The sequence below is a fragment of the Myotis yumanensis genome, unplaced genomic scaffold (assembly GCF_028538775.1).
Source record: "Myotis yumanensis isolate MYYU_CA2020_CCGP unplaced genomic scaffold, mMyoYum1.0.hap1 SCAF_9, whole genome shotgun sequence".
Lineage (NCBI taxonomy): Eukaryota > Metazoa > Chordata > Mammalia > Chiroptera > Vespertilionidae > Myotis > Myotis yumanensis.
The window spans coordinates 7,424,178-7,496,266 of NW_027223760.1; the positions used below are offsets into that span (position 1 = coordinate 7,424,178).

Below are 72,089 nucleotides of genomic sequence, written 5' to 3' on the forward strand. Positions count from 1 at the left end.
GGAATCGAACCTGGGACCCTTTAGTCTGCAGGCTGACGCTCTATCCACTGAGCCAAACCAGTCAGGGCCCTCCTCAAACTATTTCAAAAAATATAAGAAGAGGGATGATTTCCAAACTATTTAACAAGGCCAGCATTATCATGATTCCATAACCAGCTAGAGATATTACAAAGAAAGAAAATTAGAAGCCTATATACATGATGAAGATAGATGCTAAAATCCTCAATCAAATAATACTACATCAATTTCAGCAATACATTAAAAAGATCATACACCATGAACAAATTAGAATTATTCTGGGAGTGGATTAAGGGCTGGCACAATATTTGCAAATCAATAAAGGTGATACATGACATAAACAAAATGAAACATAAAAATCACATGATCATATGAGTAGATACAGAGAAAGCATCCCACAAATCCAGCATAAAAACTCTCAGCAAAGCAGAAAAAGAGAGGACACATCTCAAAATAATAAAGGCCATATATGACAAACCTACAGCCAATATCATACTCAGTGGGCAAAAGCTAAAGCCATTTTGCCTAAGAACAGGAACAATACAGAGATATCTGCTTTCACCACTCTTATTCAACAGAGTACTGGAAGTCCTAGCCACAGCATTCAGATAGGAAGAAAACATAAAAGGCATCCAACTTGGAAAGGAGGAAGCAAAACTGTCCTTATTCACAGATGACATGATATATACATAGAAAACCTCAAAGACTCCACCAAAAAAACCCGCTAGATTTAATAAATGAATTTGGCAAAGTAGCAGGATACAAAATTAACATCCAGAAAACAATGGCATTTTTACACACCAATACTAAACTCTTTTAGAAAGAGAAACTAAAAAAACAACAACACCTCACTTACTACTGCAACGAAAAAAATAAGATACCTAGGAATAACCTTAACCAAGGAGATAAAATACTTATCCTCAGAAAACTATAGGACATCAAAGAAAGCAATAGATGAATATGCAAATAAGTGGAAGCATATACCATGGAAGAATTAACATCATTAACATGTCTATTCTACCCAAAGCAATCTATAGATTCAATGTATCCTTATTGAAATATTGCAGTTTTAGAGCAAATATTCCAAAAACTTATCCTAGGGCAAGAGAAACAAAGGGAAAAATAAACAAATGGGACTACATCAAACTAAAAAGTTTCTGCACAGCAAAAGAAACTTTCCTCAAAAGAAATATTTCTAAAATTCCTCAAAAAAATAAAAATGGATCTGCCATTTGACCCAATGATCCCACCTCTCAGACTATATCTTAAGAATCCTGAAACACCAATCAGAAAGAATATATGCACCCTATGTTCATAGTAGTGTTCTTTACAATAGCTCATATCTGGAAACAGCCCAAGTGCCCATCAGGAGATGCGTGGATAAAAAAGCTGTGGTCCATTTACACAATGGAATACTATACAGCTGTGAAAAAGGATCTCTTATCCTTTGGAACAGCCTGGGTGGACCTGGAGATTATTATGCTAAGCGAAATAAGCCAGAAAGAGAAAGACAAATATCACATGATCTCATTTATATGTAAAATCTAATGAACAAAATAAACACAAACAAGTAGGTCCAGAGGCATGGAAGCATGCAACAGCCTGACAGAACTTGGGAAAAGAGCAATCAAAACTTATATGCATAGTCCATGGACACAGACAATATTCCTGGTGAAGGCCAAAGGTGGAGCTGGAGCTTGTTGGAGAGGGGCAAGTAGGGGGGGTGGTAGATGACATCTGTAATACCCTCAACAATTAAAATAAAAAAGAAAAAGAGCTGGCGAAAGGCTGCGGCGTTCCTTCATTTTGATTCTTTCTCAGTGCCTGAGACTCAACTGTGTGAAATATGAGTCGGCATGTAACACCTAGACTCGATTGGAGTTCAATACTAGTAGAAGATGAAGAATCAGACCAGCCAGTTGGAGCCGTGGTTGACCAGCAGCCCAGGGATGAACAACCTCAACAAGAGGAGCCACCCACTGAGAGTCAGGATATTACACCTGATGAAGAGAAAGCAGATGCAGGAGCACCTGAGGTTCAAGGGACTGACCTTGAAGCTGATCTTCAAGAACTGGCGAAACCAATGACTGGGGCTGAGGGTGGAGATGATCCTGAAGCCATCGGGCATGCTTGCGCAAATCCAGAGCCCATTGAAATGCCAGAAACAGGGGAAGGAAAACCAGCCATTTAAAGGAAGATGATCTGAAGACACAGATTATTCTTATGTTGGATACTTCACTGTTAAAGTTCTCTCAATAAAGTTTTACAGCATTCAAAAACATAATAAAATAAAATAAAAAAATAAAAACATGTGGGAGGAAAATAAATAAATAAATGCATTCATGCAATGATTGTACAGAATTCTCAATGCACTGGGGGTGAATCAGGACCATGTAAAAGTGGGTGCATTTGTTTTTTTTGAATGATGAACTCTAGGTTTCACAACTTACTTTTATTCATAGCTAAAACGTAACTACCATGATAAGAATATCTTTTATAACTCATTCTCTTAAAAGTAACTAGACTCAAAATATTTTTAAAGTTGTTTTATAATAACTAAATAGTTTTGTTTCTGTAAACCAAAAATTATAAATAAAAATCACCATTAAGTATAGCCACTAATTCTAAGGGTGTGATTAAAAATAATAGGAAAACACTTTTTTACTGGATTTAATTTAAAAACCCATGTTATCATGGATGTAATGCACAGAAAAAACAATTAAAAAAAAAGAAAACTAGATTTGTGTTCATTTTACAAGTCTTTAAGACTAAAAATACCAGATTCAATTAAAAGATTTATTAAGAACCCAATACAAATCCTTGTACATAGTAGGTGCTTATTAAGTATCTGTTCAAAGATGGGTCATTCTATAATCACAAGTAATAAATATCTTCCTAAATTTTATGTTTTATATTTGAAACAGGAACTTGGTGCCCTCTAAAAATTATTTACAAAATGAGAATAGAACATAAACATTAATAATAGGCCATAAATATCCATAATTTGGTCATTTCAAATGGGAAGCAGGGCATAAAGTCTGTCTAATTAAAATGAAAAGTGCTATTATGAAGTTAGCACATGAATAAAACAGAAGCCCAGTGAAAGAGTATTTTAATATACTGTAGATATTCTATAGTGTTTGATACCAACAAGCTAAGATCAGCTTGGGTCTATAGCTGCTTAGGAAGGAACCTAGTTAATTGAAATATTGAACAATAGAAAATAGAACTCAGTGTATTAGTGTCAGCAATTGGAAGCTATGTTTGTTAGAAATAGCCATGTCATTAATGTCCTGGGAACATCAGTGACCCAGAGGTATAAAGCATCATTTTTTTTTCAAGCTGGAAAAAGTTTAGAGATCAACCCCTTTATTATCCAGTTTAGGGAACTAAGAAATCAAGTGAATTGACCATGGCCTGTAGCTGGTCAGCAACTCACAGGTCCTGACACCCAGACTGGCATGCTTTTCCACATTAACAGGATAATTAAATAGAAAATATGTTTACTGGGACCACAAATATCACCAAACTGGAATGGAAGAATGGCACAGGCTATCACTTTAAATTAGAAAATGGAATCTCCTTGGTACAAATTACTGATAAATTAAGAGGTCAAATAGTAAGAATGAAGCTCAATTGGGAAGAATATATGGGGGTTCAAATGGGTAAAATAACAGCTTTAAAAAAGAAATGCAGTGAAGAATGGCCAGGTAGGAAAACAACTATGAGTCAATAAATAGAAAAGTGTGAAGACCAGGTTTATGCATGAATACTAAGCAAACAGGACTCATGAGGTAATTTTTCTATTATATTCTCCATTAATCATCCCTTTACTACATAGTGTTATGAATGCTAGAGTTACAGTAGGCTCTGGAGAGAGTATAGGGTAGGGAAAGTAGTATAGATAATTGGGATGTGCCTGGAAATGGTGATCCTAAAAGGTGGACCCTTAAAGGGAGACTTGACAGCAGACTCCATGAAAAGACTGTACACAGTTTGGTAACCATCATTTAAAATCTCCATTTTATATAGCATATAACAAAACTGATTTAGAACCGAAGATTATGAGCCAGATCTAAGTAAAACTCTCCACATGGCCTGAGGTGTGTAGCCCACCTTAAAAATGTGTAGCCCACTTTTAAAATGTGAGTGATATATTGCGCGATGAGCTTCTAAGAAGTCATTTGAAAAAGTGGATGGATTCTCCTGATTCGGTGGTAATATGATCCTATGTGAAAGCAGAGAGGGGCATTAGGCAACCAACTATTTTTTGCTTCCCTTAGATTCCCAGTGGGAAAAGAGGGAGAACAAGTTGGAGCTGAAGTCTGAAGGGTGGAGCTCTGTTTCTGCTCACTCACTTCAGCTCCCGTTCTTCTCTCACCTTCTTCGGTTATTTTGTTAAAATCAACACCACCAGCAAACACATTTATTGAGTTTTCACTCTGGGTTTGGCACTGTGCTAAGTGTTTTATATTCATGACTTGCTTATTACTAACTTGTGCAAGCTACTTAACTTCTCTGTGCTTCGCTTTCTTTATTTGTAAAGTATAGAAAATAATAGCATCTACTTATGATGATAATCATAATAAATGAAAAATACTTAGAAAGGGTCTTTGAAGTAAGTACTTAATTAATAATAGTTATTATTAGCTCAACAAAAAAAATCTTTACTAGTAGTGGTTGCTACTACTTACTCCTCCATTTTACAGATAAGCAGATTGAGACTCAAAGAGTTGAAATAGCTTATTTAAGATGATAAAGCTGGTAGCAAACAGAATAACCACTCAAACTTCCAAAGTTTTTGTTTTTTAACCTTTATGCCATGTTGACCCGTCCCTTCTAGGCATCAAAGCTGCAGCCACACCACATTAAATGTGCCTGATTAGTGGATCTCTATGTTGAACATACCCTCAGCTTTCAAATCTCTTTATTTGCCTTTTGCTCATTTTATTTCCTCTGTCTGAAATCACCTTCCTCCTCCCACCTTCACAGAGTTAATTGCTCGTCTGTGTTTCTTTAACACTTATCTCACATACAGCACTTATCACATTGTCTCATAATTTGTGTGCCAATAAAAGGTAGCATTTAAGATGCCAGAGTCTCTTTTAAGGGCTTCACAAGGATGCAATCACTGAGTCCTCTCAATAACCCGAGGATGTTTGTAACCTCCTTTTTATTGATGAGACAGATAAGGTTAAGTAACTTGCCCAAGAACAGACATGCAGGAAATGATTATTGATTGAATGATGGGTAAGTACAAATGCTTACTAAAATGATCAAAAAGTCTTTTTATCCCCGGGACAAAATTAACATCCTCAACTTTTTTTTTTCATGGTGGAGAAAACAAAATGACTTACTTCTTCACCTCATGATCTTGGCTATTTATATAAGTTAAATGCTATTTTATTGTCTATTTAAAATCCCATAAACCAGGGCATGTATTACAGTATCAATTTTAATATTTGTATCAAGAATCTATTATTTTCCAAACACAGAGGAAAAAAGGAAACTTTTTGTCTCCAAGCCAAACTTAAAAACCTGCCTTTCTGCCCAGCCAGCATGGCTCAGAGGTTAAACACCGACTGATAAACCAGGAGGTCATTGTCCCATCCCTGGTCAGGGCATATGCCCAGGCTGTGCGCTCGATTCCCAGTGGGGGGCGTGCAGGAGGCAGCTGATCAATGATTCTCTCTCATCATTGATGTTTCTAATCTCTCTCCTTCTCCCTTGCTCTCTAAAATCAATTAAAAAATGTTTTTTAAAAAGGAAAAAACTTGCCTTTCTAAAGATGATTTTGTTGTCTAGGAGGTGGCGGGGGAGGGGTGTAGGGGCAGTGCTGTGAATAATTCCAAGCCTCAGCCACCTGTGGGTTTTTTTGAGGCCTTTTTCTATAATCACTCAGAGAAAAACACGTTCTCTTTTCTTTCCTCCCCAGCCTTTCAATGTTTCAGTTCTTGAATTAACTGCCTGATCTGGTGGGAGGAAATCTGGCTTTAAAATCCTTTTAATCAAAAGGGCTTGAGCAAGCTAATGGATATCATCCCTTTGGCAAAAGGAGATGATATAAAAGCTCCTTCTCAAAAAAACAACAACAAAAAAATCCTTATTTTCATAATTCTTTTATAAAATTGAAACCTGTTCTACTGTAGTATAAGGCAAAAAAAAAAAATAATAATTAGACTTCCCTCCCTCCCCCCAAATATTTTCTCCATTGCTCCAGTTCTCAACATCCCTTTAACATATTTGATGGTGTTAACTGATGGCAAAAAAAAGGAATCCTATCATTTACAAATAACATCTTCGTTTTAACCATTATATAGACTAATTAGGAACTTGTGCCTCAAAATCAAACAATTCTATCATTTCAATGCGGTTTTAAAAAAGTTTCTGAGGGTATTGGGAAAGTCACAGAACACTAGCGTGCTCTGAGTTGAGAACAATAAAAATGTCGGCAATAAACTGTTATCTTAGTAGGCCCTGCAATTTCCATTCAAAACATTCGAAGAGAATATTCACAGACATGCAAGTGATGTATTTTGCATAGAAAAACAAACTCATAAGATTTTGGAATCATAAATAACTCTAATTCTGATAACCATCTACCTAAATTAATGTGTTTAGCCAGCATTTGAAACATTACCATTTATCACCTTACCTTCTTTCTATTTTTTTATATATGAAACTAATATAAGCTGGATCTTTTTTGTTTGTTTTACTAACAATACAGTCTACGATGCTGGTGGGATAAAGTAAAAAATGGCACAAGGTAAATTTATCTGATGGTGAATACATATAAGTGAAGATTTTTGGTTCCACTTGCAAGGGTCCTACAGTAACACCTGTTGCAACACAACTCTACTTCATGGCTGAGAAGGAATATGTCTCTACAATTATAAATATGTTTAATTGTATTTGAATTTTGCAGGCCAGACAACTTTTCAGCTAGTAGATTAGGTAATTTGGTTGTATATCTCCAATAGGGGGCAATAGAAAAGGTGAAGGAGTGGCATACTTGAATAATAAAGATATGTACCATTTCATAGGTAATTCTCATCTTTGCTTGGGCACCAGGGGAGGCCCCCTGGGAGTGGGCATCTTAGTGCCTTCCTTTACCCAGGCATTCACAAGCCAACTTGCAGGAAGCTATAAAAATGGATAAAAAGACACCTCCAGGTTTCTTGAAGGAACTGAAATCTCTCTCATTTGGAAGTGGACAGTCAAGATATGGAGGAACTTGAACTCCCATTTTGTTGTTGTTGTTATTTTGTGTATAGCATTAATAGCACAGGTAGGATTCCAAAATACAACATGGCAACTGGTCTCTCTCTGTCCTCAAGATCTTTGCTGAATTTTCTACCAGTTGCTCTCTATAAATATAATCATTGTAATAATGTCTCTACTGTAATTTTTTTTAGTTGGACACATAATGTTTCCAGAATATCTTTTGATAACATTTCCTTTATTGTAGTATATTGGATAATGATTTTAGTAGCAACCAGGGGACTTTATTGCTAGATTCAACCCAGTGTTGTACATTAAACTGTTTCAGATCCAATCAACTTTGGTATAAAGTAAAAATGAGGTCTATAGAGTCCTCACTAAATCATCGCTTCAGCTGTCCTTATATGAGCAAACTGAATAGTTATATACATCACTGAGACATTTTATTTATTTTTACTTATTTATATTTATATATTCTCTTTACAGATATACTATAGCAATAAAAATTCTGTTCCAGTATTCCTAAACTTATTTTTTAAGTACAAAAACCCCCAAACAAATAAAAACAATGAAAAACAAACAAAAAAACAATAATAGCTTGTCTGTCATAACATTATTGTAAACTATTCTTCTTACAAGCTAAATATTTAGAATCCCGAATTTCTACTCTGCCACAAATTAAAATGTTATATTTATATGAAAATTCTGAATTAACCAACTACACAGGTATGTCTTTAAATGTTACTGGCTTATAAAAATAAAGAGAAAGATAATTATAGTAAGCTATCAAATAATGCTTTTACAGATAATATAATTTGTTGGTGTATCAGCTTTATACTCCCTATCATTCATGCATTTCCATTTCTAAGTTAATAGTGAGCAATAAAAATAAAAAAACTATATTAAAGCTAGTCTTCCTAGTTTGTGCTTGCTTTCCAGGTCCAAAAATGTTTTAATTGTCAAAAACTGTAAAACTTATTCCAAGCAAATAACAGGCTACACAGTTAAGTTTTGGCAAATGCAACTTTATATTGAAATTCACACATCTGTATTTAAAGAATGAGACTCACAGACTCTAATATATTTCTAAAATACCAGAAATCATATTAAAGCTTTCACAAGTTAAATCTGAAATAATTTAAATGACAAATACACTGAATGTGCAGAAAATATAAACAAGACTGTGCCCTCTGTAGAATACACACTTCACAAACTGTGCAGGATGTCATACTAAGGCTGTGGTCTCCCCTTGACAGCTGACTTAAAATATAAACATACATCAACTGCCTGCTTCTTAGAACATACTAGAATGAGTAGCACAATTTCATTATTCCAATAATGTGCACCTTAATTTTTAAACCACGTGAGGAAAAAGAAAAGAGAGTATTAATGATCTTCCATGTACTTCCAGATGCATTATGACCAGTTACTGATTTGCTATCCCTTGACTATTTGCTCCAATACTAAGTAAGATGAAAGATATTAGATAACTCTTCAAAGCAACACATGTTTAATCTGAATTATTAGAACAGCTCAATTGTACCATTAATGTAGCCTTCCAGGCCAAATAAAAGCGAATTGGGAAAATTTTGTACCAAATCAACAAAAATCAAATAATACAGTTCAATGCTAGCAATTTAACTAGTAGGTAAGGAAAGTGGTATTTAGTAATGGTAATGTATTAATTTTTAAAAGGTAGATTCTAGCTCCGACTGGTGTGGCTCAGCAGTTGTGTGTCTACCCAGGAACCAAGTGGTCAGCAGTTTGATTCCTGTTCAGAGCACATGCCTGGATTGTGGCTCAATCCTCAGTAGGGGGCGTGCAGGACACAGCCCATTAATGATGTTTCTCTCTCATCAATATTTCTATCTCTCTATCCCTTCCTTTTCCTTTCTCTCTAAAATTCAATAAACACACATTTTTTTTTAAAAAAAAGTAAACTCTAATTGGAACCAATATACTGCTTTGGAATGCACCTCCAAACTTACAAGATGATTTTTTTAAATGTCACAATTCAATAATTCATGGCATATCTTTAGTGGATTATGGTACTTTAAGTCCCCAAGTATTTTAGTATTTGCAAAACAATAATAGTATGAAATGTTTTAAACTCTTCAAACTTCTAAAATTAGTTTTATCAACATATTTACCTCAAGTCAACTTAACTTATTAAGATGTCCAATGCTAGGTTTTTTTGAAATGTTTTTTCATAAGTAGTGATATACACAGCATTTAGCACTGATACTTAGCACCTGCTAATTTCATTATCTAGTTTTCAACCACATAAAGAAACTGAGGGCGGTGGTTCAGTCCTTTCTCAATATCAAACCTCCACGGGCAGTCAGCAGGATCACTCTGAGATTTAAAATAGGATTACCGGTGAACAATTGCAAAGACTGCAGAAAGTCCCCCAAATCCCTGTAACCACTAATCCCATTCTTGATTTTCTTCTCAAGATATGGCTACAGGCCACAGTTGCTTAAGAGAGAAGGTCAGTGTTTCAGAAGGCTAAAGATTTACAGATGCTCCTTCATATAACACAGTAAGGTTCCCTTGGTAACCTGGATTTTCTGCAGTAAAGAAGGGTTGTGCTGAAACAGCGTCTCAGCTCCCTGTTGGAGAAAATGCAGACAAAAGGATTGATTCCTGCTTGGGCAAAACTCATCCAGACAGCAGCTGTTAGAAATCCTCCCGGTACTACCGGCCCTCTTGCAAAAACTCTCCAATAGCAGGCTACCAGGTAGGGGCCCCACAAGGTTAGGAAGAGAAAAGTCATTATGTAGAACATTCTGCTGATCCTTTTTTCCATTTTGAACTCATCTAAGACCAATAGCCTTCTTCTGCTCGTGGGGTTTGCATTTTGCCTGATGCCCAGCAAGGTAGGTGGTGTGGGGCCCCTTCCAAATCCCGATAGCCAATTGGCAGCTGCCTGGCCGCTGGCTCCGGGGCCATGAAAAGTCCAGTTCTGGCTGACCGCTGCTACAAACTGAACTGGCTTCATTTTCCTTCGATCGTGGACAAAAAATATCAGCTTGAGGTAGACAAGCTGTGTGGCTAGGAGGATGAGAGCAAGGAGCAGCATAAATCCCAAGGAATCGTTGGCCCTGAAGGAGCGGTGTTGGAAGGTGCATTGATCTTCCTCCCTAATGAAGGAGTAAGTGCCCACATCTAACACTGGGGGAAACGCCATGGCCACCGACAGAGTCCACACCATGCAGATCACAGCCAGGCACGTCCAAAAAGTCAGCCTCTTTGTATAAAAGCGATGATGGGCGATAGCTAAGTATCTGGTGACGCTGATGCAGAAGAGCATGAAAGCAGTGTGGAAACAGGACAGAACCCCCAGAAAGGCAATCACTTTGCAAGTCAGAGTCCCATACGTCCAGGTAGAGCCATTTTTGACAGAGTTGAATACAAATGGAAAACAAATTGCAGATCTGAGGACATCAGAACAGCCAAGGTCCAACAGGAAGTAGTAAGGTGCTCTATGCAAGGTCTTATCTTTCACCAGCAAAATGGAAATCAGAAGGTTGCCCACCACACTGACTCCTATTATGAAACCCAAGGAAGTCAGTTTCAGAAAGGCTGTTAGAGGGGAGAGATTTTGCAAAATGTTGTCAGCTGCATGGCTATAGTTCGCCATAGATGGATGGAGGATAAAGATACAGCCTTAGTCAAGTCTCATGATCTAGATAGAACAAGGAAAAGACAGACCCATACATTTTACTGCAAATGTAATCCACAAAGAGAATCGATCCAGTCTGCTGTCATGCTTCCTCTTTTCTTCCATTTGATTTGCCATCAGAATATCTGGGGGAAAAAAGAGCTATCAGGTATGAAGTTAACAAGAAATGATGTCAGGCAGTGCTAACATAAAGCTGTTGATTTATGGGAAATAAGTAAAGTTTTAATTTTGAATGTTATTATTTGCTTTAGTATGTTTGCCTGAGAGTTCAGACAATTGGCTTGCTTAGTTTTCCAAGCTAGATAAACTTAAAAATGTTCCTCTTTTGGAGAACATACGTTTTTTAAGGTACCTTTAGGACAAAAGGGATAATGTTCCACAATCATAAAATATGCCCGTCTAGGAATTAGTCACTAGTGTTGCAATGGAATCTACAAGATTGACAACAGAAGACAGAGAGGAGACTACATTTATTTGAGGTGTATTAGTATCTGTCAGTATTTTATAGGTAGCTCCCCTGTAGATATGGATCCAAAGAACCATTGCAAAATATTTGTCTTTTAACTCATGTGTCACCATTCATGCTGCATATTATGAGTGTATTTGCTGATTCTTTAGGGTATAATTTCAACATTTCTGATTTCTAAATTAATAGGAAAGTATCCCAGGATTTGATGTGATTTAATCTTTTGTTTCCCCACTCCCACCCCACCCCATTTTTGGCAAATCTTTCCTCTTTTAAGCACACACGATTATTAAAAATGGTTAATGCAAATACTGGCCAGGAAAACACACCCAGAGGAATAATGGACTTCCATTTGTAAATCTTGGATGCCTGGATTCAAATAAATTTAACACGAACCTGATTTTCTTGGTCAATTAAGCCTTTCCACTTACACTGATCATCTTAGTTGCAAATCGAAAGTGGCTTCATTAAAAAAATGCACATTTTCTTCTAGATGCCTGGGAATCACACCGGGAAAATCGGCTTCCTCTGCTATTTCCACTAAGCATATTTCCTCTGCCACTTTTCACTTGCTCGGAATATGCTGACGGTAACCCAGGCAAAACTGCTTCGATGATTTTAATTCCCCCACTGGTACGTCCCCGGGTAAATACCGATCTCATCATGCAACATTACGAAACCTGAAATCCGCCACCCCTGGATTTATAATGGGGGGAGGAGGAGGAGGGGAGAGACATGCATTACATACGCGAAGATGGTGCGAGAAGATTGTTTCTGTGCTGCAAGGGTACTGTTTCCGGCGGCTCGCAGGCTGATGGTCCTCAGTCTTGCATCGCTTTCCAAAAATGGAGCTTTGAATAAGCCCGACTGAAGATGCATTGTCTGAATGTACTTCCATTATGTAGTTTATTGTAAAAAAAAAAAAAAAAAAACCAACAAAACAAAACAACAAAAAAAAACCCCACCTGGGGGGGAGGGGGAGCGCTTTCCTGGCGAACCTGCAGTTTCATCGACACTGTGAGCCCTCCTCCCCGCAAACTTAACCGAGAGGATGGCCTCCTACCTGTTGGTGTTGGGCATCCCGACAGACTATAGCTTCTTCTTTCTATAGATTGCTGATTATTTTTTATTTTTTATTTTTTTTGGCCTTAGTGCTTTGACTGAGCATCCAGGCAGGGCTCGGCGGCGCCTGCGCGCTGAGCCTCCACGAGTTCCAGCCGCGTCCGCCTGGCGCAGGGCGGCCTCGCTCAGCGGCGCAGGGCAGGGGCTGCGGGGGCCTCGGCGCGGCTCGGCGCGGACCCGCGCCCGGGACTGGCCAAGTTGGCTGCGTGTCCGGTCCTGCTGAACCGGCAGAAGGAGGCTTTTGTATCCCCGCGGCTGCTTCTGAACTCGACCCGATCCCGCATTGGAAGTGGGAAGCGGAGAGGCTGGCTGGGGACCGCAGGCCCAGCCCCCCGAGGGCAGCGCCGAGAAGCCACCCGGCCCGGGGCGCCCGCCCCTCCTCTTCCCGGACCCTCGGCTTCCGCGAACCTGTCCTCCTTCCTCTTTCAGAGTGGTCCCCAGCTGCGCCGCTGACCTTGGGATTTGCAAGTTACGGGGTGGGGAGGGGTCTGGGGGAGAGCAATAAATCTCCAAAAAAATGTAAATGACTATTCCTCGCCTTTCACCCTAAGGAGCAACAGACTTTCGTTTCCTTCTTGTAAGTGCGATTTACCAATAGGTTGGTCATGTCAAAGCACTTGTGTGTGTTTCCCTTTGTTATTACTGAAGAAAAATACCAGGAATACATAAAACTTCCACCCGCCCAAAAGGCCCAGTGATACCACAGCACACCACAGGGCCTGACACCTGGGCGCTTTAGGGATGCCTCTAATCATGCATTTCCTTATGTTACATTTCGGAAGAATTTTGTTGGTGGGGTAATAAGAGATTTTAAACAACTCCCCACTTCCATAAAAACTAGCAGACTTGCTTTCATTCATTCCCAATGTAAGACGTCTGCTTCTCACCCATGCTTATTGCTTTGTAATAATCTGTTAATGAAACAGAAGGAAAAAAAAAGACCTTTACAGTAATAAATTGATGTCCGAACAGCAATAAAATACCTCATTGTTGGGTGGTGAGAATGTGACGTCAGGGAAACGTAAGCCAATCAGCATACAGATAACATGGGTTAATTTACATATTGTATTTCTATTGGCTATGCCAAGATAAAGCTTTCCCTGTTTAAAGCTTAAAAATATATACTTCACTGTCATGATGTCACACTCATTACACAAAGCCCTATGTTGGTAATACTGAAATGATTACATTTTCCTAATTTGTTTTCGAATGTCCTAAATCCATTTAAAAAAAGATAATGATCTTTTAAAAAATAAAAATACAAAACATAAAGCACCTAACTCTGGCATTCCTTTAATCTACAAGAATCAATCCTGCAGTAGTACTGGAGTAACTTGAGAACATTTCCATTCAAGTGAAACACTCCACTTTTTTTGCAAAACAAATTCAGAAGAAATCAAAACCATATGATGGTTTACAATTTCTATGTGAAATGTCAAATTACTTTGTTTTAATCCTCACATGAAGATATGTTTTTATTGATTTTAGGGAGAGGAAGAGAGAGAGAGAAAAACATCAATGTGAGAGAGAAACATTGATTGGTTACGCCTGTTCACAGCCTGACTGGGCATGAGACATCTTTGGTGTAGGGACAGGGCTTCAACCAGGGGAGCCACCTAGCCAGGGCTCAAATTCATTTTTATGGAACTAAAAATAAATTCAATTTGTGTTGTTCTTGTTTTTTTTACTTCCCAATTAGTGCCTCAATGTACTTTGCAAAGAGTTATTTCCTGAGGTTTTTATTTTAATTCTCATCCTAAGGCCTATATATTGATTTTAGAGAGAGAGGACGGGAGAGAGAAAGAGAGTGAGAGAGAGTTGTGAAACATCAATTGGATGCACCCCGCCCAGGGATTGAACCCAAAACCTAAGCATATGTCCTGACCAGGAATTGAACCAGCAACCCTTCAGTGCATGGGAAGATGTTCCAACCAGCTGAGCCACAAGGCCAGGGCCTGAGTTTTTACAGTTCAAAAATCCATAGAATAAAAACAAACACAAAGAAATTCTGCATGGATTAGGGAAAGATTATTTAAAAGTAAATTTAAAAGGTGACTGCCCTGTCAGGCCATGAAGCAATAATTTATTCTGCCAAAAGGTATAGGACCAAGGGTTTATATATACTTGAAGAAACAGGTATTGCTTCCTTTAAAATAAAGGAGAGGATATGTGTGTATGCAATATCTTTCATATCTACAGCTCAGGGTATATTAAGGCTATAATTTTCCTTTGCAAATGAGTATAGTTAGATCTACTAGTTACTCAGTTTCTCCAGCTATTAGATGAGAATGGCCTTTTTTTTTTTTCCTCACTAGGGGGTTCAGGAAAATAATGAGATAGTTTCCAGTTAGTTCATTAACTCTATTAGAGAAGAAATTAAAGTCTACACCTTCCACCAACAGGGGTTTTAAAAAATGGACTTAATAACTAACAAAAATTTCATATCTACTAGTACTCAAATGTAAAGTTATTGGTTCAAAGTGCTCAAATCATAACCTTGTTTGATCTTAGCTCATTTCTTTTTTATTCCTTATATCATCAAGCCTAGAAAATTTATGTTGAGAGTAGGATTAAGCAAACAACAGCAAAATATTACATCCACCCTGGATTTGAAGGATTCTAAAGGTTTTCAAGTTCTGGGCATATTACATTTACTACATTGATCATTGGATTAGGAAATCTGATATAATTTGCTTAATTTGGTTCTTACAATAATATATATAATTTTATTTAAAACAGCAATTATCTTCTTTTCAAAATTAGTAGTACATTTCAGATTTTTGCCAAGTGATGCACAATTTCTTGAAGGTCAAATGCAATATTTCGGTTCTATGCATTGTTTATGTGAAAATGTGTGTCAGGTTGTAAATAATTTTGGCAAATACACAGATTGATAGTCTAGAATAAAACGTTCTAAGAAAATATTTTTTAATCATTTAAAGTGCCATCTCTCCCACTTAAAACTTGTCATTAAATCTTTAAAAACATGTGTCTTTGGTATTTTTAATTCTTACTAAAATCTAAAACTGTATCTGAAAAAGAAACTTAAACGTTTTCTGAAAGCTATCTTATTAAGGAAGGCTCCCATTGGGGACTTTTTCAGAAAAACATTTTACTTTTTATCAAATTTATTGGGTAACATTGGCCGATTAGTGTAAATGTACCACAGCTTCTTCATCCACTCATTTACTAATGGGCACTTGGGCAACTTTCAAATTTTGGCTATTGTAAATAATGCTGCAGTGAACATAGGGGTGCACGTATTCTTTTGTATTACTGTTTTCCACATTGCCTGCACCAATCTGCATACCTAACAACAATGCACAAAGGTTCCCATTTTAACCTGATCTTTGCCAACACTTGTTATTTGTAAATTTGTTGATGATAGCCATTCAGACAGGTGTGAGGGATATCTCACTGTGGTTTTACTTTGCATTTCTTTGATAGTTAGGGACTTTGAGAATTTTTTCATGTCTATTGGCCAGCTGTATGTTCTCTTTGGAGAAATGTCTATTCTGATGCAAATTTAAAATTTGCCCTGGCCGGTTTGGCTCAGTGGATGGAGTGTCGGCCTGTGGACTGAAGGGTCCCAGGTTCTATTCCGGTCAAGGGCATGTACCTTGGTTGCAGGCACATACCCAGTAGGGAGTGTGCAGGAGGCAGCTGATCGATGTTTCTCTCTCATCGATGTTTCTAACTCTCTATCCCTCTCCCTTCCTCTCTGTAAAAAATCAATAAAATATATAAAAAAAATAATAAAATAAAATAAAATTGGATTGTTGTTGTTTTGTGTGTGTGTGTGTGTGTGTGTGTGTGTGTGTATTGAGTTATATGTTTTTATAAATTTTGGATATTAACCCCTAATCAGATGTCTCATTGGCGAATATGTTCTCCCATTTGGTGGGTTGCCTTTTCATTTTGTTGATGGTTTCTTTTGCTGTACAAAAGCCTTTTGGTTTGCTGTAGTGCCATTTGTTTATTTTTTCTTTTGTTTCCTTTGCTCTAAGAGACATATCAGAATAAAATGTTGCTATGAGAACTGTCCGAGATGTTACTGCCTATGTGTTCTAGAACTTTTATGATTTCGAGACTTACATTTAAGTCTTTAATCCAGTTTGAATTTATTTTCCTGTATGGTGTAAGAGGGTGATTTTTCTTTCCTTTCCTTCCTTTCTTTCTTTCTCTCTCTCCTCTTCTCTCTCTCTCTTTCTCTCTCTCTCTCTCTTCTTTCTTTCTTTTTGCATGCATCTGTTCAATTTTCTCAATAACATTCCCTGAATAGACTGTTTTTACCCCATTGTATGTTCTTGTCTCCTTTGTCAAATATTAATTGACCATAAAGTTGTGGGTTTATTTTTGGGCTTCCTATTCTGTCCCATTGATCTATATGTCTGTTTTTATGCCAGCACCATGCTATTTGATTATTATGGCCTATTTGATTATTATGACTAGTTTGACATCAGGCAGCACGATCTCTCCAACTTTTTTCTTTCTCAAGATCACTGTGGCTGTTTAGGGCCTTTTGTGGTTCCAAATAAATTTTTGAAATATTTTTTCTAGTTTTGTGAAATATGCCATTGTAGCTTGATAGGAATTGCATTGAATCTATAGATTGCTTTGAGTAGTATGGACATTTTAATGATGTGAATTCTTCCTATCCACAAACACAGTCTATGCTTACACTTATTTGTATCTTCCTCCATTTCTTTCTTCAGGGTCTTATAATTTTCCAAGTACAGGTCTTTTACACCCTTGGTTAAATTTACTCCAAGGTATTTTTTGATGCAATTGCAAATGGGGTTGTTTTCTTAGTTTCTCTCTCTGATAGTTCATTCTTAGTGTATAAGAATGCCACAAATTGCTGGATATTTATTTTGCATCCTGCTACTTCACTGAATTCATTTATCATTTTTAGTGGATTTTTGGTGGAACCTTTAGGGTTCTTTATGCACAGTATCATGTCATCTGCAAATAGTGACAGTTTTACCTCTTCTTTTCAAATTTGGATGCCTTTTATTTCTTCTTGTCTGATCTCTGTTGCTAGGATTTCCATTACTATGTTTTTGTTTTTTTTTTAAAATATATTTTATTGATTTTTCACAGAGAGGAAGGGAGAGGGATAGAGAGCTAGAAACATGGATGAGAGAGAAACATCGATCAGCTGCCTCCTGCACATCTCCCACTGGGGATGTGCCCGCAACCCAGGTACATGCCCTTGACCGGAATCGAACCTGGGACCCCTGAGCCCGCAGGCCGACGCTCTATCCAATGAGCCAAACCGGTTTCGGCTTCCATTACTATGTTGAATAAGAGTGGTGAGAGTGGACATTCCTTTCTTGTTCCTGATCTTAAAGGAAACACTTTTAGTTTTTACCCACTGACTATGATGTTGGCTGTGGGTTTTTGCTATATGGCCTTTATTATATTGAGCTATGTTCCTCCTACAGTTATCCCACGTTGCTGATATTCTTATTATAAATGGGTGCAGGCTCTTAGTAAGTGCTTTTTATACATCTATTGATATGATCATGTGATTTTTTTTAACCTTTTATATTGTTTATGTGGTGTATCATGTTTATTGATTTGTGGATATTGTACCAACCTGTGTCCCTGGAATAAAACTCATTTGATCATGTTGTATGATGCTTTGAATGTACTGCTGGATCCAGTTTGCTAATATTTGTTGAGTATTTTAGCATCTATGTTCATCAATGACATTGGCCTATAATATTTTTTCTTTAGTTTTTTATTGGGGAGGGTTGAGAAGGGAATATAGAAATTTTCTAATTTTATTTATTTATTATGATTTTCATCATTATTGTTCAAAGTATTACATAGGTTCTCCTTCCCCCCTTATTAACCTCTTCCAACCCTCTCCTGGCCCTCACCCTCCACCATCCCATTGTCTGTGTCCATGGGTTATGCATAAATGCATACAAGTTCATTGACTGATCTCCTCTCAACCACCCTCCCCTGCCTTCCCTCTGAGGTTCAACAGACTGTTCATGCTTCTATGTCTCTGGGTCTATTTTTGTTCATCATTTTATTTGGTTCATTAGATTCCATATTTGAGTAAGATCATGTGATATTTATCTTTCTCTGACTGGCTTATTTCACTTAGCATAATAATCTCCAGGTCCATCCATGCTGTTGCAAATGGTAAGAGTTCTTTCTTTTATATTGCTGTATAGTATTCCATTGTGTAAATGTACAATCGTTTTTTTCTCCACTCATCTACTGATGGGCACTTAGGCTGTTTTCAAATCTTAGCTATTATACATTGTGCTGCTATGAACATAGCGGTGCATATATTCTTTCTGGTGAGTGTTTCTGGTTGTGTGTTGCTTTCAGGGAATATGATGGCTGTTTTTCCTGCCCCAGAGCTACTCCTCTGCAAGTGGCCTAAAATATTACTCTGCTCTTGGCTGGACAGAGATCCTTGTATGGAGACCAATGTGGTCAGCTGGGACCCAGGAGTTTTTATCAGTCTGGTTCCTAGAATGGTGGGGTGGACAGCCCCTTCCTTCTCCAATTCAGACACTAAGGGCTCTTTGAGGCTGTTCAGACATAAGCTTGTCCTCTGCCTTTTTTCCTCAGTAAAGCTCCAAATGCAGGGTGTGGCAGGTTGTATCACCTAGGGCAGTTTTTCCCCCTTTCCTGCCCTCTGTGTGTTGGCAGCAGGTAGCTCCTTCCAGGGAAAATGGCACTTTTGGTTTGGAAGCCTGTGAATGACCCAATGCAGGATTCCTGGCTACTGCTTTTCCAAGTCTCCCTGCCCTGCTGCTCACCCTGCCTGTCCTCAGGCACCTCAAGCCAGCTCCTCCCTCCCTGCACCAATGTGTCAGGTGTGTAGTTGCAAATGAAAACTCCTGTGCTCTGGGGCAGCGGTTCTCAACCTGTGGGTCGCAACCCTTTGGGGGTTGAATGACCCTTTCACAGGGGTCGCCTAAGACCATCCTGCATATCAGTTATTTACATTACGATTCATAACAGTAGCAAAATTACAGTTATGAAGTAGCAACGAAAATAATTTTATGGTTGGGGGTCACTACAACATGAAGAACTGTTTTAAAGGGCCAGAAAGTTGAGAACCACTGGTTTAGAGATTTTTTTTTAATGCAATAGAAAGCGTGGCTCTCTCCCCCATGGGCTCTGGTCTGCCCCCAGCAATCCTGCTACTAGTTCACTGCTGCTTCGATGATACGATGATACGGGTACTGTGGCCCTGGGTTGCGCTGCCACAGGTCGGAAAGCGCAGCCTGTTGGGTGTGTGGAGCCCTGAGGGTGCTCCCAAAACAGTTCTCCCTGCAGCTCAGATCCCTCCTCTCCTGGCTTCCCACCGCTCTGATCTCTCCCTTCCTATGGGCCTCCAGGTGCCTTTTGTTCTTCCCTGTTATAAGTCACCTCCCAGCTGGACCACAGTTAGAAATTCAGGTGAATGTTCTCCAATGTAGCTGTATTTCCAGCTTGGCCCTGGGATGAGGTGCCCGGCAGGTCTACCTATTTGACCACCATTTTCTCCTCCTAATATTTTTTCTTTGTAGTGTCTTTATTTGGTTATGGAATTAGAATAATGCTGGCTTTATAAAATGAGCTTGAGTCTTCCTATTTCTTGATTTTTTTTTTTTTAATAGTTTGAGAAGGATAGGTGTTAGCTCTTTTTTTTTTTTCTTTTTAAAAATTTGTTTCTGAAAGTATTACATATGTCCCCCTTTTTCTGCCATTGACCCCTTCTAGCCCACCCCCACCAACTGCCCCAGGCCTTCAGCACCCTATTGTCTGTGTCCGTGGGTTATGCATATATGCATACAAGTTCTTTGGTTGATCATTTCCCACCTACCTACTCTCAACTGCCTTCCCTCTGAAATTCTGCAGTCTGTTCTATGCTTCTGTGCCTCTGGATATATTTTGTTCAATAGTTTATTTTGTTTATTAGATTCCACATATGAATGAGATCATGTGATACTTCTCTTTCTCTGACTGGCTTATTTCACTTAGCATGATACTCTCCAGGGCCCTCCATGCTGTCTCAAAGGGTAAGAGATCCTTCCTTTTTACTGCTGCATAGTATTCCATGATATAAATGTACCACTGCTTTTTTGTCCACTCATCTACTGAAGGCACTAGGGCTGTTTTCAGATATTAGCTATTGTAAATTATGCTGCTATAAACTTAGGGATGCATACATTCTTTCTGATTGGTGTTTCAGGTTTCTTAGGATATATTCCTAGAAGTGGGATCACTGAGTCAAATGGCAGTTCCATATTAAATTTTTTTAGGAAACTCCATACTGTGTTTCATAATGGCTGTACCAGTTTGCATTCCCACCAGCAATGTACTAGGGTTCCTTTTTCTCCACATTCTCACCAACACTTGTCATTTGTTGATGGCAGCCATTGTGACAGGTGTGAGGTGACACCTCATTATTGTTTTAATTTGCATCTCTCTGCAAATTAAAGTGACTTTGAACATTTTTTAATGTTTCTTGGCCATCAGAATGTCTGCTTTGGAGAAGTGTCTATTTAGTCCTTTGCCCATTTTTTAATTCGATTGTTTGTTTTTATTTTGTTAAGTTGTATGAGTTCCTTATATATTTTGGATATTAACCCTTTATCAGGTGGATCATTGCCAAATATGTTCTCTCATACAGTGGGCTCCCTTTTTGTTTTATTGATGGTTTCTTTTGCTGTAGAGAAGGTTTTTATTTTGATGCAGTCCCATTTGTATATTTTTTCCTTAGTTTCCTTTGACCTAGGACTGTGGTAGGCAAACTGCGGCTCGCGAGCCACATGCGTCTCTTTGGCCCCTTGAGTGTGGCTCTTCCTAAGCCTTAGGAGTACCCTAATTAAGTTAATAACAATGTACCTACCTATATAGTTTAAGTTTAAAAAATTTGGCTCTCAAAAGAAATTTCAATTGTTGTACTCTTGATATTTGGCTCTGTTGACTAATGAGTTTGCCGACCACTGACTTAGGAGATTTATGTGTGAACAGATTGCTATGAGAAATGTCTAAGATTTTGCTGCCTATGATTTCTTCTAGGATATTTATGTTTTCAGAACTTGCATTTAAGTCTTTTATCCATTTTGAGTTTATTCTTGTGTATGGTGTAAGTTGGTGGTCTAGTTTCATTTTTTTGCACCTATCTTTCCAATTTTTCCAACACCAATGTGAAGAGACAGTCTTGACTCCATTGTATGCTCTTGCCTCCTTTGTCAAATGTTAATTGAACATAATGTCTTGGGTCAATTTCTGGGGTCTCTGTTCTGTCCCATTGATCTATATATCTGTTCTTGTGCCAGTACCTGGCTGTTTTGAGCAGAGTGGCTTTGTAATATAACTTGACATTTGGTATTGTGATTCTTCCAATTTTGTTCTTCTTTCTCAAGATTGCTGTGGCTTTTTGGGACTTTTTTGATTCCATATAAATTTTTGGAGAGTTTTTTCTAGGTCTGGATATTTTAATAGGGATTGAATTTATAGATTGCTTTGGGTGGTATGGACATTTTAATGATGTTGATTCTACCAATCCATGAACACGGTACATTCTTCTACTTGTTTATATCTTCCTCTATCTCTTAGTTTTCCAAGTACAGGTGTTTACCTCCTTTGTTAAGTTTATTCATAGATATCTTAATTTTTTTTGTTGTTGCAATGGTAAATGGGATTTTTTTGTTTTTTTAGATTCTCTTTCTGAGAGTTCATTATTGGTGTGTAAAAATGCCTTGGATTTTTGTGGGTTAATTTTATATTCTGCTACATTGCTGAATTTATTTATTAAATTGATTAGTTTTGTGATGAAGTCTTTGGGGTTTTCAATGTACAATATCATGTCATCTGCGAATAATGAGAGTTTCACTACCTGCATTCCAATTTGGATGTCTTTTTTTTCTTCTTCCTGTTTGATCACTATGGCTAACAGTTCCAGTACTATGTTGAACAGAAGTGGTGAAAGTTGGCATCCCTGTGTTGTTCCTGTTTTTAGGGGAAATGGTTTAGTTTTTGCCCATTCAGTATGATGTTGCCTGTAGGGTTGTCATAAAGGCTTTTATTATGTTGAGGTTGATCCCTCTATTCTCACTTTGCTGAGAGTTTTTATCAAAAATGGGTATTGAATTTTGTCGAATACTATTTCTGCATCAATTGATATGATCATGTGGTTTTTATCTCTCAGTTTGTTTATGCGATGTATCATATTTATTGACTTGTGGATATTGTAACAGCCTTTCTTGCCTGCAATAAATTGCACTTGGTCATGGTGTATGATCTTCCTAATGTACTGCTGGATCTGATTTGCTAGAATTTTGTTGAGGATTTTAGCATCTATGTTCATCATGGTTATTAGCCTGTAATTCTTTTTCTTTGTAGTGTCTTTGTCTCGTTTTGTGATTAGGGTAATGCAGCCTTCATAGAAAGAGATTGGAAGTATTCCTTCCTCTTGAATTTTTTGGAATACTTTGAGGATGATAGGTGTTAATTCATTTTTAAATGTTTGGTAAAACTCCCTTGTGAAGCCATCCATATCAGGCCTTTTGTTTGCTGGGATTTTATTATTATTATTATTATTATTATTATTACTGCTTAAATTTCATCAGTAGTTATTAATCTATTCAAGTTTTCTGATTCTTCCTAATTGAGTTTTGGAAGATTGTATTTTTCTATGAATATGTCCATTTGTTCAAGGTTGTCCAGTTTCTTGAAATAGAGTTGCTCACAGTATTTTTTTTTTTTAAATATATTTTATTGATTTTTTTACAGAGAGGAAGGGAGAGAGATAGAGAGTTAGAAACATCAATGAGAGAGAAACATCGATCAGCTGCCTCCTGCACACCTCCTACCGGGGATGTGCCCGCAACCCAGGTACATGCCCTTGACCAGAATCGAACCCGGGACCCCTCAGTCCGCAGGCCGACGCTCTATCCACTGAGCCAAACTGGTTTCGGCACTCACAGTATTTTTTTTATGACCCTTTGTATCTCTGTGGTGTTAGTTGTTACTTCAATTCTTTAGTTTCTGATTTTGTTTATTTGGGTCCTCTTCTTTGTTTCCTGGTGAGTCTGGCTAGAGGTTCATCAATATTGTTTATCCTTTCAAAGAACCAGCTCTTGGGTTTATTGATCTTTTGGTCTCTAGGTCTCTTATTTCTGCTCTGATCTTTATTATTCCTTTCCTTCCACTTACTCTGGGCTTTTCTTTTTGCTCTCTTTCTAATTATCTAAGTTGTATGGTTAGATACATTATTATAATTTTTCTTGTTTTTTGAAGTAAGCCTGTAGTGCCTCAACTAGGAGTTAAGAGGGAGGACGAAGAGGCAAGGCACAGAGAACTTTCAGGACAGTAAAACTATTGTGTAATGAACTGTAATGGTGAATACATGTCATTATACATTTGTCCAAATTCACACAATGTATACCAAAAGTGAATCTTAATGTAATCTATGGTCTTATGAAATTTTTTTCCATCCTTTCACTCTCATCCTGCTTAATTAAGTCTTTTGTCCTGAGGTGGGTCTCTTATAGACAGTATATAGCTGGGTTATGTTTTTACATCCATTCAGCTACCCTATATCTTTTGATTGGAGCATTTAATCCTTTTACATTTAATGTTATTATTAATAGGTACTTCTGTAGTGCCATTTTAATTCTTTATGCCTATGTTTCTCTCTCTGTATTTGTTCTTCTCATTAGAGTAGTCCATTTAGCATTCCTTGTAGTGCTGGTTTGGTGGTGAAAATCTCCTTTAGCCTTAAAAAAAAAAATCTGGCCAAAACCGGTTTGGCTCAGTGGATAGAGCGTCAGCCTGCGGACTGAAAGGTCCCAGGTTCAATTCCGGTCAAGGGCATGTACCTGGGTTGCGGGCACATCCCCAGTAGGAGATGTGCAGGAGGCAGCTGATCGATGTTTCTCTCTCATCGATGTTTCTAACTCTCTATCTCTCTCCCTTTCTCTCTGTAAAAAATCAATAAAAATATATTTTAAAAAAATCTGTGCAGCCTTTTATTTCACCATATATTTTGAATGCTATCCTTGCTAGATATAGTAATCTTTGGTTCAGATCCTAGCTTTTCAATACCTTGAGTACTTTATGCCATTCCCTTCTATCCTGTAGAGTTTCTGTTGAGAAATCAGCTGTCAGCCTTATGGGAGCTCCTTTGATGGAAACGAACTGCTTTTCTCTTATTGTCTTTAAGAATATATATTTGTCTTTAATTTTCGGCATTTTAATTATGATGTTTCTGGGTGTAGGCCTGTTTGGGTTCTTCTTGGTTGGGACTCTCTGTGCCTCCTGAACTTGTGTGACTTTTTCCTTCACCAGGTTAAGGAAGTTTCTTGCCATTATTTCTTTGAACACTTGTCTCTTTCTTGCTCACTTTCTCCTCCTTCCGGCACACAATATTGCAAATATTGTTACATTTCATGTTGTCATACAGTTCCCTTAAGCTGTCCTTGTGTTTTTTTAACTGTTTTTTTCTTTTTGGTTCTCTGATTTTCTACCCTGTCTTCTAATTTACTGATCTGATTGATCCTCAGCTTCCCCTAATCTGCTGTGTATTCCTTCCACTGTGTTCTTTATTAGTGCTATGTCATTCTTCATAGTTACTATGTCTTTGCTCATGCTCTTTAGTACTTTTGACATCATTATTCTGACCTCTATGTATGATAAATTTCTTATCTCCATTTTACTTAGCGCTTCTTCTGGAGACTTCTCTTGCTTTTTGGTTTGTGGTCTTTTTCTTTTCTCCCCATTTTGGCTGCCTGTTTATGTTTGTGACTATTTATTAGGTAGATCTACTATGACTCCCAATCTCTAGTGTAGCAAAGTGCTGTTTTGACTAATTAGATCAAGCAAAGTCTCAAAGCCTCCAGAGTCCTGCCTCTGCCTGCAGACTGATTGTATTCAGTCTTGAGTAGCCTCAGGCAATTGTCCACTAGCAGCAAGAGGTTTTCCAACAGGGTGGGGAAATTGCTTCTGCCTGGGAGCTGTTATTTTCAGTCTCTTAATGGGTCCCAGAAACTCAACAAGGTGGAGCAAGGGGTTTTCCAATAGAGTGGGGCAACTGTCTTCCCCCCAGGGCAAAAACTGCCCACATAGAAAAGTCTGGTGGAGAAAGATGTCCTCCACAGTGTAAGGGAATGACTCAGCACAGGAAACCAGGGTGTCTGCCTTCCGAACTCAAACCTGCCTTCCAAGCTCTAACCCCAGAGCCCTCAACCCTGGCTTCTGCTCACACACCTCCAGTCCATTCTGCCCTACCTCTGCTGGAACCTAAACTGAGTGGCTGCACATGAAATTTTGTGAGTTGACCCTTTAAGAGGGTGACTGTATTTCCAGCCATCTCTCTTTGGCAGACAGCAACCTTACTGCTTTTTTTACAGCCAGATGTTATGTGTGCGCCTCTCAGTTCTGGTGCTCTGGACTGGGTGGCTCAGTGGGAAGCTCACACAGCTGAGATACTTCTCAGGAACTTCAACTGCTGTCTATAGGAGCCTGGCCTGTCCTTTCACGCTTCTACCCTTCCTACCAGTCTCTATGCAGTCTTCTCTCTCTCTCCTTGTTTATCAGGGTTCTCTTATGCTAGTCTTCACTTGCTTATTCAATACAGTTTTTTTGTATTTTAGTTGTAATTCCAGTTTGTTCTTGGGAGAGTGTTTGTGTAGCATCCACTTACTCCACCGCCAATTTTATCCCTTTTTCAAAACCAGTTCTTTGAATGTTTGGTAAAATTCACCTGTGAAGCTGTACAATCCAGGTCTTTTGTTTGCTGGGAGTTTTTTGATTGCTGCTTTAATTTTACTAGTTGTTATTGGTCTATTCAGAGTTTCTGATTATTCCTGTTAGTTTTGGAAGATTGTATATTTCTAAGAATTCCTCATTTCTTCCAGATTGTCCAATTTCTAGGTAGTTGGTTTTAATATTTTTCTTAGAATCCTTTGTAATTATGTAGTCAGTTGTTACTTCCCTTCTTTCATTTCTGATTTTATTTATTTGGGTCCTCTCTGTTTTTTTTCTTGATGAGTCTTGAGAAATGTTTGTCAATCTTATCTTTTCAAAGAACTAGCTATTGGTTTAATTGATCTTTTGTAATTTCTTAGACTCTATTTTATTAATTTATACTCTGTTCTCTCTTATTACTTTTCTCCTACTCATTTTGGACTTTGTTTATTGTTATTTCTCTAGTTCTTTTAAATGTAGTTAGATTGTTTATTGAAGATTTTTATTTTTTCTTGAGGTAGCCCTGTAATGCTATGGATTTCCCTCTTAAGAGTGCTTCTGCAGTGTCCCTTGATTTTGGATTGTTGTGTTCTCATTTTCATTTGTGCCCAAGTATTTTTTATTTCTTCCTTGATCTCGTTATTAAGTCATTCATTGTTTAATTTGTTATTTAGCGTCCATGTGTTTTTCTGTTGTTGTTTTTTTTGTTATTGATTTCTAGTTTTATACCATTATGCCCAGAAAATATGCTTGATATGATTTCAATCTCCTTACATGTATTGAGTCTTGTTTGTGTCTTAGCATGTGTCTATTCTGGGGAATGTTCCATGTACACTTGAAAAGAATGTATATTCTGTTGCTTTGAGGTGAAATGCTCTGAAAATATAAATTAAAATCCATCTGATGTATGTGTCACTGTTTTCTGTTGATTTTCTGTCTCGAAGATCTAGCCATTGATAATGGGGTGCTAAAATCCCCTAGAATGACTGTATTACTCTCAACCTCTCCCTTTATGTCTATCAAGATTTACTTTATATATTTAGAAGCTCCTCTGTTGGGTGCATAAATGTTTACAAGACATAATTTTGCATGAGGTTTCTGGTTTGGTTCCTGGTTGGGGTGCATGTGGGAGGTGGCCAATCAATGTATCTCTCTGACATAGATGTTTCTCTCTCTCTCTCTCCCCCTTCCTCTCTCTCTAAAAAGCAACAACAACAACAACAACAACAAAAAACAACACAAAAATATATCCTCAGGTGAGGATTAAAAAAACAATAAAAAATAATTAACCATCTTGTATATAAAATTCATAATTTCACTTCAGATTATCAACTGCCAACTAATATCTTCAAAATTTTAATCACCCACATATAATGGATTCATTGGAAATATTCATGAGAGGAATATTGTAGCTCTGATATTACAATAAATGAGATATCAAACCACATTCTAGTATTTTGCTGCAGTCATCTTTTTCTGGTCTTTTGCATTTAGATGTTAGTTGTATATTACTTAATCACAGACATGATTTAGAAAAATTATGTTACTAAAAATTAGAAAAAATTTATATATGCTATTCTGCACACATAGTTATTGATTTGGCCCTGTTTATAGAATAAAACGTCTGTCTGGGCCCAGCTGGTGTGGGTCAGTGGTTTAGTGTCGACCTATGAACTTGGAGGTCACAGTGTAATTCCAGTCAGAGAATATGCTTGAGTTGAGGCTTGATCCCCAGTAGGGGGTGTGCAGGAAGCAGCCAATCAATGATTCTCTCATCATTGATGTTTCTCTCTCTCTCTCCCGCCCTTTCTTCCTCTCCGAAGTCAATAAAAATATATTTTAAAGTAAAATACAGCATTCCCAAAGATTATTGAAAGAACAAAAACAAACAAACAAAACATCTGTCTGGGATTACTAAATCAAAATAGAGGCTTCCTCTTCATTTCCCACCATAGGAAACAAACATTAAATACATTTTATATTGTTTATATCTTTTATAACTTCTAATGAGAAAAGATTTGTCAGTCTATGGACCAGATTTGCAATTTTCTTGAATAGGCAGAACAAAATTCCTTACATCTTGACCTGAGCAGTTGCTGCTAAGCTTTCGTTATGTCACTTAGGAAAGACCCATGGTTGAACACGTTAGGAATTACTAAAACAGAATCAAGCAATTCTCTTTTCCCTCAAGAGACTCAGGTACAAATTAAAAGACTTGGGGAAACTTTAGAGAAGCCCAATTTTCTTTTCTTCACAGATGCCTTTGAGTTTCAGCAATTTGTAAGCCTATGGTGGGGGGAAAACCATGGTAAAGAAAACAGACTCAGGGAAAATGTCAAAATTAAAATATAATGAACTATTTAATCTGAGATTTGTTTGTGTAACTTTCTAAAGATGCCCTCTTTAAATAAAAAAAATTAATGCTAGAATTAATATCAATAATATCCAATGCCAAGCCTTTCACATTCATTATTGTATGCATTCCTCATCTATCTATGAGGTAGGTACGGTTATTTTCCCCATTTAGCAAACAGAGAGACAGAAATTTAAAAAAAGTGGCTTGAAGCTGTGGAACCTGGTTATCAAGGTATGTTGGATTCCAGGGCTTTGGCCCTTAAGCCCTATTGTGATACTGACACCCTTGTAATAACCTGGTTGTTATTTAACAGGAAAGGAGTGGAAGGGGAGACTAATAGTATAGGCATGCCATTTGTTCAGCTTTGCTAAAACGCTGCATTTATCACTCCAACTCTGTTCTCAGCTCATTGAAGGGGGAAAGGGGCTGGACAAAGGCAGTTTAGAGGCATGCCCAATAAGGTCTGAGTGACATGGGAAAATACTTGCCCATTAACCACACCTGGAAACAGGTAATTGGGCAGATGGGCCTGGCCACAGCAAGCTCTCAAAATCTAAACATATAAACTTCTAGACAAAAGAAGTTCCCTCTTTCGACTCCAGGGTGAGGGGCCCTCCCGTGACCCTGCTGCAGGGGCTGTGCTCCACTGTGCCCACGTGGTGCATGGCCACTTGAGCTCCACACATGGACTGATGGACTTTAATCTGGCCTGAATGCTAAACCACCGGCCGCAACATGGAACGGGAAGTCTGGACATTGGCTCTCTTTCTGGCTCTGCTGAACTTCCAGCTGCCCCTCTGTCGGGATTGGGTTAGGGGAAATGAGACATTGCAACCCGAGAAATGGAACTCATGTCAACAAAGCTTTCTTTCACATCCCATCCTCCCAGGGGGGCTTCTGAAAATGCTTCTTTCAGTGGCTCCCCAAGAACTTTGCTCCCCCAAACAACAGGGGCGTTTTACTCTCCGGCATCAATACCACCAGAGACTGATGTGAATCAATGGGAGATGGCTCTTATGCAGATAATTCTCCTCCCTTCATCATGTGCTGCAGGCTATGAGCTACAGGCTATGCAGATTTTTGGATGGGCACCAACTTTCCTACAGCCAAAGTTGGAAATGGCACTTGACAAGGCTCTGCAGAGCTTAGAAAGCCTAAGAGGGCAAAGGTGCAGGTGATGTGTAGCTTCTAAGATTTCCTGGATGTGGCTGATTCCTTTTAGTACATTTGGTATCACATTAGTTTGCTGCCACTTGCAGTCTCTATTCTGAGACAAAATATGAATACAGCCCATTTTTTTAGACTTCATCTGCACTCCTGAATTCTTGCTAGTCATACCCCTTAGTTGAGTTTATTGGGTAAAGACAGAAATAAATAATACACTGGATGGGTGAAGAGAGGAGGGCAGATGTGGGAGACCACAGGACAAAGGTGTGTGGGTGAAATACTTTGAATTCATCATTTACCTCCAAAGATTTCACTCTTTAAATATGCACTGAGACCTCTGCTTCCAGGAAGATGGGTTAGACATCTTTTTTTTATTTCTCCCACTAAATACAGCTAAAAATCCTGACATTATGTATAAAACAAATGTAAAAAGATCCTTAAAGGTGAAAAGAAGGCAGACAGTCTAGGACCTCCAGACCAGAAAAAAGACATGGTGTGAATTTTCTGAGTTTTCATTTTGCCTCATAAATCTCTGACTAGGAACTGGAGAAGCTGGTGACCCAGAAGTGTCAATGGGCTCAGACATGGCCATGGGAGTCCGGACATCCACTCTTACCACAGTGTATAAAGAAAAGCCAAATGGAAAATTTAGAACTGAAAATACAACAGCAGAATCAGTGAACTCAAGGAGAGAAGACTAGAAATTACCCAATCTGAACAGAAGCCTAAAATCAATCAATTTTTCGATTGATCAATCAATCTATATTGAGCCCTGGGGAGGAGTGGAACTGTAACAGAAGATTTAATAATTGGGTCACTGGAGTCCCAGAAGAAAAGGAGAAATGAATGGTGCTGAAAAATAAAAAAATAATGGCTGAAAATTACCTAAATTTGGGAAAAGACATAAACCTATAGGTTCAAGAACCAGAATGAACCCCAAACAGTATAAGCCCCAAATAAGACACATCACAGTTAACCTTCTGAAAATTAAGGACAGTGAAAAAGTCTTAAAAGCAGTATTAGTCTTCTGCCTTTTTAACTGGATTCACCGGAGTTAACATATACGAAGCATTTACTAGACATCTACAAATTATGCTGTTGGGGGACATTTGTTTGTCCCATTTTCTCCGACACTGCTCCAACAGCAGGTGTTATTCCTCAGAGCAAATCAAGGAATTTCAGGATTGGAACAACCTCAAAGAAGGAAATACAAGAGCAGAAATTTGCAATTGGGGATTTTTGGATGGGCTTCAGTTCTGTGAATTCCTTAAAATTAATTTTAAAATGCCAGCATCCATGTGCCTTTTCTCAGAAAATGAGCATATGTTTTGTCAGATTCTCAAAGGAGCTGGTGGCCCCATAAAGGTTAAGAGCCACTGTAAGAGTTTCTGTTCTTTTCAGGCAAAACCATGTAATCCAACTTAGATGAGAAAAGAGACTAAAAATAGAGAAGGCATTTCCCATCATAATTCCTGAATGCCTCCTCAGGATAATTCTCTACTTTTAAGAGTAAAATAGGAAAACAGCAGTTTCCTAATTCTTCCTAGGCACTTTTGGAAATACATGCCATTAAAGCATGTTTACCTGTAGTCCTAGTTTGAACATTTAAATAGTATCTAGAGATGACTCAGTGACCAATGCAGTGATTTAAAATGTACTTTAGGTTTGATTCCTCCCAATGCCAACTGAAAAGTTCAGACATACAAGCGGCAGCAGCCTTTCCACCTACATTCGTACCCACAGACTAGTTTATGAGACAGGACAAACATATACAGCTGCATTCCTTTTTCTATCTTAACAAAAAAAGGCATATAAAATTAAGTTTTATAATTACATGATGTGTAACTGCCAATTTATTTGAACAAAACATGTTAGTGTTTTCTGTTGAAAAAACAGCTACGACAAAAACAGATCCATTCGGTTTTTATGTTGTCTTTGTAGCGTGTCTGTCCCTCACTCCTTGTACCCGCCAACAAATCCCTCATTAGCCAGGTCAGCTAACACCTGCAGAAATGCACTGTAAACAGAATCTTAAGGTTGCTGCTGGTTTTCTGACCAAAATTAGGGCTTCCAATTATCACCTGGAGAGCTGGGGGTTAGATAATGCATTATTTTAGGAAAAACTTGACTACCTGCTTCCAATAAGAACTAAAGCAGTTTGATTTACTCATATTATTCTACACTGGGTGCAGCTAGAGTCAAAGGCATCACTGGGTGCGCTTGTTAAACACAGAATTCCGGGCTTCAACCTACAATGACTCCAACACAACCGTGAGAGGGACCTGGGAATGTAGTTTTATCGAGTGCATTGGGTGATCTGTGGACTCAAACTGGTTAGATCAATCTTCTTAAAACTTAAATTGCACACAAATTATCCTGGGCTCTGAAACACGTACAGATTCTGATCCAACTGGTCTGAAGGAGGCCTGAGGTTCTGTATTTCTAACAAGTCCCCAGGTAATAATGCTGGTTTGGGAAAGTAGCAAGGTCATCGAGCTGGTGTGTAAATCAGGATAAGCCACTATAGTTTCCTTCTGTATCTGTGGATTCTCTACCAACGACCTCTCCTAGCTTGATTATGCACATTTCTAGTTTTTCACTGATTGTGTCTCTATAAACAAAAATAGACACCATGCCCAGCCAGCATGGCTCAGTGGTTGAGCGTTGACCTATGAACCAGGAGGTGATTGTTCAATTCGGGTTGCGGGCTCGATCCCCAGTGTGGGGCATGTAGGAGGAAGCCAATCAATGATTCTCTCTTATCATTGATGTTTCTCTCTCCCTCTCCCTTCCTCTCTGAAATCAACAAAAATATATTTAAAAAAAGACACTGTACATTAACTTATAATGGGTTTATATTTAATACTAGTAGCCCTGCACAGGAATCCGTGCACCAGTAGCTCTTCAGCAGCTCGCTGCCTCCCTCCAGCTCTGGGCCCACCGCCCCGCCCCCCCCTCATAGCTTGCTTCCCTGCCCGCTCCTGGAGTTCTCCACTGCCTGCTTGTAGCTCTGCCCATAGCTCTGCCCTCTTGTAGCTCACTGCCCTACCCTGCTGCTGACCTGTGATCCAGTTGTTCCTTGGGGTCGGTCATTATGTAACAACTATTTGCATATTACATCTTTATTATATAGGATACTATTTCTCACCAAGAGTCTGGTAGCCAATTAATATAAAGGCTTTATTTTTTTACATTCAATCTCTTCCCTATTTTAATGTCAATACAAAGTATTTTTTTTTACATTAAATCTTTTCTCCATTTCAATGTCAGATACACTAATACAGTTTTAACTACTTTCCCCCCAAAGAAATAAAAGTTTTAAGTTTTGACTGACTATATTTAATATCTAAGTACAATATTAACTTGGGAGATAACAAAACAAAAATATAAAAAAACATAGAGAAAAGACTCCTCAACAATGCAGGAGGCAGTAATTACAACCGAATAGTGGCTACTTCCTAGGATTCTAGGCAAGAGTTTCCTTCTTTCAATTTCATGTGCTTTGAGAATTTTTGAGATTATTAAATATTATTTATGCAAATTTCAGCCATCTTACTTCTTTGACCCTCTTTCTAACTAGCAAATAAATTATAGACTGCATTTTTCATTGCATTAATTGTTGTGAAAAAGAATTTTTTTCCATTTAACATATATCAATTTATTCCCGTTTATAGGGAAACTTAAGAATGTAAAACTACCCTATGTACTGTTTCTTGGGAACTTGCAGACACCAAAGCTCAGTTTTTAACCCGAATAGCTCAAATGTTTTCAGGGCAAAATTACCCTATGTACTGTTTCTTTGGAACTTTCAGACACCAAAGCTCAGTTTTTAACGGGAATAGCTCAAATGTTTTCAGGGCAAGGCTTGATTCGGGAGGCCCTCCAAAGTCACACCTCTCCATTTCTCTTTCGTGCATAAACCCCCAAACAAGCACAGATGCCTGTAATGCAGAGAACCACACCTAAGAAAAGAGCGATTGCATCTCCAGCTTCTACGGCTTCAACAGCAGGCAGCACCAAGAGCAGGGAAAGGAGGACTATGAACAGCTGTGCTGAAACCGAGGTCATGATGTTGGGGCCTTGAGATGGCTGGATCTTGAGAGCTGAAGGTTTCTAGAAATTAAACATGGAAACAAAGAGGAACCATTAAAATTCCTACCCTTTTCAACGACAATATGGATACATGACAAACATAGCCTTTCAAGTTTACATTTCAGACACATATTCTCATTTCCCCACGAAAAAAACAGAGGGAAGTAAACGATACTTAAAGATGATCACTTGAGGCTAAGCTCCCCTTCTTATGATAACTGACTCCAGCGATTCTCCACACTGTAGATGCCAACACCGAACAAACTGGACAGCAGAGCATAATTAAGAACAAATAGAAAACCCACAAAACACTCACTTGGAAATTTAAAATATCCTAGTTAGTAAAAAAATTACATGTTCAAAGGGTTTCTCCCATCCAGGAAATGCAGACAAATCTGGTAAAAGTCACACAACATAAAACTCTGACGTTGTGGGAATTAGGAAGACTTACCAAAGAATGGATATCTGTGTAACTCTACGGGACTTGAAACACCCTCTTCCTGGCGTTCGGAATGCGGAGGCTAAGAGGTTCCACGTGACAGCGCCTATTATCAGAAAAAGATGGGGAAAATTTAAAAATTACTCATTCTTCTTCTTCTTATTAAATTGTTACTTTAAGGGTGCAGCTACAGTCAGTGCAGAGCAGGGAGGCTGTACGGAAGTGGGGGGAAAGCGTAGAGAGAATGAACAAGCTAGAGAAAATAGTTTGTTCAAGCACGGGTGGGAGACTTAAGGTTGGTTAGTTCGCCCATTCGGGAAAAACTAAAAATAAATCGAAGCGACAGACAAGTGCGTTCCAGGAATTAACGTTAAACTTTTAAAAAAGAATCCCTGCTTTGGCCCGGCAGGGTGTAGATCTGCCCCGCTGTGCAAATACACTGGGGAAACCTAAGGATCCTTTGGGGAGAATTCTCACATTACCTTCCAGGAAGCAGCCATTACAGGAGGCGCGGAGGGCGGCTGGCCGAACTACATTTCCCACAATCCCCGCGGCTGCGACTCCCAGGATGCACCAGCTCCCCCCTCTGGCTACGGAAAGGGGCGGGAGAAGGAGCGGCCACGCTCTGCTGGGAAGAAGGGGAGCGAGTTTCCCGGGGTTTCCCGCCCGCGTCCCAGTGTTTTACTGGCAAAGTGACTAGTGCATTTGTACGAAAGCTACTTAAAAGCAGGAACAGAGCATGACAGCAGCGGTTGTTCCCCCCTGTCCGCTGGAGTGAAGGCAGCCGCACGCAGAAATCCCGAGCAGAGCCCTCGGTTTCGTATACTTTTAAACGAGCGGCTCCCAACAGTTTTGAAATCCTAAGAATGAACTATTTGCATATGTAAGATATAACCCTTCTGAGTCCAATATCTGCCAAGGCCTTACTGTGCCTCTCCAGTCACCGAGTCTTCTTAACTCTAATGTACTTATATGCATGCATACAAATCCTTCGGTTGATCTCTTACCCCCCTCTCTCAACCGAAGGACTTGTATGCATGCATATAAGCATAACCTATGGACATAAGACACTGGGGGGTAGGGGAGGCCGGGGGATTGTCAAGGGTGGGAAAAAAAAAGGACACATATGTAATACCCTTTGTAATACTTTAAGCAATAAAAAATAAATAAATAAATAAATAAATAAATAAATAAATAAATACAGTTAAAAAACAAACAAACAAACAGAAAACTCTAATGTACTGACTCCCTCGGGCTATAAGTTACCGAAGTGGGTTAGGGATGCAGCCACTGCCCTATCTGCAGGCCAGTCTCAGCACAGCAGGCACAGTCAGTGCAATGCCCATGGACAGCACAGAATCTGTATTTAAATTCCTACCCCACACACTTCAGAAAGGGCTCGCTGGTGTTGGCCAACAAGATTTTACGAGACAAAGAAGTGCCAAACCAAGGTGTCTTGCAAATCCAAAGTCTGAGGATAGCTACACAATAACGTTGCTACCAAACTCAAGGGATTCGCTGTTTGGAGTGCTCTAGACAGAACCAGACATGGTTGATGCAACGTCGTTTTGTTGTTGTTGTAGTTTTAATTGCAACAGGTAATGGAGAAGGGATTCACTCCCAGAGCTCTGTCTCCCAAGTAGTGTATATAAGCTTAGCCATTGCTTATATACACTACTTGGTCAATTACATGTTCATTTCTTCTTTGCAGTTGGCTACATTGATGGGCTAAGTTCCTGTCAAGCTCATCCTGCTTTTAGTTGCATCTAAGAATATAGCATTTAGTAAGAACTGCCCAGACCTTGAGACCTTTGTCCCTTCGTTGTCTGCATTGCTTTTCAAAACTTGATTATTTTAGCAAGTTCTGTCTTTACCTCATTTGATCTCACTTGATCTACTTTTGGATTTGTATGTTTTTTAGTAAATTATATTTGAAATAGGAGCTATTTTCTATGGCTTCCAAAATATTCTCTTACATTCTAGTGCGAACATTTTGGGGATTTATTTTCCCCCATGTTTATTTCAGTCAGCAGGGACGACTTTAAAATTAGTGTCATTACAGAGTTGTTTCTAGATGTGTTAATACTGAAGATAATGATTTGGTTTTAAGTTAAAAAAGGCTGTAGATGGTAAAATGCTTCCCCTCCCACCCCAACCCCCCTTTTTAAACATTATTAAGAAATCAATTGATGACCTGGCCCATCTGAAAAAACAGTGGCACAAGTTTGTACAGGGATTATTTGGGGCCCCATAGTTTTAAAATAAAATTGGCTAAACTCTCCTTATCAGCACCCACCCCAATTAGGCAATTTAACAAAGGTCTTGTTATATATACTTTTGTGTGCTTTATTATTGCCCTTGTTTCCCAAGTACTATGGTATCCTAGTTGTCATTTTGCCTTCTTACTACCCTAACTAGTGATTAAAAAAAAAAAACACATCAGATCATTTATTCCCGTGCTTAAAACTCTCTGGTTCCATCACATAAGCAGAAATCCAAACTCCTTATCAAAGCCCACAAAGCCCTAAACATTTTGGCCTCTGCCTGCCTCTTTGATGTCAGCCCACTGCTCACCCATGCTCATCCCATTCCAATCACACTTTATTGCTGTTCCTTAAACATGCCAATTCTCTTGTTCCCTATTGACTTTGCTCTCGTGTTCTCTCGGCCAGTGGGACTTTCTCTGCAGACTTTTGCATGGCTGTTTTTCTCAACATCATGTAGGGCTCTGCTCAAGTGTCATCTCCTTTCCTGTGCGTCTTGCAAAATGTATCTCTCCCATTATTCTCTATTTACTTTCTTGCCTTAGTTTTTCATGTAGTGTCTATCATTGACTGAAATTATGTATGCATTTGTGTATATGTGTACCAGGTAAACAAATAAACTAATGTGAAAATTCTATGATGGGCAGGGAATGTTCATGTTTTATTATACTGACTTCCCAGCTACTAAAATGGTACCTACCATGATAGATACTTTGTAGGTATTTTGTGAATAAATGAATGAATGGTGGTCCTGATCAGATATCTCAGTTAGTTAGAGCATTGTCCCAATACACCAAGGTTGTGAGTTTGATAAGTTTCTCTCTCGTCTCTCTCTCTCTTTTCTCTCTCTCTCCCTTCCTCTCTCTCTCTAATCCATAAATTTATAGATAAATAAATAATAAGTAAAGTTAGTATAAGACCTGAATCGTGTATTTTTTCCTTACAGTTGCTGAACTGGTTATTTTATGTACTAATGTTGCATGAGCAGTATTGGCATTTTTTGGTGGGATAGTGCTTTGTTGTGCAGACACAATATTGTGGGGTATTTGTATCTCTAGCCCATCTATAATAATAAAAGAATAATATGTAATTAGACCGGATGGCCAAACAGCGGGACAACCATCCGGACAACCTTCTGGATGACCTTCTGGATGAAGCCGGGGCTGCGAGGGCCAAGCCCCTTGCACGAATTTCGTGCATTGGGCCTCTAGTACCCAATAAATGCCAATAGGATGCCCCACTCATGAAGACAACTGCCCTCACACATTGACAAATACACTTCGGTAGTGGATACTGTCCTTAGCTGAGAACCACTCAAGATTTCATCCAGAAAATAAAAGGAGTAATTGAAAACAGAATGAAATCAAACAGCAAACACTTCACACATGTGTTACCCTAGACCAGTGGTTCTCAACCTTCTGGCCCTTTAAATACAGTTCCTCATGTTGTGACCCAACCATAAAATTATTTTCGTTACTACTTCATAACTGTAATGTTGCTACTGTTATGAATCATAATGCAAATATCTGATATGCAGGATGGTACTTAGGCAACCCCTGTGAAAGGGTCGTTCGACCGCCAAAGGGGTCGAGACCCACAGATTGAGAATCGCTGCCCTAGACAGTGGAGCACCAGGGAGTCTCCCCCATTGGCTTATACTGAGCGTGCCAAAAACTAGAAATATGAATGGACAGAGCCTGAGCGTGCAACAAGCTAGAAAAATGAATGGATACGGCCCTGAGCACACTAAAAGCTAGCAAAATAATTGAATATTTTTTTTAAAAAGCCCTCTCTTCCTTATCCTTATAAGAATGGCAGGCTTGAGCAGAAAGAGAGATTGGTCTTTGAGACAGGAGTCTGCCATTTTCCCAAGTCTTGTGGCTCCTGAATAAAACCTCTTTCCTTTTATACCAGCACCTGCCTCACGAGTTTGGCTTTCATTTTGGCAGGCAGCCCAACTTCCTTTTTTTTGTTTGTTTGTTTAGTTACATGTACTGTGTGTGTATATACACACACATACACAAACATATAAACACCCTAACACTGCAATGTCTTAATGGTTTAGATTTTATTGCTCTTTGCTTATACTGGTTTTATGTTATCCATAGAGGCCTTCTATATCCTGTCAGCATCTCTGCCAGACAAGTTCCACTGGTGACTTCAGTTCCACAGCACTGAAATGCAAATTGAAGTAAGATTTCTGCTTCTATATCTGCCACTCAGTTTAGTCTTTGAGCTATAGAGAGGTAATGTGATGTAGTATATAGACTATTAGCTTTTGCCCTTGCTAGCTTTGTGGAATTGGGTAGTTAATCTATCTGAGATTTAGTTTCCTTTAACAGAATATATTGTGTAAGGATTGAGTGAAATGTTTCTAAAGTGACCAATATTTACCAATTGCCCCTTATTTGTATTTCTGTTCTGCTGATTAGTGACTAAGAGTTAGAGAGTTAGGGTATCTGGGGTTACACTGCTTGGTTAGAATACTAGCTCTACTGCATACTAACTATATGACAAGAGATAAGTTAGTAAACTATTCCAAGTCTCAGCTTATCCATCTATAAAATGAGCTATAATATTACTTCATATGCATTACTTCATATAATATTACTTCATATAATATTACTTCATATAATATTACTTCATATGCATACTTAATATTACATATATGGATTAAATAAGTTAATTCCTAGAACTAGTGGCTGGCATGTAGAAAGCCCTCATTAAATATCGGCGATTGTTATTCTTTGCTGTTAACAAAATCCGTAAAATATGGGGTCTCCAGGATGTGGCTTCTCTCCATTATAAATGTGCTCTTCTGCAGACAAATGTGGTAAATAGAAAATGCTTGTGGAACCCTTGAATGCAGAGGAACTTTAGGTTTCCTAGGCTTCCAGTTTAAAGACTGACTGGAAATCACTCCCATATTACTCAAAAGCTGAAGTAGTTTTGGTGGAAAGTTGTGGAGAGAGGCTATAGCTTTTGGACAGGATCAAGCCTCGGACTGACAAGAGGGCACAATCCTCTTGTGGCAAAGCCACATACAAGTCCCAGCTTGGAGGGCAAAGCCCTCCCTGCACAATTATAGCCAAAGGCTATGGTTGTATGTAAGCTTGACCTTATAGTCTGACATTGTAGTCCTAGGACCTAGGTAGTTGAGAGATGTGGGCTGTGAGAGGTACAGCAAGTGCTGCCAAAACAATGCTTGATAGAGTTCAGAGAATTGCAACAACAGGTAGGAAGTAGATATGAAACTCGCAAGAACATTGTAAATCTCTTGACCACTCCCTTGTTTTGCTTTGTGTGATCTGACTATAAAGATTTGGCTTACAGGTGGGGTCACTGTGTCCTCATACAGGTGCAGTGATCCACCTGGCCCCAACTGTATTCTCTTGTCTGTTTTCTTTAATCCTTCTCTGCCCCTCCTCAGGTTCAACACTGGCGGAGCTGGACCTGGTTCAGAAAATCATCTAGATGTTGCCTTAATTGGATTTTACTATTTAGCTATTTTATACCCAGTGGTGGTTATGCTTATGTTTAAAACATATTTTCCATCCAGCTAGTGTCACATTACTGATTCATCATATTGGGTCCCGAGGTTTGAAAATATTTTTGAAAGTGTCTAGGTATGGGTGAATAGCTTCAAGAAATAATTTAGCTGGAATGAACTCTAGGAGCACCACAACAAAACCCAACAAACAAAGAAACAAGCACTCTTAATTTCTTTTGAATTATATTTCTAATTACAACAGCTAATTTGTAACTGCACTTCTTTTTCCATAAATTGCAGCAAAGGAAAAGGCAGTGTTAGAAGCGTTGCTAAAAAAAATTATAGGAATTAAGACTGTGGGCTCAGAGGAATAGATTGATAGATTTTTATGGAAGAATTAATTTTAGAGCTTGTAGGACAGAAGGAAATACTTTTTTATTACTCCTAAGAGATGGTACTCGCCATAGTGTTGAATATCGTATGAAGATTTTTACCTTACCTCCTCGGCTTTAGTCTGTCCACTGTCTGAAGAGGATAGACATGATTTTTTTCATAACCCTTACTTAGGACTCATTTGCTTTATTCCATAGTTGAAAGAACTCCAATTTGACAGCTTCAAAAAAGTTATGCTTGTTTCTTTTCAAACTTTGTTTTTGACTTATAAGTCAAAAGTTTATAAATAGTTTTCTATAGTTTATGATATATTGTAACTGAAATAGTTTTCTATAGTTTATGTATATTGTAACTGAAAATGCCACATCAGGGATTATTAGTATTAAATGATGTACTGACAGGGATGAATTTCTGGAATACAATGAATATAATGGTCTCCTCCACTCTTCGTTTTTAAATATATATATATTTTTCAGAGAGGAAGGGAGAGAAAAAGATAGAAACATCAGTGATGAGAGAGAATTATTGACCAGCTGCCTCCTGCATGCCCCCTACTGGGGATCGAGCCTGCAACCTGGGCATGTGCCTTGACACCAGTAATTGAACCATGACCTCCTGGTTCATAGATCAATGCTCAACCACTGAGCAACACAGGCCAGGCTCCTCCACTCTTTTTGACCTGAACTTGCTTTCTATTGTGCCTGCAAACCATCTTAATGAACAATGATTTCCTAGATGTAACTCAGATTTAGATATTTTGTTTAGATCACTGACCTCCCGACAATAATTGCCATGTTGCACATGTGTAATCCCTTTTCTGGAAATGACAGTTATTTCCTTAGCAGTGCTAGAGAGATGAGCAGCTTCTTTAGTGCCGTGCATCTGCCAGCTACAAGTTCTGCCTCAGAACATCTCTGGTAGCAACGTGAACTACTGTTCTTCTGAAGCAATGCCACATTGCATTCCCCCCTCCCCACAGCCCCCCCCCCCCCCCCGCCCCCGCCACTGTCTGAATGCTTCTGCAGGTTGCTATTGAGTTCTTCTTTTGGTGTTATGAGTCTAGGAATATTGAGTTTAGAATTTAATCTTACAATTTAAGAGGACCTAAACCTACACCCTTCTTTCCTTAAATAGAGATCACTGGTAAACTATAATACTCAGAAACAAAGAACATTACTTCAGTTACTTATTTGAGCAGTGGAGGGCAAATTTTCCCAAGTCAGTTGTTACCAATAACTGACTATTATTGGAGAAGTGGCTCCTGCTTGTTTTATAACCATTAGAAGTGGGTCATTGCTAGTCCCTGAAGGAAGGCACTTCTGTGATCCATCAGAGGAGGCAAGATAGGCAGACATCAGGATTTCTGCAGTGACTGGTGTATGTCAGAGAATTCATAAAACCCAGACAGGTGAGCCAAGTCCAGTGAGTGGAGACACTTTACTTGAGCTCCACAATTAGAAAAGAGCAGCCTAGAGTTAGTCAGCATTTCCCTTCAAGAATAGGACATTCGTCACTGAGATGATTACACTTAGACAGTGATTAATATGTCCCAGCAACTATTCTAGACATTAATATAAGTCCCTTTACTTCTCAAAATAATCTTGTGAAATAGATACTATTATCATCGGTTAAATATGAGGAAAATGAGGCATAATTAAGTAATTTATTCAAAGTTATATAGCAAATGAGTGGTAGAGTCAGCATATGAGCCCAGCAAGTCTGACAGAATCTCTACTCTTAATCATTGTCCATATACTTTTATATGGATTATTCCCACAGGATCAAATACCATTAAAAAAATTTTTTTTAATAAGGTGCTTGGGAAACTTAATCATAGTGAGGGTTTGTTGGTGTTTGTATACTTTCCTCCAGGCCCTCCTTTGGTGGATGAGTGATTGCCAGTATTCACTAATTTGTCAACTGATTTTAACCTATATTTAATGAATATACTAAATATGTACAAAATATGTTCTTTTAAAAAATTAAAGTATGTCTGACCCAGGCTCAGAAGCACAGGTATTACATGTCAAATAACTGACTGATGGGCATAGATGTCACATGGCAAAGAACATAAATTGTGATGTGTTGGCAAATTTCAACTGTCACTGAGTCCATATAATATACAGAATTCAAAAAGAAAGTCAGAAGGGTCTTCTGAAAATCTTTGCTTAGAGGTCAGAAACTTAAACTAGTCACGACATGAATATAGAGAGGTTATTAACAATTTGGTATATGCAGTTTATAAGGAAATATTAGTTCCTCTGGATATCAGGTGCTCATTTATAATTAAAAGCTGCTAACAGAGAGCATGACATTTGTAAAATTAAAAACATACCAACTAGAAAATGCACATAGGAGAGGGAATCATTCCCTAACATTCCTTAGCTTGATTTCTGTCTCGCCATTTTCTGATTAAAATCACTCATTTTTCAGACCTTGAATTTCTGCTTTAGCCATCTCAACTTGTCCACTTGGTAATGCTTTTTATCTAGAGCCAATTTAGACATGAGCATTTAGAATGTATAGAGCTATAGTTTTTGTGGATAACCAATACCTAGGAAGGGGTGACTTTTATATTGATCTTTGAAACTTGAATGAATATCTGAGCCTTTTATGTAGACATTTATTGAGAATTTTCAGTTGATATATTGTAAGTGATTAGTACTTCAAGTTTTTAAATCTATTTCTTTTGATAAATCATATAGATGTTATAGGTGAGAGAACTTTCTGGTATAACATCATTTTCTGTGTCATGAAATGATTTATTTATCTATAAAATGGTAAGCTGGAGAACAGCAACAAGTTTCTTTATTCCTGCCAGTAATATTTTGATTATTTATAAACCTATTCCCTGGGTCCATTATGACAACAGGCTACTTGTCTGTAGATATTCTAAAAGTGGTGTTGTTTGAATTAAAAATCTTTATAAATAATTTAAAATATGATAAAAAATATCTTACATTCTAGAAGAATAATTTTAGCCAAGAAAGCTGCCAGATTTTTTTCTATTCAAAAGGAAGTTGTTTATTTTAAAAATGGATTATGTGATATTTGAAAAATGATGGCAACCGGTTCGATTGAGAAACAGTCCCATACGATGCTCTTCATAGTTTTCATCTGATTATGATTTGGACCCAGTTTGATGCATTTTGAGCTCGCATTTCTCAGGAGAGTCAATCTGACAGTCAAAGTGAAGCACTGCCTTTGTGGGCATGACCACCAACACTAGAATGTGATAAAGTGAATGTGGTTGCTATGTAAGAACGGGGACCTAATCCTTTCATTTGCTCTGCTTTAGTAGGACCTTAGTAAGATACTCTACCGACCTATGGTCACCAGGCTTTCAAGACGAGCTAGAGAGTCAGTAGAGAGCCCAGGGATGAGTGACAGAGTTGATTTAATAAGTGATCCTAAAGGTGATCCAGGAAGAATGTTCTCAAAATGTGTTCTGTGCTTTACTTGCATCCCAGTTACATGGGGAATTTATTTAAAAATGCAAATTTTTAAAACAAGTTGTCCAGGTCGTTCTTAGGTCCATCAGATCTTAGAACCTTTGTCATTGGGGGAAATAAGTTATTGGGGCTGATTATTTGGGAAGGGGAAACATAGGGGCAACCGAATAACAATTTTCACTTAATTAACAATATGCATTTAATGAGACCCAATTAGAATGATCTGTCTTGCTCTCATGGACCCCCTTTCAGCCATTGTTGAAGTAGAAAATACTAAGGTTTGTTGCTATTAGTTCACATATCAAATAAAATTTTTTTCTTGTTATTTCTTACAGACTCACCTTTCTCTCTCTAAAACTTAACTTTTTAAAAAGTTTAAAACCATTTTGGTGATTTACTTATTTAGAACTGTAGAAACATCTCATTACTGAGAGGAAAAAAGAAAGCCTTTCCTATCAGTGAAAAGGACTCTGAGTAACAAAATGAACAATATCCTTAGTTTTAAAACAACAATGCAGCTGTGAATTTTACATGACTGCCTCTTAGGACAATCTTCTGTTAGAGAAGAGGACAAAGCATTACATGCATCTCACTGAAGGTGATAATTTTTTTTTTAACTTCATTTTTTATTGTTGACACTATTACAGAATACCCCATTTTCTCCTCTTTGCCCAACTCCACCCACCTCTCGCCCTGTCCCCCTCTGGCTATCAACATACTGTTGTCTGTGTCCAAGGTTCTAAGCATATATTTTCTTAGGCCAAACACTTTACCTTCTTTTCAACCAGTATCCCCCACTCTCTTCCCCTCTGAAAGCTGTCAGTCGTTCCATGTATCCATGCCTCTGGCTTTATTTTGTCAGTTTATTTTGCTCATAGGCTCCACCTACTAGTATAAGTGAGATCATATGGTGTTTGTCTTTCTCCAATTGGCTTATTTCACTTAGCACAATAATCTCCAGGTCCAAGGACTGAATTTATAAGGCCTTTGACATATTTTCCTTAAACATTTCTTCTCTGAGTAGATATTTGAAAGGTAGCTGGGTAACCTGGAGTGCTGGTGTTCTAAATTGCTGGCTGAAGACCCATCCATATACATTGGAACTGAGACTTGAGGGGTCCCAGATTGGTGAGGGTGCAGGCCCGGCTGAGGGACACCCCCTCCGTGCACGAATTTTGTGCACTGGGTCACTAGTTTATTGTATGTTTATAAGGTGGTAGAACCACATTTCTATTCTTGCTACCAATGTGGCTGCCTGTGGGCTGGAGCAGAAATTTTAGGGGCACAGGTAGCTTGATTTTGCTAGCAGTGGTAATGTTTATCAGCCCGGTCTTGATGAAGTTTTTAACTCACATATTTACTACCTCTCAAACCCCAAATCAATTCCAGAAACAAAATCTTTAAAAAGGCAAGGGCCACACTTATTTTCCCCTATTGAATCCTTAGGGCCAGGAACAGTGTCTAGCAATGTTTGGTAGGTGTTTAGTATGTAAGCATTGAACAAAGGATTGGATGAATGAATGATGAATGCATGAATAAGACAGCTAGAACTTCATCCTTTCCAAGGGATGGATTCTAGAAACTGACTTTCTGAATTTCTGATCTTGTTCCTGATTTGTACTTCTGGGACTCAAGCCTTGATCTGGAACCCATTTCTTGTTTGACTCCCAGTGTGGCTCTTCCACAAAATACCGGCTCTTCCACAAAATACTGACTTCTGCGCATGGGCCATGAAGTTTCAATTGCACTGTATGTGCGCGCCCGCACGTGGTATTTGTGGAAGAGCCACACTGAAAGGGCCAAAGAGCCGCATGTGGCTCTTGAGCCGTGGTTTGCCGACCATGGGTTTGGGGGATTCTGTGATGTATTGGATTGAAAAAAAAATTAGTCAGAAGGGCCCTGACTGGTTTGGCTCAGTGGATAGAACATCGGGCTGCGGACTCAGGGTCCCAGGTTCGATTCCTGTCAAGGGCATGTACCTTGGTTGCGGGCACATCCCCAGTAGGGGGTGTGCAGGAGGCAGCTGATCGATGTTTCTAACTCTCTATCCCTCTCCCTTCCTCTCTGTAAAAAATCAATAAAATACATTTTAAAAAAATTAGTCAGAAGGGATCTGGGAGTTCATTGTAATAAAATATTTGTGAATGTCAGATACGACTTACCCCTGAGGCAATTATTTATGGCCAATTTAATATCTTGTTTCTATAATCCATAGGTCCTCAACTATGTGTGATTTTTGCCCTCTCCTCTCCTAACCCAGAACATCTGCCAATGTCTGGAGACATTTTTGTCTCTTGAGGGAGGGGAAGAGGGAGTTGCTGTTACTCTATCCTTCTATGCACAGACCCCCCCCCCCCCACCCCTTCTTGAGGGTTTCACTTCTACTCTTTTCTTTTTTTAATTTAATTTTATTGTTTAAAGTATTAGAAATAGTAGTACATATGTCTCCTATTTTCCCCATTGACCTTCCCCCCCTCCCCCCGCCTCCCCTACCCTCCCCCCTCACATGCCCTTGCCCTCTTGTTTACTAGTTGGGTTTTGCTTCCCCTTGCCTGCCCTCAGGAAGCTGCCTGCACTTCATTAGTGCCTCAGGCTTTAAGCTTCTCACATCTTCCATCTTTTCTTCCTCTTCTCCCTCATCGAAACTAAGCTACCAATGCCCGATTACTGAGGCTCACTCTGTCAACCGGTAAATCAAATGAGTGATATGCAGTTCACTCATCTACTAGGTGTTCTTATTGGCTATCAGCAAATATATATCAGGATCTATGTAGCATCTTAATTGGGAATTCTTTATGACTACAAGTCCTTTATCCAAAATGAATGCAGGGGGAGCAAGGCTAAAGTTTCAGGTATTGTCATCAAAAAGTGGAAGAGACATTTTTTTTGGCTCCTCAGATCATAACCACAGGTAAAAGGTAAATTAGCAAGAGACTTGGTAAGACAAGGTCAGTGAGAGACTGGAGCAGCCATAGGTGTGTCACAAGCAATTATTTTTAGCACAATGACCACTCATCCCATACTTTTCTTCCCCTGTTTCTTAAAAAGACACCAGTTCTGTATGCACATCAGCATGATATATCGGGAAGGATATTAATTTTGGATTCAGAGAGTGCTCAAAAGAGACTCAGTTTCTGAAAAATAAAAATGATGCATGTGCAAATAATAACTAACATGTGGCTTCAGATTTCAATACATGTGTTCATATCAATATATGCGATACTTTTTAATTTACCCCTTTGCCCCTTCACTAAGAGGAATAATAAGAAGGATAATTTGCAGAAGTCTGAGTAAAGAAGCTTTGCAGAGAGAGCAAAATGTTTTACTGTAAGTCACCTCTATAGGGCAAATTCAGAAACGGGAAGATCTACATAATTTATTCAAAGAGGAGACTGCATCTTAATTATACTCTTGAATGTACAGGTGAATGAATGAGAGTTGAACACCACAGTCACTGTGCGATGGCAACCTGAAATGGGTGCCTCTGAAGGAAGGCAGAGACCTCCTCCAAGGTCACTCAGAAGCAAGGCAGCAGGCAGCACTGCCGAAGAGGCAACTGCTGGGGAGACCGGCTGCGGACTCTCTGAGGTGGCGTGACAGAGGGCATGTGCTTCAAGACGTCAGCCCCTGCAGATCCTCTCCAAAGAGCCGCTCTCGAAACACTGGTTTTGACCTCATTCTTTAGGCTTTAAAGAGCAGTACCTGCAGCTGTTTTGTTTGTCTTGTTTTGCTTTAATGACTTACAACATTACAACATGGGTTTAAGTGAGAGAGAATTTAGAAAAGGTTTAGAGAAATGGGAAGTCACTGATGCAAGCACAGTTGAAAGGAAACACAAATATTTTTTCTTTTTTTTTAATTCATGGGGTTACATCTATCTATATAAAACCTTAATATGCAAATTGACTGAATGGCAGTATGACTGGCAGAATGACCGGTCACTATGATGTGCACGGACCACCAGGGGGCAGACGCTCAATGCAGGAGTTGCCCCTAGCCTGCAGGTGGCATCGAGGGGCAGGGCTGGCCAGTAGGCAGCATAAGGCCAGTCAAGGTGGGTATGAGCGGGGGGGGCCCCCCCGATTGCCCCACTGGTTGCCCCGCAGAGGGAGGTGACTGGCAGTGGTAGCAGGGGGTGGGGCTGACGAGCCGGTGGTGCCAGGCCAAGGCAGGTGCGAGCGGGGGCCCCGATCACCCCTCCGGTTGCCCCACAGATCGACCCTGATCGCCGGCCAGGCCTAGGGACCCTACCTGTGCACAAATTTCGTTCACTGGGCCTCTAGTTGGTTAATAAAATTATATGTTTGAAGTGTAAGTTCTACAATACATCATCTGTATGTTGCCCATATTGTGTGTTCACCACCCAAAGTCAAGTCTCCTTTTTTTGTCACCATTTATCCCTCCTTGACCCTCTGTTAATTTTACTGACAGGATTCAGGGCAGATGTGGCTAAGCTATTGACAGAAGGAATAGGGAATTATTGGAAGATACAGTGTGGGCCTGGGTGAGATAGTGAATGTAGGGTGTGAAACAGGAACTATTGTCATGATTGGGAAGAGGGGAAGACTGTCTGAAACCACTTCCTCATTGAGCAGAGTGCCAGTAATAGAAACAAAAAGAATCAGACTAAACTCAGTCATAAAACATTCTCTTTCTCTCTGCTGCCCCACGGAAGAGCTGGGGTGGGAGTGAGTCATGGGGGTGAATGGCTGTTGCCCAAGATACTGGTGAGGAGGCTCTGTACAGATGGCATTGGCAATGATTTCAGAGACTAGTAGATCATTGTGAGACCAAGAGGACATACTGGACAACCTCTTGGGAACAGAAAGTCCAAGAAAGAACTAGGAAATGGTCTGGAGAATGGGACAACCAATGATACAGTCATGAGACCAAAGTGGGAAAGCAAATAGGAGGCAAAATAGGTGGAGAAGCAGAGAGGTGCTGGGATTGGAGGCAATTCTAGGTTAAGTTCCAAAGGGTAGGGATGTGTCAACAATAGCTTGGTGTAAATTGAGTATTTTATCAAGTCAGCTTGCTGTTTTCCCTGGTAACCCAACCCCAAAGCTGCTGTTCCATCAAAACTATGGCTTCTTTGGTTGAGGAATTTCCCGAGTCTGTCATTGGAGGCAATGGTACTTTCCGGGTAAACTGGAGATTTCACCAGAGCCAGATGGGACTTGATTCTAAAGAATCCCCATGATAACTGCTGTTGGTCAGATTCTTTATGTCTGGGAACAGGTAGATTAGAATTTAGATTTGGACTCTTTTCTACCTTTCTGAGAAGTGAAAATCATAACTGCACATTTCATTTTTTAAAATTATAAGTGATAATAAATACATTGCCAGTATATATCTCAAGGACTTAAAAAGAAACCCCACAAGAGCATTTGTTTCTTGCTGTTCAATATAGACAACCTTATTAAGAGCAATGTATCAATCATACTGTTCTATTTGTAGCACAATTAAAATAATATTTCCACCTTGTATATAAGAATATGCAAAATGAAACATTGCCATGGTTTGGGTAGAAATGTAGTGACAGAATATACAGGAACTTGTGATAATTTATTGTTTTTCTAAAGAGTAGAATTCAATTTTTGGTCCTGAATTGGAACTGTGATTTGCTAAGTCTACTGTAGAAAAACTAATTCATTAATCTAGAGTGGGAAGGGATCAATAAGACCGGTAAGTAAATCTCCCCAGATGACACTTCTGTAGAGTGTCTCAGTGTATAGAGCTCGTGCAGTCAAGGGAAGCAGGAGGGAGCCCAGTAAGAAGTTAGACTGGGGGAGGGAGGAGTGTGCTGCCACCAAGGGCCAAACACTCTTGTTATTCCTATTAATGAGGAAATACAGTATTTCAAAAAACTCTTCTTAAGGAGAGGAATATGTGAATCCTCCAGGGCAAACTTCTCTCGTCAGATCTGCTTGTTTCCTGCCACTGGGAACTATTTACCTTCTTTTTACTTCTCCCTGAAGCATGCTTAGCACTATGCCCAGGAGAAGACGGTCTTAATGGAGAATGAAATCATTTACCAGGCCCTTTAGCACATTCTTGACAATTGACAATAGTGAAAATTTCTCCTCATGTTGATCCTGGGGACTTCACAGGAGTAGGGTTATTGGCGTAAGGACTTTTCCATTTTTCTTCTTATACTGGTTTGCTAGGGCTGCCATAACAAAATACCACAGAATGGATGGCTTAAACAACAGGAATTTATTTTCTCACAGTTCTAGAGGCTGAGACTCCATATCAACGTGACAGCAGGTTTGGTTTCTCCTGAGGCCTCTCATGTTGGCTTCCAGAAGGGCTTCTTCTTGCTGTGACCTCACATGGCCCTTTCTCTGTGCATGCACACTCCTGCTGTGTTTCCCTCTTTTTACATGGACACCAGTCCTATTGTTTTAGGGCCCCACCCTTATGGGCCGTATTTAGCCATAATTACTACTTTAAAGGCCCTGTCTCCAAATACAGTCACATTAGAGGTGAGGGCTTCAGTGTCTGAATTTTTGGGGACATAATTCAATCTGTAACACTTATCGTGCAGTTTCTGTTGGTGGAGAACATCAGTGGAGATGTAGCACGAGCAAAAATCAACTTGATTAAGCCACTGAGATTTTAGAGTTGCTTGCTAATGCAATACAACACAGTCTATTCAGATTAATAATCATGGTTTCCATTTTCTCTGAGTTAAGCAGCAGCATATTGTCCTGTTTAATAAGACAGGACAAATTTTAGTAGGTCCTGCACTGATAGGCACCTGTGTATAATCAGGTATAGTAAGCTCCCCAGAAAGGATATTCAAGAATGGTGACACTGCTTAGATGGAAGATACCGAGTAGCATTGCAAAAATATTTAACAACTATTTCTTGAGCACCCACTGTGCCAGGCTCTAGAGATACAGAAGAAACTAAGATAGCTCAGGGAAAGAGTGTTATTAAACACATGGATTAATATTTTATTGCAATTTAGATAAGTGATAACAAAAGACTATATTTCAGTTTTTACATTTTTATTTTTGGCTTCAAAGATGACTGGTGTCCTGTAAATGAAGTCTGGTCTATCTAGAATTAGGTGATAGTGACTTCATGGACACTTGCAGGAGGCAATTAGCCTGTGGAGTATGGCAGCATCTAGCTGAGTGGAGGCTTATGAAGTGGATGTCATATTTTGGAAGAAGAAGCAATAAAGTAGCTGGTTTATGGACCCAACATAATTTTATAGATAGAAGATTATTAAGGAGTAATCTGATGTAACTTGCTTTTAATTTGAGTCACTAAAACATACAGTAATTGTTACTGGAGGCTCCTAGAGCGTTGGGAATGGGAGTACTCACATTTGTCTTGGATTTCACCATCATCTATGTCCTTGGGAATAACCAAGGTTCTCTGAGATTTCGTAATATAAGAAGATTGCCATGATAGAGAGGGGGTGGTATCAGAACTGGCAGCTGTCAGTTATTCCTGCCTGCCGTTAAGCCATATGCAACTCTTCCAAACTTAGAAGGCGGTGGGGGCAATATGTGACAGAAGCAAATGGAAACCAAGCACTGTTTTAAGTATCAGAATATGTTTATATACCCAGTTACTTATCTTCATCAGCTTACTTTAAAAATGTTTTAAGACAGTTAAAAATACAAGGCATAATACATTTAAGGCAGTAAAGATTAAACGAGGCAATAAGAACAGGAAGGGTGAGGACTATTAATGAGGAATATTCACTGGAGATGGAGCACACATTAAACTCTATGCTCTCCAGTAACCAGCACGAAAGGCAGAGCATGATTGACTCCATGGCTTAGAATGGCCATAACAGTAAAACGAGCCAATTGCTCAGCACAAGCAAAGCTCTTCCTGCCACTAAGAGAGATTTTCCCTCTGGGTCCCCTTAAAGAGGACACTTTGTAGAATACTGAGCAGAATTCTCGACAACATTCTTAGAACAAAGTTGCTGTGAGGTTTTTGCAGGGCTCTCCCTTATAATGGATCTAATAATGGCATTGCAACCTAATGTAATAAAAAAAAATTGAGGCACAACTTACATCAAACTTCACAATTCTTAAAGGTACAACTTTATGAACTTTTACAAATGTACACATCCATGCAGCCACCACCACATTTAAGATATAGAATATTTCGATCACCTCCGAAGGCTAGCTAGTGCCCTCTGTTTTCAGATTTTGTTTAAGTAGATCCATGCTGTATAATCTGATTTGAGTCTGGCGTCTTACACTCTGTAGTGTGCCACTTGGTTTCACCTATGTTGTTGTAGGTGTTAATGGCAGATTTTTTTCCACTGTTGACTAGTATTCCATATTCAGCCATTCACAAAACACGGTTGTGTTGGCTTTCTTTTCTTTCCTGTTTTACTCTCCCTGGTTCACTTATGTTCACTAGGATCACATCCCAAATAAAATGCATGTACCCATTTTTTCTCTTCCCATGGCTCTCTTTCAGGCTTCCAGTGCTCCAGGGTTATTATGGTGAGTTAGGAGAGAGGGATTCTCATTTAGCACCACTCTTTACTTGATATTTGATATTGGAGAAGCCACTTTCTCACTTAGGGATTCCGTTTGTTTTTTTTTCTCATTGATAAAATATGAGGATCTCTAAGATGTGTTCTAGTCTCAATTTTCTGAAATTCCAATCTGCAGTTCTAAAGAGGTCTTATAGAGAAGACAGTGCTTAACAAATGGAAGTAAATGGTGAAATTTCATGTACAAGAAACCACAGTTGAGAGGTAATATTTTTATAGAGCGAACTTCCTGAGTGGTTGCCTCTCTTGTGACTTCTCATTAGCTGAGTCAGAGTAATCTCTGGAATCACTGGATGGAGAATTAGCACTTCTGTGTAAAAAATACCTGGAAGGAGGCAAAGATCCTAGAATGGAAAAGCAGTGCATAGGCTATGGATTGCCTTATTTTATTTCTTCTCTTTTCTGAGGATAACTAAAACTATAGACCATTTCTAAGATGAGTTATGGGGCAAAATGTGTCCAAAATAACCATAAATTTTACCAGGGGGACTGATGATAGAACTCTCCTGAGATTGTGGGAGAAAAAAAGTCTTATGGCTGACCACACCCTCCCCCGATTCTATCATATTTATTTCACATTAGATCAGCTAACTATTTCTAAGTAATGATTACAAATTGCACAGCCATTAATTGATTTCATATTTCACTTATGGATGTCACCAAGGTTTGCCCTTATTTGATGACATTGTCTCCATGGTAACTAATGCATTTTAAATGCTAAGAAATGTGAGGAGTAGAAAGGATCACTTAGAAACACATAACTTCAATTAATATACAAATGTTATAGATGTTATAAATGTGAAACACAATTGTTCAAAGGGAACAAAACAAAACGGTCCAATGAATGTGGTTGGGCACTGATGGATGGTACATACACTGGTGATAAAGAAATCTATGCTCCATTACACAAATTGTTTGACCACACCACACTTTAGGCTTTTATGTAAATGAGCAAATGTGCAAGAGACAATCATACAACAAGCTATTATTTAATTGTGTATTATCTAGATGCCTCCCACTCTCTTTTCTGTCACTTCATTCTCTATTGTCATTTCTATCATAAAAAAGGAAGGGAAGGTAAAATTAAATTTATTTTTACTGTTTTCCTCATTAGCTCTGTCCGTGAGACATTAACCCCTAGAGTGCCGGGGAGTGCAACTGATTGGTATTTCTCTCACATTGATGTTTCTCTTCCTTTTTCTCTCTCTAAAAATCAATGAAAACATATTATCAAGTGAGGATTAAAATAAAAAAGAGTAGGTTTACAGTTGTTTATATGGAAAATCATGCAATAATTAAGAAATAATAATAATACAAAAATAAAATCTGTGTTTTGCATACTCACAGTTGTAAATCGACTTTTGCCCGACCTTGTAGTTGTTAATTTAGATATAAAATGTATAACTTGCCTGAATTAAAATGCTCTTTAAAGACATTACAATTCAAAAAAGTATGAAAGCCGAGTTTAATTATGGGGTGTTAAGTCTCTTCAGCTGATAGTTCCCTCAATGTTACTAACTACTATAGGACCACTTAATTCAAAATTGCCAGAATAGCTTCCAATTAAAAAAAAACATTGTTTTTTCAAGCAGGCTTTTCAGAGGAGGGCATGCTTTTGAAACCCACCCTAAAGTAACTGACAAACTTTCTTAAGCTGTGAAGCAAATTCTTCCTTGGGGGGAATTTGGGTGGTGCATCTCGATGGTATTGTATTCACTATGACTCTCAGTTTCTTCTGTTGGTTTCTCCTCATCTCCCACACATCTTAACTTTGGCAAGCTCTGAATCTTTGGACCTCTTCTACAATAATGCCCTTTGTAATTCCATCCTATCTTATGTTTTTGAATACCACCTGTCCTCTGGCCAATTCTAAATTTATATCTCTAGTCTGGACATCTTCTCTGAAGTTTAGAGTGGTAAATATCCAATTACTTTTAGCCATGTCCACTTGGGTGACTAATAGGCATCAAAAATTTTATCCAGGACTGAGCTTGTGATTCTTCCTATTCTGCTACCCCAAAGCTCTTCCTCCCATAGTCTTCACTATTTCAGTAAATTAAGAACTTCCTCTTGAGTTCCTTAGGTCCAAAATTTTGACTTCTCTCTATTTTTCATATGCAACCCATCAGCAAATTCTATTGGCTCCACCCTCAAAATATATCCAGAATCTGATAGTGTATCTGCTACCACTGTGGTTCACTGCACCATTATATCTTGCTTTTAATTATGCAATGGCTTTTTAACTGTTCTCTTTCATGTACCTTTACCCTCTATCTATTCTCATTGTAATAGCCAGTGATATTATTAAAACCCAAGTCATTGCATGTCCCTTTACCAGTAGCTTTCCATCTCATTCAGACTAGTAGCCAAAGCCAACACAATAGTGTACCAGGCCCTATTGCCTCTTTATGCACATTCCCATTCTTCCCTCTGCTTTTTTGTTTACAGATACACTGGGCTTCTTGCTATTCTTCAATCAAGCAAAGCACTTTCTTGCTTAAAGACTTATGTGCTCCACATTCCTTTTGTCTGAAACGTTCTTTCCTAGATACCTATGTGGATCACTCACCAGTTCTTTCATGTTTTTGCTCAAATGTCACCTTCTTGGGGCAATTACAAAAACAAATAAAAATTGATAAACATATGTAATAAGGATAAAGGTTTAAATGTACTTGAACTAAAAATTAAAATGAACATTCCCAAGTCAGAAACAATAAAAAAAAGTTAAAGTTCAGAAAACTTATTGCCTAAACAGCATATTGGACACTTATTTTATTCATTTGTTCAGTTTCCCATTTAAAAAAAATTTGAAAAATATTCCAAAATGCGGCAGAGTAAGTGGAAGCTACACCAAGACACTCCCAGGACAAAACTGGAATTACAACTAAAATACAGAAAAACCATCCTGAATAATCAACTAAAGACTAGCTGGAGAGAACCCTGATAACAGAATGTGAAGACCACATAGAGACTGCATAGGAAGTGCGGAGGCGCAAAGGGCTGGCCAGGCCCCACAGACAGCAGCTGAAGTTCTGTAGGAATATATCAGCTGTGGAGGTTCCCACTGAGAACTCTGGAGTCTAAACCACAAGCTGGGCTCCCCAGCCCAGAGCACCAAAACTGAGAAAGGTGCCCACATACATCTAGCTGTGAAAAGCAGCAGGGTTGCTATCTTCCAGGGAGAGATGATTGAAAAGGCAGGCACTCCTTTAAAGGGCCAGTACACAAAATTTCATGCCTAGCCACTCACTTTGGGCTCCAGCCGAGGGAGTGCAGAATTGTCTAGAGCAGTGTGAGAATCCATGGCTGGGGGCTCTGGGCTTAGAGCTCAGAAGGCAACCACCTTGATTTCCTATGCTGTCATTTCCTTATATTACAAAGGATATCTTTCTCAGGCAGAGCTTTACCATCCAGGCAGCTTTTCTCTGGAGGGGAAGCAATTGCCTCACCCTGTTGGAAAATCTCTTGCCTCACTCTGGGGACTCTATGCTTTGCTGTGGTTGATAGTCTGAGGCTAATCAAGATGCAATAACAATCTGACTACAGGCAAAGGCAGGTCTCTGGAGGCTTTGAGTCTTTGCCTGATCTGCTTCTGGGTCTAGGACTAAAAAAAGCAGACCTCAATATACATCTTGGCCCTTTCCAAAGGACAAGAGAATTCTCCAGAAGAAGAGATAAATGAAATGGAGAAAAGATATTTATTGGACATAGAGTTTAGAATATTGATGGTAAGAATGCTCAAGAACATGAGAAAAGATATAATAACTATGAAGAATGATAGAACACTAATATATAACACAGTGGAAGGAATACACAGCATATTAGGGGAAGCTGAGGATCTGATCAGTGAATTAGAAGACAAGATATGAAAAATCACTCAGAGAAATAAAAAGAAAAAATAATTTAAAAAGAGGAAGACAGCTTAATGGAGCTATGGGACAATATGAAACATAATAATATTCACATCATAGAAGTACCAGAAGGGGAGGAAAGTGAGCAAGGGCTAAAGAACCTGTCTGAAGAAATAATGGCAGAAAACTTCCCTAACCTGGTGCAGGAAAAAGTCACACAAGTTCAGGAGGCACAGAGAGTCCCAAGCAAGAAGGACCCAAACAGGCCCACACCCAGACACATCATAATTAAAATGCCAAAAATTAAAAACAAAGAGAGAATCTTAAAGGAATCAAGAGAAAATCAATTTGTTACCTACAAAGGAGCTCCCATAAGGTTGTCAATTGATTTTTCATCAGAAACTCTACAAGCTAGAAAGGAATGGCATAGGTAATTCTAGGCAATGCTATTCTAGGTAACGAAAAAAGCAGGGATTTGAAACCAAGCTTACCATATACAGCAATGCTACCATTCAAAATAGATGGTGTAATAAAGAGCTTCCCAGACAAAAAAAGGCTAAAGGAGTTTGTCACCATCAAATCAGCACTGCAAAAAATGCTAGTGACTGCTGTAATGAGAAGGAGCAATAAATAGAGAGAGAAAAATAGACATAATTAATTTAAAGAATTAAAATGCAACAAATAAGTACCTATCAATAATAACCTTAAATGTATATGGATTAAGTGCTCCAAACAAAAGACATAAGGTAGCTGAATGGATATGAATATATGACCCAACTATATGCTGTTTACAAGAGATCAACCTCAGAACAAAAGACTGAAACAGGATTAGAGTGAAGGGATGGAAAAATTTTCCATGCAAATGGAAACAAACAAACAAAAAGCTGGGGTAGCAATATTCATAGCTGACAAAATAGACTCAAAATGAAGGCCATCACAAGAGACAATGAAGGTCACTACATAATAATAAAGGGCTTGATCCAACAAGAGGATATAACCCTGGTAAACGGTTATGCTCTCAATATAGGAGCACCTACATATATAAAAAACTTCTAGAGGACTTTAAGGGAGAGATTGACAGCAATACAGTCATAGTAGGCAACTTTAACACCCTCTGACTTCACTGAATAGATATTTCAGACAAAAAATTAACAAGAAAACAGTGACTCTAAATGACACACTGGATCAGATGGATTTATTTGATATTTATAGAACATTTCACCCAAAGCTGCAAAATGTACATTCTTTTCAAGTGCACATGGGTCATTCTCAAAGATAGACCACATTAGGATAATTCTCACCCCCTGCACATATTCTAGGAAAGGCATCAAATACTGCCCAGGTAAATAAGGATTGAATTAAGGAAAATTTACATGCATTATTTTTAAATTCTTTTGTTTTTATTTTGATTTTAAAAGTTCTTTTGCTCAACCAGAGTGGCTTAGATGGTTGAGCATTGTCTTGTGCAACTAAAGATTGCTGGTTTGATTCCCAGTGAGGGCACATACCTGGGTTATGGGTTTGATCGTCGGTCAGAGCATGTATGGAAGGCAACTGATCCATATTTCTTTCTTCCATCAATCTCTCTCTCTCTCTCTCTCTCTCTCTCTTTCTCTACCTCTGTCTCAGTTGAGGATTACAAAGGAATTCTTTTGAAATATAACAAACATAGGAAATTGAATTAATCAAAAGAACAAAACAATAAATGATCACAAAGTGAACATTCCCATGGGACCACTGCATAGGTTAAGAAATAAAACATTAATGGTACCACAGAAATGTTCCTTGGACTCTCTCTTGACTCCTAACACCATGTATTAGTTTTGTAGATTTTTGTATATCATAGAAATGGTACATAATGTATATTTCTTTTGTGAGTTTCTTTTTTTCACTCAACATTATGTTTGTGAGGTTTATCCCTGTTGTTGCTTGGAGCAGTTATTGTCATTCCTATATATTGGTTGTATTTGATTGTTAGATTGCTGTAACTATGATTCCCAACAATCCTACTTTTCTGAGCACATGCTCCTCTGTCATGTGTGGTTGCTGCTTCACCTGTCAGAGGATAAAGTCTGTTTCTTCTCTGTCTTGAATCTGGGCTGGCCTTATAAATGTTTTGACATAGATTTTGGTGGAAATGATATTATGCAAGTTCTAGATTTTAGCTCTAAGAATACTTGCAGTTTCCTCTCTTGCCTTCCTACATCCTTTTATTATCATGCTATTGATGAGGAACTCAAGAAGTTAACAAATTTGAGCTGTGGTTTTATAGTTAATAAACTTGATAATTAAATATGTAGAAAGCTATTATTCTAGCAACTGAAATGTATGACCAACCTATCCCAACTTCAGGAGACCCAAAAGCAATTCAACCTCCATGCCCCAGGAAGACTGCAAGTTAGTGCTTGTTGCATCCTACCTAATAAATCATAACTCATCCTAAGTTCTTGGAAATATTATCTTAAAGGCTTTAAATTTTAGCCTGCAAATTAAAGTTATGGTACATCACAATTAATTTTTGTATGTAATATTAGGTAAGTGTCAAGGTTGTCTCAGATAAGTTGATGCTTCAGAATATTAAACTGATAAGAACAGATACTACACTTGATCTTAGCCAAAAGGCCGAGAAGCAATGATGCTTCAGAATAATATTGAAAAGACCACCATCTTCCCCATTGAATTGTATTGGTCAAAACTATTAAACATATGTGTGTGCTTATTTATGGACTCTATTCTTTTCTCTTGACCTATTTATTTTTTCTTGCTTCAATACCAAAATATCAGCATTTACTGTAGCTTATAGTAAATCTTAAATGTGATACTGCAAATTCTCCAACAGTGCAGTTCAATATATATATATTTTTATTCTCTGGGTCCTTTACATCTATATACTAGTATACAAAAGCCTAAGCGACCATTATGATGGAACGACCGGAACGACTGGTCAACCAGTCACTATGATGCTCACTGACCATGAGGGGGCAAATGATCAAGGCAGGAGCTTCCCCCTGGTGGTCAGTGTGCTCCCAGAGGGGGAGCGCCACTCAGCCAGAAACCGGGCTCACAGCTGGCAAGTGCAGCTGCAGCAGTGGGAGTCTCTCCCAACTCCATGGTAGCACTACTGAGTGGTGGCAGCAGGTGCAGCAGGCTGGGATGAGCACGAGTGGTGTTGCACCTGGCCCCGGTTCTGGCTCCTCCCTGGCTGCCAGCCACTTGGCACACTGCTACATCTCTCAGGGGATGTCCGACTGCTGGTTTAGGCCAAGAGGGATGTCTGACTGTCAGTTTAGATCCGATCCCTGTGGGGATCGGGCCTAAACTGGCAGTCTGACATACCCTGAGGGGTCCTGGCTTGCAAGAGGGCACAGGCTAGGCTGAGGGACATCCTGCCCAGTGCACAAATTTCATGCACCAGGCTTCTAGTAACCATATAATTTCAGAATCAGCTTTTCAAGTTCCATAAAAATACATACTAAGATTTTAATTGGATTTCATTGAATCTTTAGATTAATTTGGAAGAAATGACCTCTTAACAATCTGAATGCTCCTGCCTGAGAGACAAAACTGACATAGCAGAAAACCATTCAAGGTTATTGAGGAAAAGCTGGAGAGTCTCATAAAGAAGTGGTTGCCATCTGAAAGATGACATGTAAGGCAATTTCAAAAACAAGTACAACATATGTCAAACGAAATTCTTAAGGAGGGAATGGAGCTAGTGAACACAATCAACATTCAAATTCATAGTAGAGCATTTACTAAATGTAAGGAAAATCAATAAGGCTAATTGTGTTTTAGGAAAACCTAACAGAGATAACCATATACAGATAAGATTTATGTACGTTACTGAATTTCAAGGATAAAGAAAAGTTTATTAGATTTCTGGTCAATATAGTGTGCCAAACTAATGTAGAAAACCTCACTCCTATGTAAAACACATTTAACAACAAACTTTCAAAAACACATGACAACTTTTAAAAACAACAAGGAAAAGCCCCAGAAGCTCAGATGATATATTGTAGAATTGCATACCTGAAACTTGTATAATTTTATTAGCCAATATTATCCAATAAATGAAATAAAAAATAAAATAAAAAGAAAGCAAACAAGTTTGATGGTCTAGAACTTTAGATAATTTAGCAAAACATGGGTTTTCAGACTGATAGAACTATTTCAGTCCTGAGATGAACAAATAAAAACAAATTTATCCACAAAACTGTTAGAGGCACCTCTTACAGACAACCAGAGACATTATCAGACAGGCCCTGAGTCAGAAGGGGCTGTCCCCACCTTGATTCTTGTTAATCTCATAGGAACACATTCAAATGAGTGACTCTGTGTTGTGTTAAAGCAAAGTTATGAAAGAAGCAAGGCAAACAGATCTACTGCAGCTGAGCTGGGACTCAGATGGGATTTTTCTTGTCTGTGAATCTTTTTATCTGACCCTCAAGAGAGTCCAAAACAAGATGAACAAATTCAGTACAAAGGCAGAAAAAGAAAGAAGCAAATATAGCTAGTCTGAAAAAGTGAGTCTGGTGGAGGTTTGAGGGGTTATGTACTCTTTTGTCTATAGATTTTAAAATTATTTTGCTAGATACCCTCGTACAGGTTAACTCTGAAGGGGTCTCTTCCTTTTACTTTTTTATGGCTTTCCCAGAATTTATGAGAAGCACCTGGCAATTGAATCCCAAGACTGCTGGCTTCTCTGTTAAAAGTATGTTGAGATGAAACTGTACTCTTCCTTCCCCCTCCTCCCTCCTCTTTGCTGTCTTTTAGTTTGTTTTAGGGTGATTTAAGATATGCATTCGCTAGTTGCATTAAGATTCCTCCTTCTCCCCCTCTTCCCTTCCCCCTCCTCTTCTGCATTCTCTAGTGAGAAGAGGTTTGAACCCTTTGTTCTCAAGATAAGGTCCTGCTACAAGTGGTCTGCAAAACATTTTGGCCTCGTTTAATTTTCTTTTTCTTTTTTTTTAAAAATATATTTTATTGATTTTTTACAGAGAGGAAGGGATAGAGAGATAGAGAGTTAGAAACATCGATGAGAGAGAAACGTCGACCAGCCGCCTCCTGCACATCTCCTACTGGCGATGTGCCCGCAACCCAGGTACATGCCCTTGACCGGAATCGAACCTGGGACCTTTCAGTCCGCAGGCTGACGCTCTATCCACTGAGCCAAACCGGTTTCGGCTTGTTTAATTTTCTTGTCTCAGTTCCCCTATTTCTCCTGTCTTGGAATTTTTCTGGCTTTTCGCTATACTGTAACAACACTATTTTAATCAATAAAGGGAAATAAAAGGAGAAAAATGTGTCAATTCAGTACAAAGGCAGAAAATGAAAGAAGCAAATAAAGCATAGAAAAATCCTTGTAAAAATAAAACACAAAAGAAGCTCTTTATCTGACCCTCAATTATAAATGATAGCTTTGCTGGGTAGAATAATTTTGGTTGTAGGTCCTTGCTATTCATCACTTTGAATATTTCTTGTCACTCCCTTCTGGCCTGCAGAGTTTCTGTTGAGAAATCAGCTGACAGTAGTATGGGTTATATCATGTTAGTTACCTTGTAGGTAACTAACTGTTTTTCTCTTGCAGCTTTTAAGATTCAGTTGTCTTTAACTCTTGGCATTTTAATTATGCTGTGTCTGGATGTGGGGCTCTTTGGGTTCCTCTTGTTTGGAACTCTTGAGGGTCAGATAAAGAGCTTCACAGATAAGAAAAAGCTAAAGGAGTTCGTCACCACCAAACCAGTACTAGTATTGCATGAAATGTTGAAGGGTATTCTTTAAGAAGAGGAATAAGAAGCAGAAGCAGGAGGAGGAGGGGGAGGAGGGGAAGGGGAAGGGGAAGGGGAAGGAAAAGAAAATATGAATAATAAAATGGCAATAAATGCATATTTATGAACAATTAAATCTAAAAATCAAAATAAATGAACAAGAAATCTAATGAACAAAATAAACTGGTGAAAAAATTCAGAGTCCTGGAAACATGGAACAGACTGATGAGTCTCAGAGGGAAGCGGGGGCGGGCGGGTGGAAAGAGATTAACCAAAGATCTTACCTATGGGCACAGTAAGTAGGGTGATGAAGACCTGGGGAAGGGCTGGAACCAGGTGGAGGGGGCAATGGAGGGAAAAGGGAGACATCTGTAATACTCTCAACAATAAAGATAAAAAATAAAATAAAACAGAAGATGATGGAAATAAGATAAAATGTACCAGAAATCATTGCAAAATAAAAAGATTAAATTCACATATATAAAGTAGATACTCAAATTGGGAGGAAAAAACACTATGTAGATTTATTACATTTTTACTAGACACAAATTGTATAATGACCCAGAAAGGTAAATACATTTTTGGAAAAAATGTACCAATAAATATTAGCCACATAAATGCTTATTGATTAATAAACAAAAGATATATTTAACATTAAGAGGGCTGAAAAGAGATACAACGTAGATATAAAAAGAATATTTCACCATGAACTACGAAAATTAAACTTTATGTATCATGGCCTCACAATATTTGGAGCATATTTAAATATTTACTAAATATTTAAAGAGCAAAGATGGTCAAAATTCTAGTAATAATATAAATAAGTCCTAGAGAGATGTTAATATACAATATGATGAATATAGTTAACAACACTATCATATATTTGAAGGTTGCTAAAAGTGTATGTTTTAGAAATTCTTATTGGAAAAGGCAGACTCTAAGGTACTTCAAGTAAACTGTTTTACTTATACCGAACTTCCTTAAGCAAATTCTTAGAAATTTTCTAAAACTCTGCTGCTGATATAAAGGTCTTCTTGATATTACATTTTATTAGAGTCCATAATATCAAGTTTATATCAGCATATCAAGATAAGGCAAGACAAAATTTTGCAAAAAATACATTTAAAGTAAAAATTGACAGAACTATAAAGAATTTGACTAATCCATAGTTATGGCAGGATATTTGCACATGCCTTTTCTTTAGTAACCAATAAATAAGCTGACAAAGAACTTCAAGGTTACAGAAGGTTTGAACAATTAAATTAACAAGCTTGAACTAATAGATATGTATGAGATCTAACACATATAGGCCCTGACCAAATAGAGAACCCACATTCTTTTTAAGTACTCAGAGATTATTGACCTTGATTTCTCAGTATTAAAATGTCTTAGGTTTCAAAAATAAAATGTATATACGAAGTACAGCATGAGACTATACAGTATATTGATAAAAATCTGACATAATGTATAGAAACCCAGATAAGTTGGATGGGGGATGATTCTCTGAGAAATGAGGGAGCAGAAAGAGACCAGGGATGTGTACAAGGGGACTTAAAATCTGGAATGATTAGTTTCTTACCAATAATTTAAAAGATTTAAACTAAAATGCTGTTAGCATATTGTTAATTCTGGGTTGTGGTTACATGGGTATTTGTTATACTGTAATTTTTATATGTTTGAGTATATCATGATATTTTTTAAAGAGATTAAAATCTTGTGGAATAATTAATTGGTAGATAAGAATTTGCTCTTGGGATGATATGCCCTACCTTGATATATGCTTGGTATTATGGACTCTGATAAAATGCAATATCAAGAAGACTTTTATATCAGCAGCAAGAGTTTTAAAAAATTTCTTAGAATTTGACTAAGAAATTGCTGTGTAAATAGAACAATTTAGGGAAAGTTTATCCAAAGTATCATGGAGACTTCCTTCTCCATCACTAATACTAGAACTGATCACTTGAATGGGTTGCAATGAACCTCAAATATCATCGAGTTGTTGCAAGAATTAAAGGCAGTAATGTATGCCAGGTATCTATAATAATAAAAGCATAATATGCTAATTAGACTGGACAGCCAAACAACCTTCTGGATGTTATTCCGGATGTCCTTCTGGACGAAGTTGAGGCAGTGAGGACTGAGGTAGAGGTGGTTAGGGGCAATCGGGCAGGCAGGTGAGCAGTTAGGGGCAATCAGGAAGGCAGGCAGAATGGTTAGGGGTGATTAGGCAGGCAGGCAAGCAGTTAGGGATGATCAGGCAGGCAAGTGGTTAGGGGTGATCAGTCAGGCAGAGGCAGTTAGGGGCTATCAGGCAGGCAGGCGAGTGGTTAGGGGTGATCAGGTAGGCAGGTGAGCAGTTAGGGGCGAGCAGGCAGGCAGGCAAAGTGGTTAGGGACGATCAGGCAGGGAGGCAGTCAGGCGAGCAGTTAGGAGCCAGTGGTCCTGGATTGCAAGAGGGTGAAGACGGGGCTGAGGGACCCCTCCCACCCCTGTGCATAAATTTCATGCTCTGGGCCTCTAGCATAATATAAATCATCAACAGAATCTATATATATAAAAAGCCAGTGACCAACCAGAACGACCACCAGCCCAGTCAGCAGCCACTCACTCCCTCAGTAGTCCTACAGGGTCAATCTCCAGAAAATGGGCCAGGCCCCGACAGACAAGCACTGCCGGCAGGATCCTCAGAGTGCCGCCAGCCTCCTGGAACTCGGCCTCGGGCACCTTGGCATTTCCCCTTCCTAGAAGTTCCGCAAGGAGCTGTGACTGCTCTCCCCTGCTTCCTCCAGGTCTTGCGCTCTGGCCCCTGCCTGCCCTGCTCCAGATGAAGTGTGACCACTGCATGCACGAAAGGAATATAGTAAAAAATAACCAAACTGATGACCAAGGGAATGCCACAGTTGACGTCCAGAGTCCGGCTCAGGAGAACGGAGAGAAGGGAGAATTCCATAAGTTGGCCGATGCCAAGATATTTCTGAGTGACTGTCTGGCATGTGACAGTTGTGTGACCACAGAGGAAGGAGTCCAAGTTTCTCAGCAGAATGCCAAGGACCTCTTCCATGTTCTGAACCCTAATAAGAAATGTGATACCTCACAGCACAAGGTGCTGGCAGTGTCCATGTGTCCTCAGTCTCTGCCTTATTTTGCTGCTAAATTCAGCCTCAGTGTCACTGATGCATCCGGAAGGCTCTGCGGCTTCCTCAAAAGCCTTGGGGCACACTGTCTTTGACATGAAGATAGCTGCGGACTTCAGCATCCTGGAGAGTCAGAAGGAATTTGTGTGGGTACTGCCAGCACCTTGAGGAAGAGCCCCAGCTATCCATGCTGACCTCCACCTGCCCTGGCTGGGTCCATATGTGGAGTTCGTGCTGGGTCACCCCATCACGCCCCACCTCTGCACGGCCAAGTCTCCCCAGCAGATCATGGGCTCTCTGGTGCAGGATTACTTCACCAGATGGCAGAACCTGTCCCCAGACAAGATTTTCCAAGTCATTTTGGCCCCGTGTTATGACAAGAAACTGGAGGCCCTTCGAGAAAATGTTCCCACAGCTTTGCATAGTTCCTGGGGTGCTGACTGCGTGTTAACCTCAGGTGATATTGTCCAGATAATGGAGCAAAGTGACCTCGCCATGAACGCCATCGCCGTGGACACTCTGTTTGGAGACGTGAAGGAGGAGGAGGTGAGGCTCCACGAGGGTGCCAGCTCCGATGGGTACCTGGCGCACATCCTCAGGCACACGGCCAAGGAGCTGTTCAATAAGGACATGGGGGTGCTCACCTACCGCACCTTGAGGAACAAAGACCTCCAGGAGGTCACCCTTGAGAAGGACGGAGAGGCTCTGCTACGCTTTGTGGCTGCTTATGGCTTTCGGAACATCCAGAAGTGGTCCTGAAGCTGGGGAGGGACAAGTTCCCCTGCCACTTCGTGGAGGTCCTGGCCTGTGCCAGGCACACCTAAGCGGCAGGAGCCAGGCCTGGGCAGAAGATGGGTGTGCGGACAGGGACAGGGCGCTGCTGTGGCAGATGGAAGGCATCTAAGTCACCATCCTGGTGTGGCCCCCGGAGACCAGCGCCCACATGCAGAAGCTGTACCAGGAGTGGCTGGGAGGCGGGGGGGGGGGGGGGGGACTCCCCCCAGGCCCAGGTGGCCCTGCACACCACCTAACAGGGCCAGGGCAACCTGCCAGCAGCCGGGGCATCAAGTGGTAAAGTTCCAGCAGATGCCGGGCCTGCAGGCTGCCTGAGGAGGGGTGTCAGACGTGTGGAGGAAAGGCTTAGCGTCTTTGTCATCCCTTTGGTTTTCAGAATTCCCTGCTCCCCATCTGCTGGCTCCCTTCCTCTGAGGGACACTGTTGTTGTCACATGGGTGGAACTGAATATTGTATCTTGAGAAGATTGCCCCAATGTACATATCCTTTTATCCAACGATGAAAAAATCCCAAAGAACAAGAATGGAGACAGACTACTGTCCTTTAGGCTTAAAAAAACCACAGGAGTGTCCTGCGAAGAGCTGAGACTTGGTTCTGCCCACACATCTCAGAGAGATTGGATGAGGACATGGCCTGGTTTGGCCCTGACTTCACCCACTTATGTTACTCCTGAAGGTGTCTTTGCCACAATGTGAATAAGCTGCCACCTTTTGGAATAGGGGCTCACAGGAAAGTCTGCATTCCCAACTTTTCTTGAAATGGATCTATGTTCTGCAGCTGTGGCCACCGTCCCGAGACCAGGTCCTGTTGGTGGGAATCAGGGGGCACTGGAGTGGAGCGCCCCCCCCCCCCCCATGCCCTTTTATGTTCAGGGATTGAACTGAACTCACTTTGGGGGAGGCCTGGCAAGGGCGACCGGTGTCACAGATGGAAGGATGGAGAATGGAGAGGCGGACACCCTGCTCAGTCCCTGCCTGGGTGGGTCAGGCAGATGAAGGCCGGCCAGCCCGCCCCACAATTGGGTGAGATAGAGTCCTCTGTGTCCGCCTCTCACCCCGTGGGCCCGGCCACTCCCCTCCTCTCCAGGCAGCCCTCTGCGTTCCTCCACAGCGCACTCTGCCCTCACGTGCTGCTCGCCCTAAACGAGAAGGAAGAGAGCAGTTGGCCCACAGACAACTACACAGAAAGATAGAAGCCACCACAGAGCCCAGCACCCATGCACGTTAGGGCCGTCCTGTGAAGTGAGGCCTGTGGCCGGCCTGGTGTTGGTTTCTAGAGCACTTAGATTCTGTTACCATGTGGGTGACATTCTTCTTGAACCCCTCAGCCTGTTAGATTTCCTTCATGTGTTATTGTACCTGTGCACCCATCTGGGTTGATAACTGGGACATTGTGTGAAATTACCTATTTTCTGCTTTCAATCTATTTACAGTGGGGTTTCATCCTCTGTGGTAATGTAGATCCATTTCTGACTATGGAATAAACAGTTGAAGTGTCAAAAAAAAAAAAAAAAGAAAGAAAAAAGAAAAAAGCAGCTGCCAGGTGACTCTCGACAACTGGCAGGAACGACAGCGGGACGGATCCGGATCCCGGGCCAGCAAGGGCATCTCACTGCCCACCCGGAGGGCCGATAGTGTCTTGGCTCCCCCCAACCTTCCTCAGGACCCCACCCGTGCATGAATTTGTGCACCGGGCCTCTAGTTATGCTATAAAAATCCAGTATCCAAGCAGAAGAAACACAGTCAAAGATGTTAGGAAAAAAATCAACCTGACTTCAGTATTCTCTTGGGGACAATAGATATCCGTAGTCAACCAAGCAATACATAGAGTCATAAGGGTGCCTGGCTGGTGAGGCTCAGTGGTTGAGCATTGACCCAGGAACCAAGAGGTCGTCAGTTTGATTCTTGGTCAGGGGCGTGCAGGAGGCAGCCAATCAAGGATGTTCCTCTCTCTCATCGATGTTTCTATCTCTCTACCCCTCTTCCTTCCTCTCTAAAAATCAATAAAAATATATTTTTAAAAAAGAGTCATAAGGGTAGCCTAAGGTGACCCCAATATCAGCCAGGTTTTTATTCATGTGTGAAGGTAACCTAAAAATAAACTTAAATACACAAGAAAGTCTACAATAGAATGCCCATCTGTTCTAAGAAATTTACTTGAGCAAGGAATCCTTCAACAGCAACAACAAAAGAGCAACTCTCTTTGTTCTATTTAATGTTCTGTATATTGCATTCACTTTTGTCCAACATTGATATTGCTCTATTTGTTCTCTTGCTCTCTCTCTCCCTCTTTCTTTTTAATCCTCAACTGAGAACATGCTCATTGATGAGAGAGAGACAGACAGAGAGAGAGAGAGAGAGGAATGTCAATGTGAAAGAGATTGATTAGTTGCTTTCTGTACGAACCTCTCTCCCCTCGTCCTCTTACCGCCCCCATGGAAGCTGCAACCTAGGCATGTACCCTGACTGGGAAATCGAACCCACAACTTTTCAGTATAGGAGGGTGGGGGATGCTCCAACCAACTGAGATGCACCCATCAGGGCCTCTTTTTATTTGTATACTTTTTTTTTCTATCCTTGTATATTCAATCTATGAATTACATTGTTTTAGATATTATCTTGTATAGAGTATATGGCTGGGACTCCTTTCTTTTCCTTGTCTCAACTAAGGAGTTAATTTCTTTTAAAAAGTGGTTTCAATCTCACCTTCATTTCTATGATAGGCATTTGTACTTAATTCTATTGTATTAGTATTTACTTTTGTATGATCATATTTTTGGCTTTCTTGCTGTGTTCTGTTGCTGTATGATATCTGTTTTCTTTATGTTCCCTCCCAACTTCTCCACACATCTCAGTAACTTGAAAGTATATACTGTAGCATATTTTTAGATGGACTAGTAATTATATCCATTAATGTAAATATCTTTATTTTACAGCTTGAGAAATAAAATGATATATATTGACACACTTCTATAAAAGATGACACATTAGCAAATGTCTTTTTAAACTCCCCATCTTTTTAGCATTAATATTTTTGTCCTAATGTAGCTTTTGTGTATATCACAGTAACACTTTCATTCTCATTTGTAGAGAGTATATTACTTCAGTAATTTGGGTTTGCCAGAGCAAAAAGATTTTAAAAATATACCAAATGCATTGAACAATTATTATAAATAATTTTCATTAATGGAATGTCCCATACTTAGTGCCTTTTAAAGAGAAACCAAATAGTAATTTTAAGTGCTATGAAACATTTACAAAACCACCAGATATTAGGCAACAACAACAACAAAAAATAAATATTTTAGTTTGGAAAGAATACAAGTATATATTCTGACCACAAGGAAATACAATTAGAAATTCATGACAGAAAAGGAATAAATACTGTGAATAACCAGTTACTAGTACATACATTTCAAGGCTAGTTATAAGGGGCATGGCTGCAGTTGGGGGTGGGTCAGGGCTCCACTGATTATACTTTAGGGATATGGAGGCAGAGGACCTGTTTGGAGGATCTATGCTTTTGAAATCCCTTGTTTTCCCTTTCTGCACACAAATCCATGGTGATGTTCTCTAAAGTATATGGTGAGTTCTGCACTTTCAATCTATTCTGAGTGCATGTCATAAAAAGGTAGAGAGACTGGTTTTTGTTTGTTTGTTTTTCCTCCAGGCATTTTATTACTCATGTTTTCAAAGGAAAGACTTTGGGGGAAAACTTAGTAAATAATAAGTAAATATGTGTAAGTAGCATGCAACTTCTGACCCTCTTCCCTTTCAAAAAATGAAATGAGTGATGTCATTATAAAGAGAAATACACCTTAATTTATTCTCTAATTTGGATAACCCACTGGGGGTAGGAGAGACCCTTGATAGTCATAGGCAGGAAAGTGAGAGAAATCAGTGCTGCTAGAATCACTGTTTCTCAGTTGTCAGAACATTTTAATGAAATGCCAGTCGTTCATGCCAAATCCTGAAGGAAACTGCAGGGTACTAATTGATGAAATGATTTTGTTCTTAAATGTAGTCTAAACTATAATAAATTCTCTCCCATTTTGCAGAGCACAGCACTCTATAAGTTTGAAAGGTAAGACATACTTTTAGTATGTATAAACGGAGGAATGCATTTGAAAATAAAAATTTTAATTATGTCTGACATCTCAGGCCCAGTGCTGTCATCCTGTAGGAAGTAACATCTTTTTTGACATCCCTAGTGGTAGAGACTTTAAATCAGTTTCCACATTGCTTTTCTGCTGGCTAATCAGAATGGATGATGTGACATTCTTCTTACCAACTCATTCACAGGGAAGAAAAGATGTGCAGAGAAGTAAGGCTGGGCTCAACTGATATGATGAATTTAAATGAAAAAATCTAAATATATTATATTTAAGCTTTAATTCACTGCAAAATTTGAAAATTCTCTTTTAATGAATGATTGTACAGTTTTTTTTTCTTATTCCTGGTACATACCTTTGCTTTGGGGGTGGGTCTAAAACTAAAAGAATATTTATTTAAAAAATAATAGAATATTAAGTCATATTTTACATCTCAAGTTCAAGGTTTGAATTAGAGAAAGTTGATTTGCTATTTGCTATAAAAGGGGCTGGAAAGATCTTTTTATACATGTGTTTCAAATTGCAGGTATTATAAAGGCATCATATTTTATTTTATTTTTTTTGATGTTTGTATAGTCTTAACATCTCTTGACTCATCATGTACATTAGATTTAAAAGCATAATCCATGGAAACAGCTCCCTATAGTAACCACTACTTCCATGCTGGTGGAACTTTCTTAAAGACACACCAACATGATTTTAGGTTTCTCTTGTGAAGTAAAAACAAAATTTCTATTTGAATATTCAGGATTTTCCTCAAAACTTTACCTGCATTATTTGGGAAATAATAAAGTTGCTTCCATTCTCTTTTTATTTTTAAATGTGTAGGCATATACTTCATATTTCTACTTAGCAATATGTTTATCAGTACATCTCCTAGGGCAAAGGGAACTAAGGAGAAAATAAACAAATAGAGTTACATCAAAATAAAAAGCTGCTGCACAACAAAAGAAACCACCAACAAAATGAAAAGAGAGCCCACTGCATGAGAGAACATTTTTGCCAGTGATACATCTGATAAAGGGATAATTTTCAAAACATATAAGGAACTCCTACAACTTAACAAAAGGATGACAAGCCAATTAAAAAATGGATAAAGGACCTAAATAGATACTTCTCCAAGTGGAACATACAGATGGCCACGAGACATACGAAAAAATGCTCAAAGTCACTGATCATCTAAGAGATACAAATTATCACCTCAAACCTGTCAGAATGGTTATCATCAACAAATCAGCAAATGACAAGTGTTGGTGAGGATATGGATAAAAGGGAACCCTCATGCACTGCTAGTGGGAATGCGGACTGGTACAGCCACTATGGAAAACAGTGTGGAGTTTCCTAAAAAAATAAAAAAAGGAACTGCCATATGACTTAGTGATCTCACTTCTCGGAATATATCCTAAGAAACTTGAAACACCAATCAGAAATAATGTATGCACCCCTATGTTCCTAGCAGCACAATTTACAATAGCTAAGATTTGGAAACAGCCCAAGTGCCCATCAGCAAATGAATGGATAAAACAAGCTGTGGCACATTTATACAATGAAATACTACATGGCTGTAAAAAAGAAAGAACTCCTACCATTTACAACAGCATGGATGAACCTAGAGAGTATTATGCTAAGTGAAATAAGCCAGTCAAAGATAAGTATCACATGATCTCACTGATATGTGGAATCTAATGAACTGAGTAAACGGATGAGCAAAATAGATCCAGAGACATAGAACCATGGAACAGACTGAGGAATTTCAGGTGGAAGGTGGGGGTTGGAGAGTGGGTGGGGAGAGATTAACCAGGGAACTTATATGCATACTAGAGGCCCAAAGCACGAAATTTGTGCAAGAGTAGGCCTTCCTTCCCCTGGCTGCTGGCACCAGCTTCCATCTGGCACCTGAGACCCGGGCTTCCCTCACAGTCCTGTCTTCGTCCGGGCTGTGAGGGAGCATTTATGTATCCAACTTAGGAGCAGCTAAACACATAAAGCAAATCTCGATGGATATAAAGGGAG

The 72,089-nt window shown here is 39.1% G+C and overlaps 3 protein-coding genes and 2 pseudogenes across 5 annotated transcripts; 2 read left to right on the forward strand and 3 right to left on the reverse strand.

Moving 5' to 3' along the window:
- The first annotated feature begins 1,864 nt into the window (after positions 1–1,864).
- Positions 1,865–2,209, forward strand: LOC139016739 (P antigen family member 3-like). The gene has a single exon (XM_070424968.1). The coding sequence runs from the start codon at positions 1,865–1,867 to the stop codon at positions 2,207–2,209; it is 345 nt and encodes a 114-aa protein (XP_070281069.1).
- Positions 2,210–7,503: 5,294 nt separating this feature from the next.
- On the reverse strand, positions 7,504–12,808 carry GPR85 (G protein-coupled receptor 85). Of its 3 annotated transcripts, none has more exons than XM_070423751.1 (2): positions 12,454–12,808; positions 7,504–11,049 (listed from the first exon to the last, which is right to left on the reverse strand). In XM_070423751.1, the coding sequence occupies exon 2, from the start codon at positions 10,880–10,882 to the stop codon at positions 9,770–9,772; it is 1,113 nt and encodes a 370-aa protein (XP_070279852.1). In that variant the 5' UTR covers positions 10,883–11,049; positions 12,454–12,808; the 3' UTR covers positions 7,504–9,769. The 3 variants fall into 3 exon arrangements, with proteins under 3 accessions (XP_070279852.1, XP_070279851.1, XP_070279853.1); XM_070423750.1 differs by having other exon boundaries at positions 12,139–12,808; XM_070423752.1 differs by lacking the exon at positions 12,454–12,808 and adding an exon at positions 11,822–12,074.
- Positions 12,809–32,722: 19,914 nt separating this feature from the next.
- On the reverse strand, positions 32,723–34,803 carry SMIM30 (small integral membrane protein 30). The gene is made up of 3 exons (XM_070424962.1): positions 34,762–34,803; positions 34,292–34,385; positions 32,723–33,861 (listed from the first exon to the last, which is right to left on the reverse strand). Exon 3 carries the CDS (start codon positions 33,814–33,816, stop codon positions 33,637–33,639), a length of 180 nt encoding a protein of 59 aa, XP_070281063.1. The 5' UTR covers positions 33,817–33,861; positions 34,292–34,385; positions 34,762–34,803; the 3' UTR covers positions 32,723–33,636.
- A 23,957-nt stretch (positions 34,804–58,760) lies between these two features.
- LOC139017146 (U2 spliceosomal RNA) lies at positions 58,761–58,899 on the reverse strand (annotated as a pseudogene).
- Positions 58,900–64,860: 5,961 nt separating this feature from the next.
- LOC139016721 (nuclear prelamin A recognition factor pseudogene) lies at positions 64,861–66,201 on the forward strand (annotated as a pseudogene).
- The last annotated feature ends 5,888 nt before the right edge of the window (positions 66,202–72,089 follow it).

Coding starts and splice junctions, on each gene's coding strand:
- SMIM30 (XM_070424962.1), bottom strand. CDS start 33,816: ATGACCTCGGTTTCAGCACAGCTGTTCATAGTCCTCCTTTCCCTGCTC.
- LOC139016739 (XM_070424968.1), top strand. CDS start 1,865: ATGAGTCGGCATGTAACACCTAGACTCGATTGGAGTTCAATACTAGTA.
- GPR85 (XM_070423751.1), bottom strand. CDS start 10,882: ATGGCGAACTATAGCCATGCAGCTGACAACATTTTGCAAAATCTCTCC.